At 37.2% G+C, this 72,089-nt stretch overlaps 1 protein-coding gene and 1 non-coding gene across 2 annotated transcripts; one reads left to right on the forward strand and one right to left on the reverse strand.

Annotated features, from left to right (window-relative positions):
• Positions 1 to 20,541: 20,541 nt before the first annotated feature.
• On the reverse strand, positions 20,542 to 35,634 carry LOC133823951 (uncharacterized). Its single transcript, XM_062256807.1, has 7 exons — positions 35,479 to 35,634; positions 35,271 to 35,372; positions 30,093 to 30,197; positions 29,845 to 30,012; positions 21,784 to 23,437; positions 21,545 to 21,692; positions 20,542 to 21,097 (listed from the first exon to the last, which is right to left on the reverse strand). Exons 1-7 carry the CDS (start codon positions 35,632 to 35,634, stop codon positions 20,743 to 20,745), a joined length of 2,688 nt encoding a protein of 895 aa, XP_062112791.1. The 3' UTR covers positions 20,542 to 20,742.
• A 9,708-nt stretch (positions 35,635 to 45,342) lies between these two features.
• LOC133827765 (small nucleolar RNA R71) lies at positions 45,343 to 45,449 on the forward strand. The gene has a single exon (XR_009890416.1). It is a non-coding gene; the product is annotated as a small nucleolar RNA R71 (small nucleolar RNA).
• The last annotated feature ends 26,640 nt before the right edge of the window (positions 45,450 to 72,089 follow it).

Below are 72,089 nucleotides of genomic sequence, written 5' to 3' on the forward strand. Positions count from 1 at the left end.
AGGACCCGAGTTCATTTGCCAAGGTGGACATTGTGATGGTATAGATCTCCCATGGAATCTTGATAAGGTCTGTCTCCGGTGAACAGATAGTCTGCTACCTTAATTAGCATCTTGGAGGATGTAGGTTGGTCGTGGCCGGGAAGATGATTCAGGCCTGCATCTCAATCTCGGTTCCTTCATTCTGCGACGCGCCCATTGAATGTTGTTGGGCTCGATAGTGTTTGGGCTATTAGGGTTTTCTCCTTCCTCGTTCGTTGGGCTCAGGATGGGCCCGAACCTCTTCTGAGGGCCCACGGACCCGTTGGGTCATGCCACGTGTCACGGGTGGAAAACAAGGATAACATTTACCCCCTCAGTCTTCATCCTTGTTCGCATGGTGGAGACTTGTCTCACTCTTCCAGATCAATCTCAAATATCCCAGTTCGTTTACCAGAAGCCGGGTTCATTTACTTGGGGGCCATTTGGGCGATCCCCATCCTTTCAAATTCTCAATGTCTCAGACATGTGTCTCCAAGTTGATGGTGCGTCTGCGCCACTTGCGCCCTAAAAGTCTGAAAATAATATTTTGATTACCTAGGTGACCGATGGGTGTCAGCGCAATTCTCGAAATGCCCTGTTTGTACGAAAAAGGTTTATTGGGCACTCGAGTGGGTTGTTTAATGCTTCGACATTATCCGGAGCCGCTTGATGGAGATAATTTTGAGATTTTCAATGTGGATGGTCAGATGAGGTAGGTGCGGATCATGGATTGACGAATCCATGGTTTGGTACTCGATTGGGCCAATTAATACCCCTGCCCAATCCGGGACCATTGGATGAAGTTAATTTCGAGATCTTCATTTCGGACCATTGGATCGAACAGTAACTTGTCTTCCTATAAATAACTCAACATGCTCATTTCACATTTTACTCATCCTAAATATTAAATCTAGAGAGCAGAGGAAAAAATAACTTTGTATGTCCAAAATTGCCGACGAGATCCTTTGGCGATTAATACATCTTCGAGCTCATCTGTTTCCGACACTCAACCAGCAGAAAATCTTGTCTCGGCTCTCACGTCTAGGACTGTCGATGAGTTGATATATCGTCTCCTGAGGTTCAAGAACGAGATTCTACAGACGTTGTCGCCAGAGATTCCATGATTCCCAACTCTGATAGACCCCAGTAAGTTTTCTGGTCATTTTCTCCTCTTTTTTATTCCTTTTTGGTCATTTTTATTGTCATGTTGTCTCTGTAACTATAGAACCATTAGGGTCGCAACCACCGTGTAGGGTAGTTTTAGGTAGGATAGTGGTTAAAATGAACAGTAGGGTGTTTGGGTGATACCTCATACCATACCGTTTGGTTGTTCCGGATCAATTCAGACGCCTAAAAAATGTTTGGGTAAATTAGAAAAACTTTTGGCCTTTAGTTCCCGACATAAGATCCTGGGATCTCTATTGGTCTTGGATCTAGGTCTGGAGGGGACCTCTCCAAGCAGTTTTAGGAGAATCCTCGTACCTCAACCAGGTTTCTTCGGTTTTGGTGCTAACTACTTGGTTCTCTTTTCCTTTGTCGCTTCCAGGTCCCTGATCATGAGTCGCAGCATTACTTTGTACTCGCAACACGTGGGAAATGGACTGGGAAAATAACGAGTTCCGGAATTACCGGATGCTGCATCAGCTGGAGAAGGCCCTTGGAGTAGAGTTGACTTTGGGGATTTTTTATACCGACTGACCCAAAAGTAGGAGAAAGCTCATACCAGAGTAGGCATGTTCGGGGCCTGGAGCATAGGCCACATCAGTGAGGGAGCTACTCTCTCGCTCCACGATTATTTCGCGTGGTTCCTCAAGTTTTTGGGGATCACGCATTTCCAGCTTCTGCCCCAAGCATATAAATTGCTCGTGGGATGGCATATATTCCGCGCGTCAAAGGAGATCCCAGCGCCCACCCCTATGGAGGTGCTTTACTTTTACAAGCTGGAGTCGCAAGTTAACTCTAAGGACAAGACGTGGATGGATTTATAGACCGAAGGCCCATGGCATTAGTCCGAATCCATTCAGTACGTAGAAGCACCCCCCAAATGTCAGGCACTACTGGTTCATGATATCCGGGTTTCTCCTAGAGAAGAACCCCACCTTGGTGTTGTACTTCCAGCGCGTGGGTAAGTCGTCCTTCATTCTTTTTATCTAACCCTCAGTTTTTTTTATTGGACACTCACGATCCTGGAAACACAGGTCCATATGCTGAGACTTGGCTCAGTAAATCGATCCTGGATAGAAAAAAGTTCTATGCCACTCTTAGTGCCGAGGAGCTAGATGTAGGGGGCTTCGTGACTACGGAGAACCTTTGGCTAGTCAAGTTGATTTTCGCGAACTAGTCAATAGATGCCCCTAGCTTCCATGGGCTCCAATGCAAGAGGGATCCTGCCCTAAGGGAGGTGCTAGCCTTTATCCACATCGAGGCAGTAGAGGCCGCGACCCAGGTGGAAGCGGAGAAGATGAAAAAGGAGCAGGCCCGTCAAGTAGAGAGGGCTGAATCCAATGAACTGGATGCTCTTCTCGAGGGGAGGCAGCCTAACACTAGAGCTCCCAAGGAAAGCATTTCGAGGCAAGGTAAAACACCTCCGATTTTAACTTATGTCCCTCATTTTGAGGGCTTAGTTAGGAATAGGCAACATTACTGGAATTATTTGATCGGGATTGTTAGCAATGTTGGACTTCCTTGTCCCATTGCTATAGACACGCTGACCTTTATGTACTCTTCCTGCTTCCTTCAATATGGTAGCTTTTTGAACCCGGATGACATGGAGGACCGAATTCATTCTTTTGCACTAGAGGAGTTGAGTCGTGCCCATTCCATGGATGAGGGTTCGTTCCGGAGGACTTTATACTTAAGTGTTTCTTTTATTTTTGTCTGTTGGCCCCATTCCTTTACTGATCAATTTTCTTTTTCTTTCTATCTCAGGTGATCCAGATATGTCCAATCCAATGACCAAAATGAAGGACATGATCGAGCCCAGGCGGCTGCGAACAAGGCTTCAACAAAGAGAGCCACCAAAGGCTACACACAGAATGAAGGTGTCGATTACGAAGAAATATTTTCTCCTGTGGCCATGCTAAAATCCATTTGGATCCTCTTATGAATTGTCAATAATTTTGACTATGAGATTTGACAAATGGATGTCAAAACGAATTTTCTGAATTCCCACCTTGATGAAAATATCTATATGGTACAACCAGAGGGTTTCATCGGACAAGGCAAAGAGCAAAAGGTTTGCAAACTGTAAAGGTCCATTTATGGACTTAAACAAGCGTCGAAATCATGGAACATAAGATTTGACCAAGTTGTTAAATCTTATGGTTTTGATCAAAATGTCGATGGGCCTTGTGTATACAAGCAAATTGATAAGGACAAAGTGGTATTTCTAGTTTTATACGTACATGATATATTACTCATTGGGAATGATGTGAATAAATTATCTGACGTAAAAGTCTGGCTAGCCAACCAATTCCAACTGAAAGATTTGGGAGAGGCAAGCTACGTTCTTGGAATACAATTAATTCGTGACCACAAGAAGAAGTTGTTGGCACTGTCTCAAGCATCTTATATAGATAAAATACTTGCGAAGTATGCGATGCAGAACTCCAAGAAGGGAAACCTCCCATCTCGTCATGGTGTTTACCTCTCCAAGAACCAATTTCCTATGACACCCCAAGAGGAAGAGGAAATGAGACGGATGTTAGGAAAATATAAATTTGCCTCAATGGAAATAGTAAGAAATTATAACACTATGCAATATATTACAAATAATAATAATAATGATTGATTAAAAGGAGCTACAACTCTATAACTGAAAATTACAAATAAACAAACAAAATGAAGAAGATGATGAAGAAGAAGAGAATAGTAAAATACAACTCTAAGTAAAAGGTTACAAATAAAGTAAAGTGTTTGAAACAAAAGAAAAGAAAAGATTACAATTCTTGAACAAGAAATACAAGTAAAAAGAATAAGAGAATAAGAAGAAAACAATACAATAGAAAGGAGAACAGAAATACAAGAAAACTCTCACTAACACAACCTACGTGAAGAGGGTTGGGGATTACCAACTTGAACAAGGTTTAAAACCTTTGTCCAAAAACTTATTTCCCCCTAACTCAAGCACTAAGGGATCTCTCTAAGATATTGGAAAAGCTTTATGGAACTATCAAGCCTCAAGGTGTTTCTAGCCAAGTGCTCTAATGGATAGAAATGTTGTGTCTTACAAGTGAGCTATAGGCTCCTATTTATAGAGTTTAGAGACACCCTTTGAATTTCAAATTCCACCAACCCCCATGGCTGTTACCAATGTTTAATTGGATTAATATGGAATTAAAAATGAGATTTGGGAGTTATTTGGGTTTTTTTGAGCCGTTCAACAAAGATTGAAAAAATTGTCAGTTTTTGGCCTGTGGCGGCCACTGACCATTTTCAGCACTAAAAAATGTGCTGTTTTTTCAAACGGTTCCAAACCCTCCCAAATGATTTTGTAACTCCCAAAACACATTATTGAGGTTAAAATCATATCTCTAACAGTCATATCACATATGGCTTTATGAAATTCATCTCAATATTGTGTAACAACAATTTTACACAATAAAGGGTAATATTTGGAAGTTACAAATTTGTAACACCAAATATGTTACATTATTTGGATATATCTCATATATCCAAATATTGTAACTCTCTATTATATGTTACAATATGTGACAGACTTTGTCACATTTATTTAATCTAAAACATTATATTATAATATAATATAATTTTACATTATATTATAAAATAATATAACATTCCTCCTGTAACGCCCTGGATAGCCAAGACCGTTACACTGTGTGTTTATAAAATTGCCAGACTTGCTAATCAAGTCATTTAATTAAAAACGTGTTATTGAAACTATAGTGGAACTGGGTTAAAAGATTTTGGTCTTAAAAGTCGCATTTCTTTTAAATATTATTCCCTGTTTACACGGGATCCCAAAAACAACAGAATTACAACCATTTACAAAAGATTTACGATCTAAATACAACATTAGTCATACTAAGGCAAAATAGACAGTTTAGCGATCCCTGTCCTGATCCACTCCTCGCCCAAGGCGACCGAACAGCTGGTTATGTACATTCAGGCCCGCAGCTCTCCATCTCAGGACTGGTCTAACTTGCCTTTGCCTTTACCTGCACCACGTAGCACCCGTGAGCCAAGGCCCAGCAAGAAAACACAATAACAGAGCATAAGCAGTCAACAGACAATCCAATATCTCATATTGCATATCATATTCCCAACCACATAAACATTCAGAATAATCAAGTGTTCAACATACTAAACATATCAACTCATAACATACACCAAATCACAAATGATAACTAGCGAACTCAGGGCGCACCCTCCGTTATCCCACTGACTCCGACCCGCTTAAACCGAGCTCAGTGAATATAAAGCTGTCCTCGGCTACTAGTGGACAAGCCGCGCCCTGTGCGCAAATATTGAATACGACACCCTTAGGCCGCTATCACATGTCCCATGGCGTAATACCATCATTGAAATTATACAAATATTGGGAGCTCTTAGTCCCATCACAAACATATAACCGGGTGCAGTTTTCTTACCTTTAGATTCGCTAGCTTTGATCACTTGACTCCTTGAGCACGATCCCTCTCGAGCCCTAGCGCTCACCTAATCACAACCACAGGTCAAGGTCATCACCAAACCTCAAGTCCAAAACCTATCCTCGGGACCAATCCCGAGCCCCCGGGAAGTCCTAATTCCACCAAACAGGGTGGTGGAATCGAACCCCGAACCCTTGGTCAAAAACCCTTGTAAATAACCCTAAAATCCCTTTCTGAAGACTAAGTAGCGCTACAACGCTCATTGGAGGGTGCTATAACGCTCATTGGAGGGCGCTACAGCGCTACAAACAGAAACAAAATCCCCTAGAAAGCATGGCCTAGCGCTACAGCGCCCAAAGGCTAGCGCTGTAGCGCTAGTCACAGACAGCCAACATCACATTTTCCCTTCCTGCGATTTCCCCGAGCCAAACTTAACCAAAACTTCTCCAAACCTTCACCAAACTAAAAAACAAGCTTATTAACACACTCCACTCATCCCAAGCATCCCAAATACTCAAAACCCAACCACATGCATCCCTAATCTCAAAATTCACCATAGTTTCTCCTAGACTTCAGAAACTTAGCAAAAAAGTCAGAACTTCAAAGTTTAAAGCTTAGAATTTTATACCTTTGATGGAAATTCGATTTCAAGTTAACTTCTTGACCTCCTTAGCTTGCTCTTCCCCAATTCCTTGGCTTGAATTCCCCTAAAGTTCCCATCAACTCAGCTTAGACACCATAGTTTAAACTAACCAAACCAGAAACTGAAAACTCTAAAGGTTTACCTCAAATATTGATGTGTTCTTGCTAATCCCCTTGCCAACCTTTCAAGTTTAGCTCAATACTCTTGTTGCTCAGCCTAATCCAACTCCCTTCTGAGTCTTGCTCCAAGAAAATTGAAGAGAAATGGTGAGAGAACCATAAACCGACCCTTTGGAAAAACTGCTCTGTTTTCTCCCTTTTCTTTTTCTTTCTTTTCCTTCTTTTCTTTCTTTCCTCAGCCTTCTACCTTTTTCTACAATTCCCACTAAGTATAAAGCCTCATCATACTTATCTCTTGTAAGCCAATTGACCATAATGCCCTCCCTTTTAATCCTAAGTCTTTTAATCCATAAGGGCGTTTTGGTCATCTTACCCAATTCCCGCTAACTCCTCAAGTGTCTCTAATATTTTCCGCTTACTTCCCGATACCTAATTAATCACCAATTATATTCCTCGATGCCAAAATAGACTCCAATATACTCCCTAAATTCCCATTTATACCCCCAGGCTCACCCCGAGCCGGGTATAAATCCCCGCCATGACTTTTTCGCTAATCTGCTCACTAGGATCGTCTTGAGTCACAGATCACAGATGTATCCACATAATAATATGGTCTCAACAGTTATCACATTTATATACAGTTATGCCTTCAATGGCCAAAATTACAATTATACCCTTCCTACCCTAATCAGGGCCTACATGCATACTAATACACATAGTCATGCATCTCAAGTATTCAAATAGTCAAATAACATGCTTTAAATCATTAAATCACATATATTCCAATTATGCCCTCCCGACACACTAATCAAGGCCCTTAAGCCTTATTAGTAAATTTGGGTCGTTACACCCCCACTAGATTAAATAGTTATCTATTGTAACACTTATTTAATCAATCATTATATTTTGAAATATAACATATCTCCCACTTGATTAAATAAGAACTCTCTCTTATAGGAGTCATTGCACTAGTGCATAAAGCAAAGTGTTTTTCAACTTGAACTTTACTATAGTGTAATTATCACAAAATTTGTCGAAAATTAGGTTGCACTAGGCATTGAACCATCTTTTCATGATAACAAATCGGTGATAACACACACACACCTTTGCGATGTTCACTTGAGACCTCTATGTCTCGCTTTGCACCATTAATGGCCATGTGCACTTTCCATTCATGGACGTTCTTGAGAATACTCCCAATTCTCATGAGAGGCAGCACCACCCCTAGGTCCATATAGTTAGAATTCTTACAATAATTCGTTACCAAAAATACTTGTCTTTACAAGACTGAATTCTATTAAAAAACCTTTCGGTTTTAACCCTCCACTTGGTAACACACAAGTACTCAATATCTCAGATGGGACTTGTTTTGAGTACAACTAATATTCACTTGATTGACTTGTTGTTACCTATTGAACCTAACACTAGTTGAATAATTAGTGTTAAGATAGGTTACCATCAATCGTGAATCTCTTTAGGGAGTTTAAGTCCCATCCCTTGAGATGATGCAGCCACTAAATCCCTCGTTAGTGGCTTAGTGAAAGGATCCGCCAGATTTTCACTTGTTCTCATATAGGATATTGAGATGACTCCTCTTTGAATCAATTCTCTTACATATCCATGTCTTAGACTAATGTGTCTAGACTTCCCATTATACACTCCGCTGTCTGCTCTAGCCAATGTCGCTTGGATATCACAATGTATCGATATAGTAGATATATTCTCTTTGATTAGGGGAATCTCTATCAACAGATCCGTTAACCATTCGGCCTCTTTGCCGGTAGCAGCTAGAGCTATGAACTCTGCTTCAATAGTGGAATGAGATATACAAGTTTTTTTCTTGGAACCCCAAGAAATTGCACCTCCACCAAGTGTAAATACCCAACCAGTTGTGGACAAGTTGTCCCCAAGATTGGATATCCAACTTGCATCTGTATATCTTTCTAATATCGAAGGAAATTTGGAGTAGTGAAGGCTTAGTCCTTTGGTTTTCTTGAGATAACCTAGGACTCTTCCAATTGCCTTCTAGTGATCCACACTTGGATTACTTGTAAACCTACTAAGTTTACTTACCGCAAATGCTATATCAGGTCTAGTACACTGGGCAGCATACATTAGACTCCCTATAGCACTAGCGTACTCCAATTAAGCCACCGCTCTTCCTTTATTCTTCTCTAGTTTTACACTATGATCGAATGGAGTATTGGCATCTTTAACCTTGAGATGGTTAAATTTGTTCAATACTTTCTCAACATAGTGGGCTTTCCCTAATGCAAAACCCCCATTATTTCTTCTTTATTTTGATACCGAGTATGGTATCAACTTCTCCAAGATCTTTCATCTTGAATGTTGATGATGGAAACCTCTTCATTTCTTCTATCCCTTTCATGCTATTACTTAGAATAAGCATGTCATCCACATATAAGCAAATAATGATCACATATCCCTTACAAGTTTTGGAATACAAACACTTGTCTCCGTTGTTATGTCTAAACCCATTAGACATGATGACTTGATCAAATTTCTCATGCCATTGCTTAGGAGCTTGTTTCAATCCATATAAGGATTTTACAAGTCTACAAACTTTATGTTCATATTTTGGTAGGACAAACCCTTCAGGTTGTTCCATATAGACCTCCTCATTGAGGTTACCATTAAGGAATGTTGTTTTGACATCCATTTGATGAACATACAAGTTGTGTATAGAAGCTAAAGCGAACAAAATTCTTATAGAAGTTGTTCTTGCAACAGGCACATAGGTATCAAAATAATCGATACCCTCTTTTTGCCTAAACCCTTTACTAATCTAGCTTTAAAGGTTTGGATAGTGCCGTCAGTGTGGTATTTTATCCTAAATACCCACTTACACCCAATTGGCTTAGACCCCGGTGGGAGGTCCACCAATTCCCAAGTGTTATTGGAAAGAATGGAATCCATCTCATCATTGATGGCTTCTTTCCAAAATGCACTATCTCTCGATTGCATAGCTTCTCTATAAGTCTTAGGATCATCCTCAACGAGAAGTACAATAGGAATTTTCCTAGTGACTTCCTCTCCATTTCCTTCTACCATGTAGAATGAAATTTGTTGAGAATCTATCTCATCCACTACTAGACTTTTATGATTTTTAAGCCTTTGACTTCTTCTAGGTTCAAAGGGTTGCTTGATATCCTTTTGAGAATTCTCCTCTTGAGAATCAACTTTGGATGTAGAAGCTTGAGAATTGTTCTCATATAATAAATTCTCCTTTAGAGATGTTGAAGCTTGAGAATTGTTGTCACATAACATATTCTCAAAAAATTCAACTTCTCTAGATTCAATCACAATATTAGACTCTAAGTCTAATATAAGCTTTACTATTGTTGGCATAACCAACAAAAGCACAATTTATGGCTCTTGAACCTAACTTTGTTCTATTAGGTTCATTTTTCTTGCAATATGCAAGACACCCCCCACACTTTGAAGTATCCTATGTTGGGTTTTCTTCCTTTCCATAACTCATATGGAGATATCTCATTTTTCTTCATCGGTATTCGATTAAGAATGTGACAAGTGGTTAAAAGTGCTTCACCCCATAAGTTGAAGTTCAACTTAGAAAACACTAACATAGAATTTATCATCTCTAGATAAGTCCTATTTTTCCTTTCGGCAACACCATTGTGTTGTGGTGTATAAGGTGCAGTGCACTCATGAATTATACCATTTTCTTCACAAAATGTATTGAATTCATTAGAGAAGTACTCTCCTCCTCTATCACTTCTTAGCACCTTAATCTTTTTATTTAGTTGATTTTCAAATTCTAATTTATACAATTTAAAAGCATCAAAAGTTTCATCTTTATGCTTTAAAAGAAACACATAGGTATATCTACTAAAATCATCTATAAAAGTAAGAAAATACATTTTACCACCTCTAGTTAAAACACCATTTAATTCACAAAGATCACTATGGATTAAATCTAGTAAATTAGATGATCTTTCTACACTAGGAAATGGTTTCTTAATCATTTTCGCCTTAACACATGTTTCACATTTACCATAGTTTTAATATTGCATGCAACCATACCACATTTTACTACTCTTTTCATGGTAGAAAAACCTATATGCGATAGTCTAAGATGCCACAAAAATAAAGAATCATATTCAACAATATATGCGGAATTCGCATTTTTATTGATAACATTGAAAGTTACATCATTGGTGCACAATTTAACCATTCCCTCACAAGAGTACCCTTTTCCCAAGAATACATTTGATTTGGTAAGTATAAGTTTACCGGACTCAAAAACGGCTTTAATGCCGGGCTTGCCAAGCAAATCACCACTTACCAAGTTTCTACTCATTTCGGGAACATAAAGTACATTCACTAATGTAACTTTCTTGCCGAAGGTGAAGTAAACTTCAATAGTACCTTTTCCAAGTACCTTGGATTTGCCCTCATTGCCCATTTGTATCTCATGATTGCCCTTTGACTCTTCAAAGGTCTTGAACAATGATTTGTCATAGGTGACATGGACGGTGGCACATGTATCATACCACCACCCTTTCACCTTGCCTTGGACCGCATTCACCTCACTGAGGGTAGCAACTATGTTTTCCTCTTGAGTTGCGTTCACCTTAGGTCCTTGTTGGTCTTTTCTATGCCTACACTCTCTAGCATAGTGACCCTTTTCCCCACACATAAAGCAAGGACCTTTCTCGCCCTTAAACTTGTTTGGGTTGGTTTTTGGACCCAAAGGTTTTTCGTTACCCTTTTTCCCTTTGTTTTTGAGATGTTTTGGTTGTGACACCGCATTTTCTTTGGAAGTCTCTCCATTAGACCCCTCCACAAGTTTATCTCTACATATCGATTCATCTTCGATTCGAATATGCTTTTGGATCTCCTCCAAAGAATAATCCTAATTTTTATGACGGATTCTTTTCCTATAGCTCTTCCAAGTTGGTGGTAATGTAGCCACTATAGCACCAACTTGAAAGGCCTCGGGAAGCTCAATCTTTAACACTTTCAATTTGTTAACAATTATTTGCAATTCATGAATTTGAGGAAGAATAGGTTTATCACCAAAAAATTTGAAATCGAAGTATTGAGATATCAAAAACTTTTTGGTACCTTCCTCTTTCGTCTGAAACTTTTTCTCAAGTGCATCCCATATCTCCTTGTCCGATTTGGTCTCGGTGTAGAGGTCATAGAGCCTATCGGATAGGACGTTGAGGATATGACCCCTACAAAGGAGATTGTCCTCCTCCCTCTTCCTTCTTTTCTCCACCTCCTCGGGAGTGTCTTTGTCGGATGGCTTGGCTAGAGGTGCCAAGGATGACTCAAGGATGTAGGCTATCTTTAGTGTTGTCAAAAGGAATTTCACCTTGTATTGCCTCCTAGTAAAATTGGATCCATCAAACTTATCCAACCTCACTAGGTCTTGGTTCATGATCTTGATGGTCTCCCCTTCCATTGAAACAAAAAGGGATAAGCTTTTGAATGTTAGGAAAATATAAATTTGCCTCAATGGAAATAGTAAAAAATTACAACTCTATGCAATATATTACAAATAATAATGATTGATTAAAAGGAGTTACAACTCTATAACTGAAAATTACAAATAAACAAAGAAAATGAAGAAGATGATGAAGAAGAGAATAGTAAAATACAACTCTAAGCAAAAGGTTATAAATAAAGTAAAGTGTTTGAAACAAAAGAAAAGAAAAGATTACAACTCTTGAATAAGAAATACAAGTAAAAAGAATAAGAGAATAAGAAGAAAACAATACAATAGAAAGGAGAACAGAAATACAAGAAAACTCTCACTAACACAACCTAAGTGAAGAGGGTTGGGGATCACCAACTTGAACAAGGTTTAAAACCTTTGTCCAAAAGCTTATTTCCCCCTAACTCAAGCACTAAGGGATCTCTCTAAGATATTGGAAAAGCTTTATGGAACTATCAAGCCTCAAGGTGTTTCTAGCCAAGTGCTCTAATGGATAGAAATGTTGTGTCTTACAAGTGAGCTATAGGCTCCTATTTATAGAGTTTAGAGACACTCTTTGAATACCCCCAATGGCTGTTACCGATGTTTAATTGGATTAATATGGAATTAAAAATGAGATTTGGGAGTTATTTGGGTTTTTTGAGCCGTTCAACAAATATTGAAAAAATTGAAAAAATGGTCAGTTTTTGGCCTGTGGTCGCGGCCAGAGACATTAGTGGCCGCGGCCACTAGCCTCTGTCCCACAGGCCACGGCCACCAACATTTAGTGGCTGCGACCATCGACCATTTTCAGCACTAAAAAATGTGCTGTTTTTCCAAACGGTTCCAAACCCTCCCAAATGATTTTGTAACTCCCAAAACACATTATTGGGGTTAAAATCATATCTTTAACAGCCATATCACATACGGCTTTATGAAATTCATCTCAATATTGTGTAACAACAATTTTACACAATAAAGGGTAATATTTGGAAGTTACAAATTTGTAACACCAAATATGTTACATTATTTGGATATATCTCATATATCTAAATTTTATAACTCTCTATTATATGTTACAATATGTGACACACTTTGTCACATTTATTTAATCTAAAACATTATATTATAATATAATATAATTTTACACTGTGTGTTTATAAAGGTGCAAGACTTGCTAATCAAGTCATTTAATTAGAAACGTGTTACTGAAACTACAGTTGAACTAGGGTTAAGAGATTTTGGTCTCAAAAGTTATATTTCCTATAATAAAACATTTTCTTTTACATGGGATCCCAGAAGTATTAAAGTTATAAGACAGTTTACAAAATTTCGGCATTAAAATATAGTTACTGGCCACTCTAAGGCAAAACAGACAATTAGGCTTTTCTCGTCTTGTTCCACTCCTCGGCCGTGGTGGCCGATCAGCTGATTATGTACATTCAGCCCCGAAGCTCTTTATCTCAGGATTGGTCCAACTTGAATTTGCCTTCACCTGCACCACGTAGCACCCGTGAGCCAAGGCCTAGCAGGAAAACACAATTACAGAGCATAATCGTCAAGCAAACAACCAGATAACTCATACAGTATAAACATGTACTCAACAGTCCAAACATTCATGTTATTTAAGTATTCAGCATACCAAGTACATCATTTCATATCAATGATCAATTCACATATGATAACCAGGGTTAACGCCCTTAGGCCGCACCCTCTATTTATCCCACTGACTCCGGCCCGCTTAAACCGAGCTCAGTGAATATTAAGCTGTCCTCAGCTACTAGTGGCCGAGCTGCGCCCTGTGCAAAAGTATTATTTATGGAACCCTTAGGCCATTTATCACATGTCCCATGACATAATACCATCTATGACATCATACAGATATAGGGAGCTCTTAGTCCTATCACAAACACATAACCGGGTGCAGTTTTCTTTCCTTTAGATTTCGATAGCTTTGTTCAATTCGATCCTCAAGCGCGATCCTGTCTGAGCCCTAGTGTACACTTAGTCACGCTCACAAGTAAGAACCAACTCCAAACCTCAATTCCAAAACCTAGCCTCGAGACCAATCCTGAGCCCTCAGGAAGCCCTAATTCCACCAAATGGGGTGGTGGAATAAAACCCTGAGCCCCTGGGCAAAAACCCTAAGAAATAACCCAAAAACCCCTTTCTGGGAACAGGGTAGCGCTACAGCACCCTAAGGAGAGCGCTATAGCGCTACAAGCAGAGCCAAAAAGCTCTGGAACTTCAGGGCCTAGTGTTGTAGCGCCCAATGACTAGCGCTACAACGATAGTCACAACATAGTCTAGCACAGATTTTCCTCCTTCGAATTTTCCCGAGCCAAACCTTTCCAAAACTCAACCAAACCTTAACCAAACTTCAAAACAAGCCTCCCAACATCTTCAACTCATCCCAAACAACTTAACCACCAATAATTCAGTCACATGCACCCCAAAACACAAAATTCACCATGGCTGAACCTAGAGCTCAAAACTCAACATAAATCAACTGAAATCACAGAACTTAAACTAGATATTCTTACCTTTGATGGATGAGCTCAACCTAGGTTATCTTCCACACTTTCTTAGCCTGCACCTCCTCAAACCCTTAGGTTTAATTCCCTAGAATTCCCACAGAAACTCTGCTTAGAAAAACCAATTCAATACCAAACCAAGAACTGAATATCAACCTTAAGACCTTACCTCAAATGATGAACAACCCTTGCTAACTCTTCAAACCAAACTAGGGATCCTAGCCTCAAGCTCCTGCCCAAACTCTCTCTGAGTGTTAGCTCCAAGCGACCTCAAGAATTGAAGAGGGAACCCCAAACCGTGAGGAGAAAACTTTTATCTCTTTCTTCCTTCTTTCCTTTTCTTATCTTTCTTTTCTTCAGACTTCTACAATTTTCTACATAATCCACTAAGGCAATAAAGCCAAAACATCACTTATCTGATTCTAAACACCAAAAGACCATATTGCCCTCCCACTTATAACTAAGCTTTTACACATCTTAAGGGCATTTTAGTCATTATACCAAATCCCGCTAATTCCTCAAATGCCTCTAATATTTACTGCTTACTTCCCGACACCTAACTAATCACCAATTATATTCCTCAATATCAAAATAGACTCCAATATATTCTCTAAATTCCCATAAATACCCCCAGGCTCGCCTCGAGCCGGGTATAAATCCCCGCCGTGACTTTTTCGCTGAACCGCTCACTAGGATCGCCTCGAGTCACAGATTACAAATATATCCACATAATAATGTGGTCTCAACAATTTATCACAATTATTTACATTTATTCCCTCAACGGGCTAAAATTGCGAATATGCCCTTCTAAACTAATCAGGGCCTACATGCATACTAATACGCATAGTCATGCATAACAGATATTTAAATAATCATATAACATGCCTTTAATCATTTAATTCACATATAATCCAGTTATGCCCTCACGACACACTAATCAAGGCCCTTAAGCCTTATTAGTGAATTTGAGTCGTTACATATATGCTAGTAAATTTCGGAGAGAATTTGATTTCAATCGAATGTACAGATTCTGACTTCCAATCCGACAAAGATTCCCACAAATCTATGTCTGGATCTATTTTCACACTTGGGGGTGGAACAATTATATGAAGGAGTATAAATCAAGCTTGCATTGTTGACTCTGCCATGGAAGCAGAATACGTTGCTGCAAGCGAAGCAACAAAGGAGGCTATATGGCTTAGGAAGTTTTTGGGTGATCTGGAAATTGTTCCAAACATGGATAAACCAATTTTAATGTACTGTGAAAACAACGGAGCGGTTGCCAACTCAAGAGAACAAAGAAGGCATAAGAGAGTCAATCATATAGAGCGTAAGTACCACCTCATAAGAGAGTTAGTACTCATAGGGCATGTAATCGTTCAGAAGATTGAATCAGCAAATAACCATGTTGATCCCTTTACGAAGACACTGCCTGCTACGAGTTTTAATAGTCATTTCTTAGATTAGGATTACACGACATGTCTCATCTACTTTAGGGGAAATGGGAGATTGTTCGGATTTGTGCCCTTAAAGCGTATTTCTATATGAACGATTACTGTTAATTAAATAAATTTAATATTCAACACTCATATTTTTATTTAAATATACATGACATTTTTCATGAATATTATTGATGTGGTCTTGAATTAAGTGTATGTATAATGATATATATGCAAGAGCATTTAATTCAAGAGAATAATATAACAATTGTCTGTAATCGCTAAATAAAGTGGGAAATTTATTTAATAAAGACTATGAGTTCAATCTATCTTTTATTTAAGACATAACATTTTATCTAGGCTATTAAGTGTAGCGACACAAAAAGATAGATGTACTGTATACAATATAGATTGTATTGGACTGGGACATGATGAAAGAAAGAACTTCTGATAATGTCCATTAAAATATAGAAGTTCAACATTCATCAATCGATGGTCTTTTGAGAATTGGCCTCAATCCTGAAGTGAGTAACGAACTCCTATTTGTGTTTTTATGACTTTTGATTTATTAGGTAAGGTTCAACATTCCTACGACCGAATTCCTGATATCTTGGAGTCATAGAACTACAAGTGCCTGTGAACATACTTCACAGATATGAAATCTGCTACTTACTTAAATGAAAGCAAATTAGTTGTTCCTTTTAGTATTGATTCGAGACTTGAACATAGAGTGTTCAATTTTCTGTAAGTGAACAGAAATTTCATTCTATAATTAAATTTATAGAATAATGTTCATTAGAGGATCAATGAAACTAATTGATAAAGACATAATTAGAGAGGATAACAGACATCAAAACCTAGCTTTAATTATGAACAACTAGCAGAGAGTAATAACTCATGCAATGACTAAATCAATTGATAACTTTATAGTTATAGCTTATAATAATATAAGACTATAGTTTTGAGAGTTCAACTATGAATTTCTAGTGGAATAATTCATAATTAATAAATTAATTAGTGGAACTAAGAGTTAGTGAAATTAATAGAATTATTGGAGCTTAGTACTACGAGTCCATACTGTCCCCCTGCTAGCTCGATAACACAGAGGTAGGATTTTGTTATTAAAAAGAAAATAATTAAAAATAATAAAGTATTATTTTTAATCTCACAAATTAATATTATTTGTGAAATAATATTCAAAATATTATTTATTGGCAAATAAAACTATATTGATAATTAAGTGAAATTAATTTTTATTGACCTATTATTTACACATTGTAACACTTAGGTCCCGAAAGTTGATTTTGTATGAGTTAGGTCCCCAACATTTTCAAATTGTATTATTTAGGTTCTCAAATGCTATTTTTATTTATTTTCTTTCAAAATACATAAATAAAGTATAATAAATGGTGAATCAATCTTTAAAAAAAAAGTGGACCACTAAATTTATGACAATACCAAACATGATATTGAAAACATATATATTTTTATGAGATTTTAAAAAATATTTAATAGTTTTACAAATTAAATTATTTTTTCCTTGAAAAAAATTCTTACCTATATATTTTTTTAATATTAATAATTGAACTATCACGAGATTATTAATATTTATCATATACATATTTATTTTTATTTTGTAAATTTTTCTATAATGCAATTTATAACTAATCATATATAAATATATATGCACATAAATAAATTTATATACACTATTAAGTTTAACAAATGTATGAAATAAACAAACATAAACATAATAAAAATTAATAATATACAAAAAAACCGAGACAATATAGTTATTAATATTAATTATAAACAACAATGTAGGTAAAAATATTTTTTTTAATGAAACATTAATTTAGTTTATAAAAATATTAAATATTTTAAAAAATTCCATGAAAATATATTTTTTCTCATGTCATGTTTGTTATTTTCATAAATTAAATGTCCAAATATTTTAAGAATGATTCACCATTTATTTTGTATTTTAAAAGAAAAAATAAATAAAAATAGCATTTAGAAACCTAAATGATACAAATTGAAAAGGTCAGGGACCTAACTAATACAAAATTAACTTTTTGGACATAAGTGTTAAAAAGTGTAAAAAATAGAGTCTGCAGCTGAAAAAACTTTTTTTTTAATGATATAGGAATTTTCATCAATTTTTTTGACATGTATTTAATTTATTTTCATAATTATTACATTGATAAATTAAAATTTTATTCACTAATACATGATTTTCTAAATTTATATATAAATTAGTATTTTTATTAAACAATAAAATTTCTTGGTCCCAATATTATAAATTTATGGTGATTTTAATGTATTACGAGTATTGAGTGATGAGGAAAGTCAGAATCATTGGCAAAGAAGAATTATGAGACTTATCATGTGGGCTTGCCTGTCTACCAATATACTTGCACTAGCACATTATCCATGCCCAATCTACCAACCAAGTTTGTCCATATATTAGGGCTTTATCTTGGTGTCTTCATACCTATCTACCAAGTTTGTCCATATCCAATTAATTACATTCAATTATTCTTCACTCAATTGAAGGGGATGTTTTAATCGATTCATTTTGTAAAGAGTAAAGATACGTGGACTCAAAAAATTCACCTTAATAATACACATTACACACAGTAATGTGACAGTTTAGCATATGTAATCATATTTATCTAAACTGAGATCTATTGTTTGAAAAAGCAATATCATATCATTGTGTATAATATTTGGGTGTGTTATATTATTTTAAATAATATAATGTTAGATTAAATAATGAGACAAAATGTGATTTGTGACATATTGTCACATATAATTGAGAGTTATAAAATTAGACACACGTGTGTGCCCAAATGTAACATATGTTGGAGTTACAAAATCAGTTACAAATTTGTAACTCCCAAATATCACCCAATAATATGTAGATTTTATGTTACACTTTTTTTATTTGAATTGATCAAAGCCATTAGTAATATGGTTGTTGGAGACATGATTTTAACCCCCATAATGTGTTTGGAGGTTACAAAGTCATGTGAGAAGAGTATAGAGCCGTTTGGAAAAATGCAAAAAAGTGATATGCTGAAAATTGGCCTCTGGCCGCGGCCTGGTGGACAGATGCACACGACCGCGACCAGGAATGCTGCTAGCCGTGGCCAGAGATGTGTGCAACCAATTTTATACTTCTTTTTCTACTTTGAATGGTTCTAACAACTCATGTTACTCCTAAAACTCATTTTTACTTCTATAAACATCCAATTAAACAATTGTAACAACAATGGGGGTTGGTGGAATTTGAAATTTTAATGGTGTCTAAAAACTCTATAAATATGAGTCTATTGCTCACTTGTAAGACAACTCTATTTTTATCAACTAGAGCACTTGACTAGAAATACACCAAAATGCTTGATTATTCGAGAGAGCTATTTCCAATATCGAGAGAATCTCTTAGTGCTTGAGATAGAGAGAAATAAACTTTTGGACAAATATTGTAAACCTTGTTTAAGTTGGTGATCCTCAATGCTTTTCACTTTGGTTGTGTAAGTGAGAGTGATTTATTTCATTGTTCTTGTTGTTTATTATTTCTTCTATTGTTCATCTTGTCATTTTCCTTCTATTTCCTCTTGTTATAAGAGTTGCTTCTTCTTCTACCTACTTTGTTTTACTATTTCTAGTTTATTTGTAACTTTTGTCATAAAGTTGTGATTTCTTCTATTTCATTTTCTTATTTCTATATTTACTTGTATTTTTGCAATAAAGTTGTAAAATTATTCAATCATTATCTTGTCTTCTGTATTTTTTTGCTTAGAGTTGTAATAGTTATTTTTTTTTCATTGATGCAATATAATTATCTCTAATAGGGTGCACATATCATTACTCTTTTGTGAAACAACAAAACTAAAGACTAACAACAGGGCGGAAATCTTTTAAAAAAAAAACGCATACACGCAGTAAGAGTGGAAATAGGAGTAATAATAAAAAAGCGGACTAAAAACCTTTGTTTTTTCTTTGTAGAAATTTCACGTTTCTTTATCTATCCCTATAAAAAAAATAACAAAATAAAAAATCGCAAGTGTTTAACACCATTTTATGTTGAAAAGTGCCAATTAGGATATTCGATCATACATATATTTAATTTCAAATTAATATGCATGAGACTCAATATTAAATTACATTAATAATAGTATGTTATCACTTGTAGTGGCCCATATCGTTACTAAAAAGAATCATGTTTGGGTAGTGTCATTATAATGGCATAATAAATGAAATTATGAAATATATATTTGTGAGAGATTCACTGAATTAGCTGCAAAGTATTACAATGAGTTGTGAGGAAGAAAAGATAAGGTGGAGATTTGAAGTTCGAACTTTAGACTTTTTTTTGTTTTTAATTTATTATGTTCACCAAAAGTGCTAGTTAAAAAAAATAATAATGAAAAAGTATGGCGATGAGTTTTTTTTTTAATGTTGTATTTGAGTAATATTCTGAAACATTATCATCGTTTTAGAGGGTTATTAAATTTCTTATTTGTGAAAACACACTTGGTTTTTTTTTCTTTTTTAGTTTGGCAAAAATAGTTTGCTTTGTCCTAAATTTTTGTATGGCTATTTGAAACTTTAGTTTTATTGGCTTCAATTGACTGTTTAATAATAATTCAAAAATAAATTATAAATATTAATGCATGGTTAAATAAAGGTGGACGAAACATGTAGCTATGTAATATTAAAGAGCCATTAATTTAATCTCATAAAGCTCAACAATATATGTACATACAACAATTTAAGCTCCATTTTTGACACAGAAGTAACTAATAATGTAATATATGCATAGGAGGTAATAGTAGGGTTTATTTATTCTTATATAAATCCACTATTTTTATTTTTATTTTTGTCCCTAATCGATTTCAGAAGAAGGGCATTCAAATGCTAGAAACTTTTGGAAAGAAAGAGGTATGGTCAGACAAATAAAAGTCTAATATATCTCCATAGCTCACTTCTAACATGTCACAATACCTTTTATAGAACCCGACGATGTTTGTACCGAAATCATTTTGGTGTCTCAACCCATCATTGAAATTACCATAACTTGGGAGTTGATTAGGTCTAGAATTAGCATTGATAAGAATGTTATGAAATGAAGGATTGTTGTCATGTTGAGCTATCCAAAACCATATGGCAGTTTTAAAGGACACAACTGCATCTGTTGCTATCAAATCAGGATTGTTTATCAAATCTATCCCCAGAGCTCTACCGGCAAGCCCATAGTTGTAGTTGCTGCTCAAAGAATGTTCATTAACAAATAATATTAAAATCAGAATTCAAATAATAAAGATAATTATATTCAAAATTGAATTATATATCTCCTAATTACATAAGGGTTTATATTTTTTTTGGACCCTGTGTTTTGTCTCATTACCTATTTGGACCATGTGTTTTGACAAATTACTTTTTAGACCTATATTTTGTAAAATAGTTCAAATAGAACCATAAACCTGATTTTGGTCAAATTTTTCTCATTCTTCTTAAAAACTGTATTATTATATTCAATTTTTTCTTCATCAAAATTGAGTTTAGGGGTCTATTTGAACCATTTTACAAAATATAGAGTCCAAAAATAATTTTTTTTTTAAAACACAGGCTCCAAATAGGTAATCAGAAAAAATATAGGGTCAAAAAATATATAAACTCATTACATAAAAAATGTGTATGTGCAATACTTACTGAGTAAGTTGAAACGGTCCTCGACTATTATATTTTTTGCCGGAAGCACATGACCAATGAGAAGATGTACAATAATCATCCTCACCACCAGTTCTATTAATAAAACAATATCCCCATGTGTGTGGATCTATTGAATCAGTCCATTCACCTACACATGCAAAATGGTCATCATAAAATTATATACATAATCGTAGTACGTAACATATATAAAAGCAACTATTATTGCACAACATACTAACCTGTAGTTTCTTGAGAGGTTAGAGCAAAGAAAGCTGCAAGCTCCCTTTTGCGAGTTGCCACATCACCAGTTGTACAGAATTCAGGAAAAGAAGCAGCAGCAATGATAAAAGACTCGTAATTATAGAAACCTTGACTTGGACAATCTTTTCTATGCTTAAACATCTCGTTAAACAGTGGTTCACTAATAATGTTGCTTAGAACATTAGTAGTATTGTCATGCCAGAGAAAAGTATGAGGGAGATCAACCCAATACACACTATTCCAGCATTGGTATTGACAATATGATCCTCGACAATATTTATATGTGCTACCACACCAACCATGCTTGCTGCAACACCTTCCAGTATTACATGGGTTGTTGCCAAAATATATTCCACACCTGTGATCTGGTCTTTCTGGGCTTGTAGGTGGTGGTGGGCTCAAAGGTGGCGGGCTGGGTGGAGGTGGGCTTGCGCTTGGGGGTGAGGGAGAGCACTGGCTCTGACAACCATTTTTGCAATAAGGAGGTGTGCTACCACAAAAACCCCAATAGCTACAACAAAGATTATTTGGGCACAAGGCACCACCTGCGTCCCTTCCGCATTCAGGTTTATCTGGGCTTACAGGCGGTGGTGGGCTAGGTGGTAGACTCGGTGGTGGGGGGCTTGGAGGTGGTGGGCTTGGTGGAGGTGGGCTAGGTGGTGGTGGGCTTGGGCTTGGAGGTGAGGGTGAGCACTGGCTTTGGCAACCATTTTTACAATAAGGAGGTGTGCTACCACAAAAACCCCAATAGCTACAACAAAGATTATTTGGGCACAAGGCACCACCTGCATCCCTTCCACATTCAGGTTTATCTGGGCTTACAGGCGGTGGTGGTGGACTTGGAGGTGGCGGACTGGGTGGTGGTGGACTCGGAGGTGGTGGTGGGCTTGGGCTTGGGGGTGAGGGTGAGCACTGGCTTTGGCAACCACTTTTGCAATAAGGAGGTGTGCTACCACAAAAACCCCAATAGCTACAACAAAGATTATTTGGGCATAGGGCACCACCTGCGTCCCTTCCACATTCAGGTTTATCTGGGCTTACAGGTGGCGGTGGTGGTGGACTCGGAGGTGGCGGACTGGGTGGTGGTGGACTAAGAGGTGGTGGACTCGGTGGTGGTGGGCTTGGGCTTGGGGGTGAGGGTGAGGGTGAGCACTGGCTTTGGCAACCATTTTTGCAATAAGGAGGTGTGCTACCACAAAAACCCCAATAGCTACAACAAAGATTATTTGGGCATAAGACACCACCTGCGTCCCTTCCACATTCAGGTTTATCTGGGCTTACAGGCGGCGGCGGTGGTGGACTCGGAGGTGGCGGACTAGGTGGTGGTGGACTCGGAGGTGGTGGGCTTGGGCTTGGGCTTGCGGGTGAGGGTGAGCACTGGCTTTGGCAACCATTTTTGCAATAAGGAGGTGTGCTACCACAAAAACCCCAATAGCTACAACAAAGATTATTTGGGCACAGGGCACCACCTGCGTCCCTTCCACATTCAGGTTTATCTGGGCTTACAGGCGGTGGTGGGCTGGGTGGTGGTGGGCTAGGTGGTGGAGGTCTCGGGCTTGGGGGCAGGGGTGAGCACTGGCTTTGGCACCCATTTTTGCAATAAGAAGGTGTGCTACCACAAAATCCCAATAACTACAACAAAGATTATTAGGACATAAGGCACCACCTATGTCCCTTCCACATTGGGGTTTATCTGTAGAGACAATCCTTGGAAAAACATAAAAAGAAAAAAGTGAAAAAAGTATAAAATTGCTTAGCTTCATTATGAGTTTTGCATGAAGATATAAGTGAGATGGGATGTGCTTCCGGGGAAGAGAATTAATGTTTATTTATAGTCTAGGGTAGTTCGTGAGTATTTTTCTTATTTTGCAATCCATATATTATGAGGCATGGTATTATTAAATATTTATGTGTCTTTACCCTTATGCCTCTTTATTTTATTATTTTTTTTGTGGGGCTATTATGCCTCATTTAATTTGTGGTATTAAATCAAAAAATTCCAAGTGAAGTTGAAATCAAGCTAATAATCAATCAAGATCATTTAATTTTGGCTAAGGGGAACCAATTGTAAAACACAAAATAATATGAAAAAAAAAAAGATATGGCTAGTATGCATATAAATGTAGATAGAACTATCTAGAGCTCTTCACCACAAAATCAAAACAAACAACAACATATAACAACCATCCTCAGTGTATGATATTTTGCATTTTTTTATATATAAAAAAAATTGATGAGGAGTGCTGATAAAAAAAATACTTTCATTATTTTTATTACACTTTATTATGTGTAAATTGTGGTCATTATTAATACATTTTATATTTAAAAATATTATAAATTATTAATAAAATTTATATAATAAATAATAAAATAAGCGAGTGAAAAAAAAGAGCATTAATTCCTTGTGGTATCATATATGACGCATTTCATCCTCTGTACTTTGTAATTTATTCATACACATTAGAAGTTATCTATATTAAATATACTTTCCATACACTACGTTTTAAAATTTATTCCAATAAAAATCTACTGGTTATCTTTAATGGTGTATATTACAAGTTTATATTTTTTTTTGTGTGGAAAAGATTGTAATTTTACTAGGTAAAGGCCATGTGGACTGTTATATATGCTATATACTAGTAACAATCATCTAAATGAAAAGAAAATTTAGAATTTTTTTTTTAAAAATGAAAAAAAATCGATCAAACTACAACATTAATTCCTTTACGAGGAAATTGTTAAAAAAAAGTAAAAATAAATACATAAAACGATTTATCTACCTATTTTATACCAGCAAAGCAATAACACATGTTCCATGTTCAATCTACGTACCAACCAAGGTTGTCCGTATTATTAAGGCCACATATATGGTTATGTATATCTACCAATTTTGTCCGAGCATAACGAAAGTATATATCCAATAATTTTCTCCCCGGGATTGGAGGGGTCACTTTGATATGATTAATACATTTTGTGAAACAACAATATTATTCTCTCCATAAAAAAAAAAAAAAAAATCATTAGGTACTCTTCTCCCAAACCCATAGGGTTTTTTTCTTTAATACATTTTTTTTACTGTTATTAATTTTGCTTTTAAAAATACCTTAGAAAAAAATAACTTGAAAACAAATTGATGACAACCCATTGCATCACTCAAAATAAATTTTAAAAAAACAACATATATTAAAATAACTAAAAATCAACAAAAAAAAACATAAAAACAATATGAAAACAACACACATTAAAAGGCAAAACAATAAAAATGTAAAAAATTTATTAAAATTGTAAAACATAAAAAAAAAATTGACCGTAAAATGTACTTTTTTAGAAAAATTAATTAGTATTTTCTATCACTTTACCTCAAAATAGAAGAAAATTTAGAAGAATTTTGAGTGTAAATATCTTGTACTTTTATATGGGTCAAAACACTCAAATGTGTTCATATAAATAGTGTTGTATTGGTGGGTGAAAAGGACAAAACCTCTCAAAAAAAATTAAATTTTTTATATTTTTAATTATTACAAAACATTGCGCGAGGCACGATTATGTTTTCTAATTAATAAGTATTTTCTATAAAATTCTCCTACTTCATTTCTTTACTTTTCTCCAATTTTCAAAATCGTCTCTCCGAATATTCCTCCTCTCCCCAACTCCCCAATCTCACTCTCTCAAATACAAAAGTCTTACAATTTTTTGACAATATATAGTACCACTTTTCATTTTAATGATAAATGTACTTCTTCCCTCATATGGTTATGTAATCTAAGTATGAAAAATTCCTTCGATTTACATTTAAACTTGTTTATTAGGATGCTAGTAAATATATATATATATATTTATATATTTACTAGCATCCTAATAAACAAATTTAAATGTAAATCAAAGGACTTGTTAATGGTTATTACTTATATTTGGACACTAACAATTATGATGATATGACAACATAGTGACTTGATATAGCAAATTACCACTAAATATTTTTTTCTATATTAATTTCAATTTTTTTTTTTGCCATAACTAATGTTGTTTCCAACCAATGAGAGACACTAGCTATATTTAGAATTTGATATGCATTTGAAAAATGAAAAATTTACAATATTATATTTTCATAATAAATACATATTTTTCATCAGGTAACCCTTCCATAAATTTGAAAAAATCAAAATTTATTTTTAGAAATTTTAATTAACAACTATAAATATGGATCATTAATCTTAATACAATGATTAATATTAAAGTAATCATCCATGGATAGTAACCATTAAGAGTGCACCCATGGAAGACTTCTCAATGGTTACTACCCATAGATAAATACTAACAATTATGATGATGTGACAACATATATATATATATATACAACGCGCAATAGGCACGTTTGCTTAATTTTATTTATATAATTTATTAATTATTTTTATTAAATTTATATTAATGTCATGTAAATTTTAAATAAATATCATATTTTAATTAAATAATTTATTTATTTTTGTTTAAGTTTATGTTTGTTCTAGTTTATGAATTTGAGAGTGACAACAAGAGATTATATATTATATGTTTAATGTAATATTAAATATTATACGTTGATTTTAAATTTAAGTTTCTTGCTAGTTTTTTTAAAAAACAATTTGTTGTTAATTCATAATAGATTATACTATATGTTTAATATGATATTATTATAATAAGTGAGTTTAAGTTTAATTAAATTTTATTTTATTAAAGTTATAAAATGTATGATTTTATTATTTTTAAATAATTATCATTGTAAAATATCTCAAAAATATAATATTTTAATTTGTTTAATTATTTATTATTTTTAAATAATAATAATTATTATAAAATATCTCAAAAATATCATATTTTAATTTTTTAATTATTTATTTTATTTTATTTAAGGTTAAGTGTTACAAACTACCGTTAAATATAAGAATGTTCTGTTAAATATAAGAATATCTCGTTAAATATAAGAATATCCCATTAAAGTTAACATTAAAAAAACAAAAAACTGTTAAAACCAAGAATTTCCGTTATCTACACACTTATTATATAGAAGAGATATATTTATTAAGAATTTTGATAGCGAAGTTCCTTCAAGTCAAAGAAATTATCCAATAAATTTTTTGAAATCAATTTTTCGTTCGGTTATAAAAATAAGAATTTGTGTTTATTTCGTTGTAACGACCCCAAATTCAATAATAAGGCTTAAGGACCTTGATTAGTGTGCCGGGAGGGCAAAATTGACTTATATGTGATTTGAATGAATTTATTGATTTAAATGTATATAATAAAAATGTGCGTATGATTATATGAATTGTAAATGTGATATATATAGTATTTGTGAGAACCACATTATTATGTGGGCAGGTTAGCAGAGAACGACTTGAGGCGATCCTAGGGAGCTAGATAGCGGGAAAAGTCACAACGGGGCTTAATATTTGACTTTGGATAAGCCAGGGGTATTTTAGGTATCGGGTAGTTATTTAGACTATCGGGTTATGGAAATAAATATATGGAGATATATTTGAGATTAGGAAGTCTAGGCGGGAATATTGAGGAATTTCACCGTTTTGCCCTCGAGGACGTTTCCGGCACCCCGAGCCTCGGGATTGACCTAAGTAACAAAGGTTAGACTTAGCCAAAAGCAGAAGCTAGTGGAACAAAAATAGACCGACTTATTCTTTCTCTCTCTCAAGGAAAAACAAACACAAAACACTAAAAATATAGGTAATTGAGCTGGGAATTCAGAGGATTGAAGTGGGGATTTGGAAGATTAGCTCAAGAATTATCCAAGGAGCACTCAACCAAGGCTAAAGTGAGAATTGAATTGTGTTTTTGGGGTTAGAATTATGAGTTTTTGGCTGAGTATTAAGGTATTCATGATTTTGTTGTTTAAGGGCTGAATTGAAGCTGAGAGCTTGGGTTTTAGCTCAGGAATTTTTCAAGGAAGTGGTTCAGCAGAAGAGGTAAGCTCCAATTCATGATTTGGAAGTTTAAATTCTAGTTTTGTATGACTGGTTTTGGTGTTTTATGTTCTTGAGTTTCAGAAATTAAAAATGGGATTATAGTAGGTTTTTAGGTTGGATTTCTGTTGAGTTATGTTGTTAGAGTCATGTTAAAAGTTTTGTGATGGATGGGTTTTGAATTAATTAGGGAGCTTTGGGATGGTTTTGGATGAGGTTTAGATGTTGGAAATGGTGGGTTTTCTGGGCATGAAGGGAAGGGTTGCGACTCTGTTCTAGAGCGCTGCGGCCCCCAAGGGCAGGGCCGTGGCGTGTGTCTGCTTCCAGGGATGGCCTTGGCTCTGTTTTAGGGCAGGGCCGCGGCTAGGTTTCAAGGGCCGCATCCCTTAGGCGCACACTTGAACATTTGGGGATTTTAGGCACGGGAATGTAGTCTAGGGTGCTCGGGATCGGTTTCCCGACCGTGCTTGGTGGAATTCGATGTCCCGGAAGCTAGTATTGTATCCGGAAACCCTTATTTGAATATTAATGTAATCCAATACCTTGGTTGTGACTAGGTGTTAAGGCTAGGGCTCGGGAATGGATCGCGCTCGAGGAACATCACTCGTAATTAGTGAACGAAGAAATTAAAGGTAAGAAAACTGCACCTGGTTGTATATCTGTAATGAGGCTAAGGGTTCCCTAATGTGTATGCTTGAAAGGATGGTATTATGTCATGTAAACTAAACAGTGAACCAACGGCCTAAGAGTGCTAAGGGTTACACTAGCGCACAGGGCGCGACTTGGCCACTGGTAGCCGAGGACAGCTTAATATGCACTGAGCTCAGTTTAAGCGGGCCGGAGTCAGTGGGGTAAACAGAGGGTGCGGTCTAAGTTGTCGGCCCTGATTATTATGTGACCTGGATATTATGAGACTTGAATGTTATATGTGAATGGTTGCATCCTTGATTTTGAGTATATACTGAATGGTTAATGTGGATTATTTGATGGATGATCGTGCTTAAAGAATTGACTATTTGTTATTATTGTTTATGTTGCACATTATGTTTTCTTGACGGGCCTTGGCTCACAGGTGCTACGTGGTGCAGGTAAAGGCAAGGGCAAGCTTTATCATCCCTGACTTGGAGAGCTCTGTGGGCCGAATGTACATGACCAATTGCTCAGCCATCGCAGTTGGGGTTTAGGTAGGGACGCGAAAGCCAGAAATGTCTATTTTGCCTTAGTATGGCTGATGGTTGTCTGTATTTTGGGAATTCTGTAAACCAACTTTTAAACTCTATTTCTTTTGGGATCCCATGTATTAAACTGCTTAATTATATAAAGTAAAACTTTTAAGACCAAAACCTTTTTAACCTTAGCTCATACAGGTTTAGTGATACGTTTTTAAATTAATGACTTGATTAGCAAGTCCTGAACCTTTATAAGTACACAGTGTAGCAGTCTTGGCTATCCAGGACATTACAACTTGGTATCAGAGCATCCTAGGTTTAAGGGTTCCTGAAGACTGGCAGCAACTCATGGCTGATATGCAGGCTCGATTACAGAGCCCGGATGAATAGATTCGCCTACTGCGACAGCAGGCTCCATCAGGGAGCGCTGCCTCTATTGTACCACCTGCAGTGGTACTAGCTGTACAGTCTGGGGAGGTTGGGAACAGGTGGGAGCCGTTATATGAGCGGTTCGGGAAGCAACAACCTCCAATCTTTGTTAAACTTAGTACAAACATAAGTAGTATAGTCTCCAAAATGTAATAAACAACACAAAATATTAATAAATTTAAAATAATAATATAACCAAACTAAATGTCATCCAAATTAATCCTAAAGTCATCATCATCGTCGGGCTGCTATGGTGGCTATGACTTTTGTGGTGTAAATTGGCCCGAGCCTAGAAAGTTCTCCATCATGGACTGTATCATATTCATGTCCAAGTTCACAGGCTGAAATTATGGAGCTTGGATGTTCGTATTTGCAGCTTGCATAAATTGTTGCATTTGCTGGAAGTTGTTGTTTTAGGTCCTAATGGCTTAATTGAAGTGTTGAACCATGGACTAAAACCTCAGCTGGTACCATTGGAGGGGCCAACTGTAGTGGACGTAAATGGTGATGCCTTTGACTGTGAAACTGATTTGGTGGCGCCTGAGGCAAAGGTACTAGTGCCCCTCAACTTGCGTCCAATAGTCTCATTGACATGGCTACTTCCTCCTGAAGATTCAGATTGGGATTGTGTTTGCACTTCTTGTTGGAAGGCATCCTACAATTTAGAAACAAGACAATTAATACATAATATAATTAAATGATAAACATACATACAAAACTTATAAAGTTACTTACATATGCATCCTTAGCATTCGTGCTCACCCACCCACGTGTCAAATGCTTGTGCATGTCATGGAACGTATCAATAATGCTGGACAGTTCCTTAGTCTGAAGATTCATCTTTAGAAAACAAAATGTAACAAGATATCGGCTAAATATTGAAATTATTATTAAGATAACTTAAAATATTTCAAATTATCTACATATTTTTATTTACCTTCTTAAATCGAGCAGAAACATAAGAGGTCGATCAATGGAAGCATTTTCCTTTGAGCGTGCCATGAACTGTGGAGTGGTGAAAAGGGTAACCAACTTCTGTCAACTCTCGTTGTTCATGTCCTCCGGTGGATTCGTTTTGGCTGTCTCGATATCATCATACCCTCCATGTTCATCGAAGTATTTTTTCTTGCGACTCCTTTTCTATCCTTGTAGCAATCCTGAAACTCTCGCTCAATGCCAATCTCTATCAGTCGTCACCCAGGGAGAGCTCGAGGAAGAATGAAACCCATATCTGCAGAAGCCTATATATGTGTATGTGAGCTTCCACTACATCCAATTTCTGACTCAGCATATTGACACACTGAAGGCATGGGCACCTGACTTCTCCCTAAGCATTCACATGATTCTTGGTCATTTGTATAAATGCCTGAAGACCATTCCAAAACTAATCAGAGTTACGCCGTCTATTAGTTATCCAACTCTTGTCAATCGTCATAACTGATCCAAGAGAAAAATAAATTATCACAATGTGATAATCATAAAAAAATTACCTGTATTTGGTAATAATTTTTTTTTATCACCAAAGAACTAATTTTTTCTTAAGTGAATTATAATATCTTATTGAATCTTATGAATAAATTATTATATTTTATGAATATATATTATCAAATTTAATAATTTATTATAAAATTAATTAAATATATAAATATTATATTCTAAATTTATAAATTTACTATTATGATTATTATTAATATCCACTTTTTAATTAAAAAAATAAGAGTTTTATACTTGCAAGATTATTATTTTAATTTTCACTTTATAATTTTATGAATATATATTATCAAATTGTATGAATGTATTATAAAGTTTCATTATATAAACAAATATTTAATTATAAATTTATTAAAGATTATTATTAATTCTTTTGATAATTATCAAATTATTATTTTAATTTTCACTTTTTATTTTTTAAAAAATAACAATAATGTTTTATAATTATAATTTATTTTAATTTTCACTTTATGATTTTTTATTAATTGCTTTAAAATTAATTAAAAAATTTAATCACACTAATTTTAAAATTATTTTGTAATGTTTAGTATTTCTAAATCTACTAAAATTTTGGCAGCATAACAGCTGTAATCTAACCTATTCCAAAATTTAAAATCTACATAAAACTATAAAATCTGTCCTAGAACATACTAATTATTAACATCTAATTATATTAATATAACCTACGGTACAATTACAAAATACAATTCACATTCACATTCACATTTATATAAATAAACATATTCAGCTAATATCTAACATAACATTTAACTAAATTAAATTAAAATAAAATATTCAACACTATATATCTAAAATAACAAATTACACAACTAACATATTAACATTTAATTAAATCAACATATTAACATATTCAGTATTATCTACAATACCCAATTACACAATTAACATATTAATCAATTACACAATTAACATAATAACATTTAATTAAATTAACATATTTAACACTGTCTAAAATATACAAATCTAAAATGAAAAACAAAATTCAACACTATATAAACAGACCAATCACACACTTAAAAAACATAATTTAAACATTAATAAAAAAAAATATATAAAAAAAATAACCAAGGCTCGGGGTGTTGGGTTTTTATGCCATAATTAAAACCCAAATTCTTTGTAATCTCATTTTATTATCAATAAAAGAATAGAAATCATTTTTTGACTTGGTCAATCAATTTGCTCACATGTTTTATTTTCATGATTATTTGTTTAATATAAACTTCTCTTAAATCCCGAGCATATAGCTAATCTTATTTATAGTGACGTAATCACAGTGGAATATAAATATGATTATATGTTCAAAAATAAGTTAGTCCTAAGATTAGTCAGTGCACCGGATTTACACTGACTTACCAATCTACGATATGATCTACTTACACATTACAGTGTTATGTTCTTTCCAGAACATTAGCAAAGTAGATAAGATCGGATGTATTTGTTACATCGGACATGACCGATATTGACAGTTGATAAGATAAGTAAACATACCGTTATTATCTATTCTAGTCATATCATATAGTTGACCATAGGTCAATTCAATCTCAATTCTGAGTGGTTAGTATTCTAACTGATTGTATTATTTGAGTTCTTTGACTTGTTCGTTACCAGCTTACCCTACGGACTAGCCCATACTTACATCTTGGGAACTCGGTAGTATAATTGAGTGGGAGTGTTAATCATAGATATGAACATCTATAGCTTCTGATGAAGAAGTGAAGCGATTGTTTCCTTTTAGTTTGGTTCAAGGTGTTAAATGATAGAGATCTCATTTCAGTAATTAAATTAGTTTACTGAAATATCATTTACAAGGAACTAAGTGTTTTAAGGATAAAATACAATGAGGGGTAAAACACTATTTTAGTCCTATCTCATTGTAGACCGTCTATAGTGGATTGAGTGAAAATTATGGTTGTAACAATGGATAATTAATAGCGTATCTATATTTGTTATAGAGCGTTCTATGAATTCAAGAGTGCAATTCCAAGTCTATAGTGGAGTCACGATGAATCAATAAGTTAGTAAATTTATTTGTTAGATTTATGATAACTTATTGGAGTTTGATTTCATAGGCCCATGGTCCCCATTGTACCTTGGATAAAATCATCTAGATAGTCTCAATTAATTGATTTAATTATGAATTAGAATTATCAAAGTTGACCAAGTCAATTTTGGATAGTTTCACAGAGTTGTGTAATTTTGAGAAGAAAAGAGAAATTATGGCAGATTTATTAATTAAGATAAATTGGTATCTAAATTAATAAATAAATTTAAATCAAGGTTCAAATTATAAATAATTAATTTGATAAAGGATTTAAATAATTATTTAATTAATTAAATCAATAGAAAATAGTACATGCCTTGATTTTAAGTCCAATGGGCTTATAATCAAATGGGAAATTTCACGGGCCTATAGCCCATGATAATTTCGACTTAGGGCTTCAAAATGGCTGTTATTTTATTGATTTTTTAATTAAATTAAATGGCCTAATTGAGTCTATAAAAGGAGTGCTTAGAGAGAAGATTTCAGAGACGACAGATAAGTCACAAGTCAGATTTTCTGATAGTTTTAGATTCTCTCTAAACACAAGTCCTTTTCTAAGCCTCTTTGTTATTTTCTCTTCTTCTCTCTATATCTATCTCATGTGTTGAGAATTTCCCACACTAGTCTAGGTGGTTCTAAGGATACATTGGAAGATTGTGAAGAAAATAGAAGATCGGTTCAGTTTCTTGATAATACTCTGCGACAGAAAGGATACAAGAGTTAGAGAAACTGAAGGAAGGACTCTTAATTCCGCTGCGTATACTGTAAGTATTATATTATTTGTTTCTCTTTGAATTCAATTTTAGAAACAAGTTTTATGTTATCTCGTATTAATTTGTTTAATATTAGATATACATGAAAATAAATAAAGTTCCTGTATAAGCTTTTTCCAACACGGGGGTTATCCAAATGCGTCTCTAGCTAAGGATGATGCTCCACTACAATCTAAAAATAAAACATTTCAAAAACATATTTCTACCAAATACTAAATATATTAACAAAAAATTCATTTTAAATGCTATAATAGATAGAAATTGGGTTTATATTACCTAAACTTGGAAGGAATGGGCAAGAATCGAACTGGGGGGCGTTGGATCAGCAAGGGGCGGCTATTCGCCTCTGGTTTTGCAGAGAAGAGAGAAGAAAAGTGAAGAAGAAGACTCAATTGGGGGATTTATTCCCTGATCCTATAGAGAGGACATGTCGTCGCTATAGGAAATAAGAACGTCGTCGTTGAAGAAGGAACCCAGTGTTTCATTTAACCTATACAACGACATGCGTCGCTATAAGAAGTAAAAATTTGACAACTTTTTTGGCGGTCAACTTTCCCTCCGTTTTTCTTGGCACCCTATAGCGACCACTTGTTGTCACTATAGACTAATTTTTTAATTGACCAGTCAATAAAATGGGGATCTATAGCGACGATATGAGGTAGTGAAATTTGGCAACAAAATTTTGGCGGTCCAGTTTCCCTCCATTTTTTTGGGACCCTGTCGTCGCTATAGAATAGATTTTTCCCTCACTTTTTTCTATGAAAACTCTACAGGGACGATGCCCATAGAGTCATTCCCTGTCTCGTGTTCCCTCCAAATTTCAGGAACAGGGTTCCTGGAATTTAGAGGGGCCTAGTGGCGTGATGCTGTTTACCCTACTGTTATATCCTAATTTTAGCTCGAGTTCATTCACTCAACTCGGGTACAGCTGGCAGGTAAATACGTGGAAAAATAACCAAGTAGAATATCTGCTTATTATCCACGAGGACAACCCGAGATTCATAATGGTCTGACCTAGTGTTAGGCATCCTGACTTTACCACGAACTAAGAATAAGATAGCTGTCAAAGTGCTAGCTCAGGGTCATATAGCTGTTGATAACTCTACAAAATAGAGTTTTTTTACCACTTTTTATGTGCTAATTGTTGCTTAATTCTTGAGTTTTTAAGTAATTTATTAAGTTTTTAAGTAATTTTGAATTTATTAGGTTTATTTTAATTTTATAGATTTTTGTGTGTTTTTATAGTTATTTTGTTGTAAAATATTGTAGTTAATTATTTGAATTATTGTTGTTTAGTTTGAGGTAAAAAAATGTTGTATTATTAAAATTAAATGTTAAATATAAATTAAGTTATAATTAATATTTTCAAAGAATTAAATTGATTTATTTTATAGTTGAAAATATTTTATTATGATTTAGTTTATATTTATTTTGTAGGGAAAATAATGCATTTTTGCTCTTGAGGAGAAAGAAAAATGAAGGAAATGTGACATTTTCAAGGAAAGAAAGAAAAATAATTGACATTTATAAAAAGCCTCATTCGGCCCAACTCTCTAGCCCAGCCCATCTCCCTCACGAAGCAGCCACCTGCCCAGGCCCAAGAAGCCCAAGCCCGCCTGCCTGGCCATTTCCCAACAGCAGCTCCTTCATGCCTCCTGCTTCTTCACCCACACTTCCAACCTCTTCCACCTGCCAAGGCCCACACCAGCACTCATCAACCAACTGAAGACCCAAGTCTAATGCCACCCGAAGCTTCCACCTGATGCACTCCTTCACCCATTCTGCCTAGCCGCACCATGCCACCCAGCAGCTCCACGTGCCAACGAGATCTCCATCCAGCAGCTCTCCCCAAGACAGTTCGGCCCAACGCCAGTACCCAATGGCCAGCCAGTTGCTGCCAAGCCCATAAAGCATTGAGAGAAAATTTTCTTGAGCCCACAAATTGTCCCATAATGTCCCAAAATACCAATTTTTACCCAAATTTTTCTACACATTTTACCCCAAAACATCATTATTACACCCTATAATTTACCCATATTGCCATATTATAATTAATTAAATTAATTAAATTAATTTAAATTGATTATTTTAATACCTCATTTTGGCTATAAATATGGAGTTTTGAAGACCATTTAGGGTGTCAATTTTAGGGGAGGGGTTACCATACCACAAATTCTACACATTTCAAAACCTCTCTATTCTCTTCATCTTCTTCTTCTTTTTGGTTATTTTTCTATGTATTTTTAGAGGAACAATTTGGGGGTTCATCCTCCAAATTTTCCTATTTATGTTTGTAATTTTTAGTTTGTATTTGCTATTCTAGTTATGTGTTTCTAATCGTTTTAAGATTATTAAGGTGATGATGAAACAATATGTAACTAGATAGTATTTATTTTGTATGTTGATTTCCCATTTTGTGCAACAAAGTTTATGGAATTTTTTTCTTCAAATATCTTCTTTCATCTTAAATATCATGTATTTTGGATTGTTAGCACATATTTACACTTTGTTCTTCATTAGTGCAAAAACATAATATTCTTTGTGTAAGATGTGCCATTAAATTGTACACATCCATGCTTAGAACAAAAATATTATGTTTTGCCTTATAAATAATGTTAATTGATTTATTTGTTATTTCATTAGATTGATTTACAATAAATGCTTTGAAATTATAATTTTGAAAATTGAAGAAAAATCTTATCTTTTTAGAAGTAATTTGTGCTTAAAATTATAAATCTATTTGGAAAATGATAGTTTAATTTATTTTAACTATCACTAAAACTTGGGAATCAATGTACTTATAAATATTATTAAACTTATATTTTATGGATTCTAATCCTTAATAATCTTATTTTACTATCTTGATTTCTATTATTAATTTATGTTTATATATTCTCTTTAATATCTTTATTATTATCTTTTGGTTTATTTTCTTGTCACAAATTCTCATCAATCTTTGGAGCTAGGTTAGAATTTATTAATTTTGGTTTAAAATAGTTTTCTTATCGATTTTAGACAACTCCTTTGGGTTCAACATCCTTGCTTACACGATCACTATTCTATATGAACGATTCGTGCGCTTGCGATTTATAAATATTTAAAACATACCCATTTTGGGTCCATCAGCTGTCAAAGTACAAGCTCGTGAGATATGTAGCTCGTGGTGATTTAGATATAACACATACTAAAGGATTCCCAAAGACTCAAAATTTGTTTAAACGATTATTCATGACCAGACTGTCATATTTATTATCTGAGATAGCAAGAACATATTTATTTTGTTATCAAATCATATCCCAACATAAATGGGATATGATTTGTATTAAATATAGACATTATGTAATTACATGATTGACTCACGCAGCCAAAACCTATCCATGGAATTCCCCTATAAATACTAGGAATGTTGGACAGAAAAGGGACAAATTATTCTGTAATACCGAAACTCTGTCGAAATAGAGAGAGAAACAATAATAATATTGACTCGTGGACTAAGTGGAGATTTAACCACTGAACCACGTAAAAGATTGGTGTTATTGAGTGGGTTTTTGTTATTTCTTCATTACGGTTTATCACTAAGCACTATTTTGCCCTTATTATTTCTTAATACATTGTTGGCGAAAAATCGCGTCAACAGTTTGGTGCTTTCATTGAGAGAAAATTAGTGCTTCACAAAAATCCTAGTCGATTTCAATCATGGTGCTCACTCGCTCAATGCACGATAATGAGATAGAACAACCTGGTGGGCAGGAGGCCCATCATACAGCTGGTCCGAACGAACGTGGTCTTGAGATTTAGCAACGTCCCAAAAAACAACTGGCGGGTCAAGGCGACACTGGGAGTTTGGCGTCATTACTGCCGAACCCAAACCCAGGCTATCTAACTGCCATCGAGATGGAGAACATGCAACTGAGGAGCCATATCGTTAGGGAAAACAGGCAGATTGAGGAGGTTTCGGCTTGGTTACCCACTCTTGCAACCGACGTTAATATCGGAAAGAGGCAAAGTGGGTCTCATAAGCTCCACAAGAATAATCGATCCAAACCGAGTCAATCATTCAGAACCGCCACTCCATGTTCTGTACCTGCGGGACGAGAACACCAGAATGCTCGACCCAGCGACCATCATAAGGGTCGTCAGCATGTCATTCGGTCAGTCAGGATTGCAATCCCAAGTTCGATGCCTTCTTCACAGGTCCCTAGGAATGCCCATGATAATCCACGAGAAGGGGCTAGGACAGGCTCATGAAGAAAAAATTCTCCAAAAAATCCTCCTACACCGCAATCGGATCACCAAGCACTGAGACCTAGAGACATTGGAGTAGAACAAAAGTGGGCTAATTTAGTCCGTCCTGATGGAACGAGGAGAGCCTCACCAATAAGGCATCCCCATCACCTATAAGACATCCAACACCACCTCGTCCTCAACAGGATATTCCAGCTCATGGGGACAGCAGGAGAAATCCTCCCCCATCTGCCAATACTTACGTCCCACGAACACGTGTTGAGAATCCAGGTCCTCGACCCTAGCTGCAAGCTGTAAGCTTCGCAAATGGGAGTTACTGGACTGAAATCCATCGTAGCGGCAGGTCCGAAAGTGACCTAAGGAATCATTTGAGTTAAGTGCAAAACTCTCGGTATGATCCGTAACCCAATTTGAACGATCGTCTAAACTCACAGAGAAGGTATCCAGCTCGGGATGAAGATATTAGCTATACTCGACAAGAGGGAGGTTCGTCCATAGTACACGATAACAGGAATGCCCCAAAAAACCAAGCTCGGGCTTGGAGGGACAATAGCCCATCACACGCATACGATAGGATGGGAGCTGTTGAACAACCCCCAGCTAACCTAGGGACTAGGGACCAAACCCTCAAAAGACTAACTTTGATAGAAGAACAAATGAAGAGGATTTTGTCTAGAAAATAAAAGGATGAGTGCGACTCAAATGAGGAGCTCCAGCCTTTCGCTCCAAATATTGTGGTGGCCACATATCCGGTAGGCTTTAGAATACCACACCTGTCAAAATTTGATGGATATGGAGATCCGTCAGATCACCTCTAAATGTTTAACACCATGATGATGGCCCACAATGTTGGGCTCGATCTAAGGTGTATTTTGTTCCCTACAACTCTACTCGGGCCAGCTAGGCAATGGTTTAAACAATACAAGAGGCATTCATAAGTTCATGGTATAAGTTTTCTACTGATTTCAAAAAAGCATTTTGAGCTTCACACACAGCTCAGGTTGAGGCTGATTCATTGGCCAACGTAAAGTAGCAACCTGGCGAGACATTGAAGGCATATCTGAGCAGATTTTCCAATGTTGCTGCACGAGCTAGGGATGCTAATGACAACTCCAAACTCATGGCAATGAGGACAGGAATCCTCGTCGGGGGCGACCTGCGGCATTTACTCCAAAGAAAAGGAGTTAAAAGCATAGATGAATTCTTAGCTCGCGCTCAAGAGTGGATAAATATTGAGGAGGTGTGAGCTTTTGTTGTAGGAACTAGCCAGACCCCTATCTAACCCGTTGGAGCGGTAAAGGATGTGGTAGCTACGGCCCAAACCGTTACCCAAAATAACCAAGGGGAAATAACAAAAGGAAAGGGAATGGTGAAGCCAACTAGAGCGGGACGAAGAAAAACAAGCCCGCATAGAAGTTCAAACTTATCTACGCCACATATACAGACCTACCGAACACACGTGAGCACATTTTTCTAGCCAATTCTAATCGCCTTCCATGGAAGAAGCCAAAACCATTGAAGAACCAGAGGGCGAAGAGAGATCCCTCAAAATTTTGTCGGTTCCACAACGTCATTGGTCATAACACTGATGATTGGTTGCAGCTGAAGGATTAGATTGAAACTCTCATCAGGGCAGGACCTTTGGACCAGTACGCCCAAAATCGTGTGAATCCGAGTCAGCCCGCTAGGCAGAACCCACTACCAATTTCGGAAAGCTCCGACAAGCCAACCTGGAGCTCAAGCAAATCAGGTTGACCCTCCTCCGATAGTAGGGGGAGATTTAATCACTATTGCGAGAGGACCTCATTTGGCAGGCATGAGCAGCGATACCCAAAAGAGGTATATTAACAAACTGAAGTCTCATAACGGGGTGGAGTTCGTCCCGGAGCAACGGTTATCGAAATAGCAGCGATTGGAAAAGCAACCAATCATTTTCATGGAAGAGGATGCTAGCCACGTCCAATTCTCGCATAGCGATCCGCTGGTGGTAACTGTTCAGCTTGCCAGTCGAAGGGTACGAAGGACACTAGTGGATAACGAAAGTTCTGTAAATCTACTTTTCAGGTCCATCCTGGAAAAAATGGGGTTATCCGTAACTGATTTGATGGGGACCTCGATGACTCTATACGGGTTTTTGGGAGAAGGGTCAGCAGCCATAGGGAAGATCAAATTGGTGGTGACATTGAGAGAAGAGTCGCGAACTATTTCCAAGTTACTCGAGTTCGTGGTAATCGATTGTTCGGCTGCGTACAATGCAATTTTGGGCCGACCTACGCTGATGGCATTTGAATCCATAACATCTATCCGCCACCTAGCATTGAAATTCCCCCAGCTACGGGAATATGCACCATTAGAGGTGATTGACTCATTACCGGGGAATGCTATAACATTTCTATGAAGGGAAAGTCACAACCCGGGCAGCAAGCGATGGTCATAAATGAGGAGGTGAGGATTCCTAGGAAGTAGAAGTGACTTATGGGACAGAAGAACCTCTGCGGGAAGAGGATGGTCAGGTCGCCCAACATGACGACATTGATCCGTGAGTAGGTGAAGACAAGTCAGAGCTCAAAGCCATAGAAGAGCTCGAGGAAGTGAATATCGACCCTAAAGAAGCTTCAAAAGTTTTAAAAATTGGAAAGAATCTTGACAATGAAAGAAAGATGGACTGTGGCGAATTTTATTTGCTATGCAAGTGCACACAGTCACAATTTGTAATAATTTGGTAAAGAAACCAAGTATCGTCCTCACGGACTGAATTCTCAATTACCAGTCGATTAACTTCTCTTTTCTATTTGATCGATTAAAATTCTTGATTTTTGTCAACACAGCAAAAGAAGCTATAATATTCAGAAAAAATAATTGAAAATTAAATAGAATAACACCATTAGTAAAACCTTTGATTTAAACACTGAAGAAATAATTAGGATGTTTAATCTCATCAACTATCCTCCCTATCATTCCCTAATGCAAGTACTAAGTTCTTCTTCTTTATGCCTAATTCAATTAACAAGTTGATACAGCAGCCTATAATCATACTATGAATTATAGACTCAACCTAGATGACAATTTCCTATATTTCTATGGTAAATTGAACCACCAAGATAGCATTAATCTCGACAACTTAATACACAGTTACACAATTAAAATGGATACCTTCGTTCCAAATTACAATTATGTCCAATATAACCACAGCAGTTTCAAACCTCACTTCTCAGATTTTGATTTAAAAACATATATAAAATGATTATAGATGGCCAATCGATAATCAATCATTAAGCACATGCTATATGGAATTGAAGAAGAATGAAGAAGAAGAACATTGAAATTGCATTAGTTCATAATAGGGATTCAAGTGATTCAATTAAAAATCCTAAACAGAAAATTAGTTCATAATCATGATACTAATCATAGAGAAAATTAAAGATAACATCAAAAAGTAGAAGTTGAATACTCCAAGCCTTCAGGCTTCAAGCCCAAATTCCCCCAGATCCGTACACCCCTTCTTCTCTCCTCTTCGCCTTATAAAAACCTAAAATTCAATTTTTGAAAGAGGCGGGCCGCGGCTCTACATGCACCATGCCGCGGCCCGTGTCTAAATTTCTGGGCGAATTGTTCTCTCCATGCCGCGGCCCGCGTCTAAGATTTCTGGGTTGATGCCCATCTATGATGCGGCCCTCTTTAGCCATGCCGCGGCCTGTGGTTCTCCTTCAAAACAGTGGTTCTGTTTCACCACCTAGCCGCGGCTCTACTTTGCTCATGCCGTGGCTCTTAAGGGATTTCTCAATTTTTCAAGTTTTCATCCCAAAAATTCACCAACACTTCCAAATCATGTTGAGATCCATCATTTCTCAAAATATGTTGAAAAACTTGGTTATTTCTTCCCTTTCTTTGACATTTTCCTCCAAGTACTCAATTCTTCCTGATATTCATAAAGACAAACAAACAAAGAATAAACCCACACTAAATGAAAGAAAAACAAAATAAAAGACTACTTAAAACATCACCTAAACATGACAAAAACTAGACTCAACAAACTCCCCTAAACTTAACATTTACTCGCCCTCGAGCAAAGACTAAGTTAAACTAACAAAAAGAAACAAACAAAAAACGAACAAGCTAAACCATCATTACCATCTACACTGCTTTGCCAAAACTCATGAAATCTCAATTGCAATAATAATAACCAGAATTTCAGCTAAATTGCCTTAATGTTCAATTTGTAAAGTTCAATTAGGGAAATCAATAATATATCACGAAAATGACTACAACACTTGGACTCTATCATATATGTTCAACTCATTCCAGACAATTCCACAAACCAATTTTTCAATATGCTTGCATTACTTAACCTTCTCCACTAATGTAAATAACACGTGTTTTGAAATTAAAAGGACTTTCACGGGTTATAGCGTTAGGCTTAGGCAAGGGTAGATGAAATTGTCATTTAGGCTCAAAATTACCATAAGCATATAAACTTTACACCCAATCTTGATATTCACAACACAATTTAACACAGCCCAAAGATCCTCTTTATTTCCAAAGATTGAGAAATTTAAACACTAGATTTTTTTTATACTACATTTCTCCCAAACTTATGCATTTTAATGGGAACATCAAAAGAAAAGTAGTATCTCTCAAATCTCTTTTTTTTTTTTCTTTTCTTCTTTCTCAATCTTTTCTTGAATTTTTCTATTGCCAACACCAATACACAAGAGTAACACCCATTATAAATCAATCCCCTTTTATATTTTATAAGCTCATGGTACAAATCTAGGAACTGAAAAATAATAAAGTATTCGGTTAAGCTCAAAACATGTGTTTAACAATAAAAGGTAGACTTTTAGGCTCAAAGAGGGTATCTAGGGAAAATTAAATCAAGGTTGGCTTGAAAAGCACAATCAATCCAATAAAATTGCCTAAATCACTTTTCAAAACACATGTCATCAAGGATTTCGCCTCAAAGGCCAAATAATGCAAGTTCTATCAAATTCAAATTGTCATACCACCAACCCTAGTCAAACATATATAATAAAATCCAAAATGTTGCATTTTCAAAACATATTAAAAATTTCCCACAAAACCTTTAAATTAAACTCTAAAACAATTGAACCAAGCACACAGTCGAATTCAATTTCCTTTTCACGAACAAAGACAAAGCAACAACAGACAAGAATGATGGCTTAACAGTTACACTAAACAAACAACAGAAAATAACACAAGAGACTAAAAGCTAAACTAAACAACGCACAAAATAAAAATAACACAAAATAAGCTCCCCCCAAACTTAAGATGCACATTGTCCCTAATGTGATAAAGAAAAGAACAAAGGAAGAGAACTTACCTGACGCCACATCAGTATGGTGGAGGAGGTGGCGGTGGTGGCCACTGGTATGGAGAGTACTGAGGCGGAGGAGTGAAGTAATTCTCACGCTTTTCACGGTTTAACTTACAAAAATAATCAATAAATTGTCCAAAATAATAAAAACCAAAACAACACTTAAAAATTGTTCAAAACTAAAGCAAAACAACTAAAAGAATGGGATGCCTCCCAAAAGCGCTGTCGTTAACGTCATTTAGTCAGACGTTGAACTCTCTACACCTTTAACTTGGGTCAAGTCCACCCCTTGCATCCTTGAGAGCCATCGTGTCATACGAGGGGAATTCCCTTCTACTGTTGAGAATATTGAAACTATCCCCAATGTCATCGAAACCTTCAAACTTGCCACACAATAATCTTTTCATATGATGTCGAACTGTTCGAAATCGTTCTTTGGTCTTCTTCTTCTTTTTACCAATTGAATCTTGACAATCATTCACCACGTCAACTCTACAACAGGTAGGAATTTCAGCTGCTGTAAAAACATTAAATCTTATTTCCTCATTTTGGACTCGCAACCTTAACTCCCCCTTTTGTACGTCGATTAAAGCTCGTCCTGTGGCTAAGAATGGTCTTCCAAGAATGATTGGGACGTTGGCATCCTCCTCCATATCAAGTACAATAAAGTCTGCTGGGAAGATGAACTTGTCCACTTTTACCAAAACATCTTCAATAATACCGCGAGGATGTGCTATTGATTTGTCTGCCAACTGAAGAGTCACTGTTGTAGGTCTTGCTTCCCCAAGCTTCAATCTTCTGAACACAGAAAGCGGCATTAGATTAATGATCGCCCCCAAATCACATAAAGCATTCATGCTCTCAAAATTCCCAATAGTGCAGGGTATTGTGAAACTCCCAGGATCTCTCAGTTTCTGAGGAAGCTTCCTTTGCAGAATGGCACTGCACTCTTCAGTGAGTGCCACCGTCTCATAATCCTCCATCTTCCTCTTCTTGGACAGTATTTCCTTCATAAACTTCACATAACTTGGCATTTGTTCAAGTGCCTCAGCAAAAGGTATGTTAATGTGGAGTTTTCGAAAAATATCTAGAAACTTCGAAAATTGTTTGTCAAGTGTCTTCTTTTGAAGCCGCTGAGGATATGGAATCTTGATGTGGTGCTCATAACTCACTGGTGACTGATTCTTCTCAAGGTCTTCAATAACCTCTTCTTCTACCTTACCCTCATTCTCAACTTCAACTTTTGGTGCAGGTATAGACTTCTTGACTGGCTCTTCCAACTTCTTCCCACTCCTCAAAGAGATTGCATTGCACTGCTCTTTAGGATTCACCTCTGTATTACTTGGAAAATTTCCTTGAGGCCTACTTTGTAACATATTTGCCAATTGGCCAACTTGCATCTCAAGATTCATGATGGATGAGCGAGTTTCTGCCATAAACTGAGTTTGAGTGTTGGTGAGGGTCAATAATGCAGCTTGCAATTCATTAGGCCTTTCAGGTGGAGCTTGATTCATTGATTGTTGAGGCCTAGGCTATTGTGATGAAGAGGCTTGATGAATTGGTGGCTGAGGCATATTATTCTGAAATTGACCCTGAAACTGAGGTTGCTGGCCCTGATTATTCCTCCAAGAAAAATTAGGATGATTTCGCCACCCAGGATTGTAAGTATTGGAGAATGGATTATTGAATGGCCTCTGAAAGTTTCCCACCATCGGAGTGTTATTATTAATACTGATAGGGCACTGGTCAAAAGAGTGAGAACCACTATAGATTTCACACCTAGCTGCCATTTGGACCGCATTAGCAGATATAGTGCTCTGTTGTAACTATTTTGTCAAGGAGGCTACTTGTGCTGTTAGAACAATGATGGCATCCAGCTCATGCACCCCAGCTACCTTTCTGACCCCCGATGATCTTTCTTCAGACCACTGATGATTATTTGTGGCCATGTCCTCCAGCAGCTCATAAGCACCAGTTGCACTCTTGCTCATAAAAGTACCACCCGCTGCAGCGTCAATAATGGTTCTAGTAGTAGGACATAAACCATTATAAAAATTCAGCACGAACATCCACTGTTCAATGCCATGATGAGGACATCTTCTCAAAAGTTCCTTGAACCATTCCCAAGCTTCATACAATGATTCTCCATCATTCTGGCAAAAATTATTGATTTCTCCCCTCAATTTAGCAGCTTTGGACGGAGGGAAGAATTTTGACAAAAACTTCTGAGCTAGATCTTGCCAGGTGACAATAGAGTTCGGTTGCAAAGAGTTCAGCCAACTTTTAGCTCTGTCCCTCAGAGAAAATGGGAAAAGCCTAAGTTTAATTGCGTCATCACTCACCCCATTGTATCTGAAAGTTCCACACAGCTCCAGAAAATTAGACAAATGGGTGTGAGGATCTTCAGAAGGCAACCCATTAAATTGAACAGATGATTGCACCATTTCTAGAATAGCTGGCTTGATTTCAAAGTTGTTAGCCTCTACAGCTGGTGGGCGTATACTGTTTTGTACTCCCGTCAGAGTGGGCAGTACATAGTCTCTCAGGCTCCTCTCAGCATTGTTTTGAGCCTGACCCCCTTGTGCAATTCCAGGAATTAAAAAATTCCTGCCATCCCCATCATTCTATGCCATCTTCACAGATTTTTGGGCCTCCCTCTTGTTCTTTCTGTTTTGCTTGCAAGACTTTTCAATCTCAGGATTCAAAGGAACAAGATTGTCTACTCCTCTTCTGCTACGCATATAACACAGTTCACTTGAGATAGACAAATTAAGCAACTAAACAGATTAGAAACAAGAGAAATTAAAATCAAATTAGAATAAAAATTAATCAGAATGATATTGATAATTATTTTCAGTCCCCGGCAACGGCGCCAAAAACTTGTTGCGAATTTTATTTGCTATGCAAGTGCACACAGTCGCAATTTGTAATAATTTGGTAAAGAAACCAAGTATCGTCCTCACGGACTGAATTCTCAATTACCAATCGATTAACTTCTCTTTTCTATTTGATCGATTAAAATTCTTGATTTTTGTCAACACAGCAAAAGAAGCTATAATATTCAGAAACAATAATTGAAAATTAAATAGAATAACACCATTAGTAAAACCTTTGATTTAAACACTGAAGAAATAATTAGGATGTTTAATCTCATCAACTATCCTCCCTATCGTTCCCTAATGCAAGTACTAAGTTCTTCTTCTTTATGCCTAATTCAATTAACAAGTTGATACAGCAGCCTATAATCATACTATGAATTATAGACTCAACCTAGATGACAATTTCCTATATTTCTATGGTAAATTGAACCACCAAGATAGCATTAATTTCGACAACTTAATACACAGTTACACAATTAAAATGGATACCTTCGTTCCAAATTACAATTATGTCCAATATAACCACAGCAGTTTCAAACCTCACTTCTCAGATTTTGATTTAAAAACATATATAAAATGATTATAGATGGCCAATCGATAATCAATCATTAAGCACATGCTATATGGAATTGAAGAAGAATGAAGAAGAAGAACATTGAAATTGCATTAGTTCATAATAGGGATTCAAGTGATTCAATTAAAAATCCTAAACAGAAAATTAGTTCATAATCATGATACTAATCATAGAGAAAATTAAAGATAGCATCAAAACATAGAAGAAAAACATGTATGTTGAATACTCCAAGCCTTCAGGCTTCAAGCCCAAATTCCCCCAGATCTGTACACCCCTTCTTCTCTCCTCTTCGCCTTATAAAAACCTAAAATTAAATTTTTAAAAGAGGCGGGCAGCGGCTCTACAAGCACCATGCCGCGGCCCGTGTCTAAATTTCTGGGCGAATTGTTCTCTCCATGCCGCGACCCGCGTCTAAGATTTCTAGGTTGATGCCCATCTATGCTGCGACCCTCTTTAGCCATGCCACGGCCCGTGGTTCTCCTTCAAAACAGTGGTTCTGTTTCACCACCTAGCCGCGACTCTACTTTGCTCATGCCATGGCTCTTAAGGGATTTCTCAATTTTTCAAGTTTGCATCCCAAAAATTCACCAACACTTCCAAATCATGTTGAGATCCATCCTTTCTCAAAATATGTTGAAAAACTTGGTTATTTCTTCCCTTTCTTTGACATTTTCCTCCAAGTACTCAATTCTTCTTGATATTCATAAAGACAAACAAACAAAGCATAAACCCGCACTAAATGAAAGAAAAACGAAATAAAAGACTACTTAAAACATCACCTAAACATGACAAAAACTAGACTCAACATGGACCTAGTCGATTTTTTACAGAAGAACCTGGATGTTTTCACTGGTTGCATGAGGATATGGTGGGAATCAGTCCAGGCATAATAACGCACACTTAAAATTTGGACAAGAGTGTGCCTGTAAAATCTCAGAAACAGAGACGTTTGGGAACTACCCGATCTAAACCACTTGATGAAGAAGTAGCTTCATTACTAAAATACGGGTTCATTTGAGAGGCAAAATACTCAATCTGGGTTGCTAATCCCGTGCTAGTCCCAAAACCAAACGGGAAATGGAGAACCTGTATCAACTTCTCCGGTCTGATCAGAGCTTGCCCCAAAGACTGTTTCCCACTACTAAGAATTTATCCGTTGGTAGATGCCATGGCAAGTCACGAGCTCATGTCTTTCATGGACGCATATTCTAAATATAACCAAATCGCAATGAACTCTGCGGACTAGGAGCATACTAGTTTCATCACCAGACATAATGTATATTGCTACAAATTTATGCCATTCGGGTTGAAAAAGGCTGGGGCTACGTACCAACGCTTAGTCAACAAAACGTTCGCTAACCTGATCGGGAGAAATATGGAGGTGTATGTCGATGACATGCTTGTCAAGTCAAAGACTGCCAATAACCATGTATCCGATCTGGAAGAGTGTTTTGGAATATTAAGGAAATATGAGATGAAGCTGAATCCTCATAAATTCACCTTCAGGATGGCATTTGGAAAGTTCCTTGGCTTCATAGTCAACACGATGGGAATTCAGGCGAACCCTCAAAAAATCAAATTGTTATTAGAAATGCCTTCACCTAGGTCCTGTAAAGAAGTTCAAAGCCTAACTGGAAGGGTAACAGCTTTGAATCGATTCATTTCGAAATCCACTGACAAGTGTCTCCCATTCTACAACTTGCTCAGAGGAAACAAGAACTTTGAGTGGACCGAGGAGTGAAAACAGGCATTCCACAATCTAAAAATACATCTGGCCGAGCCCCCGATATTATCTAAACCAATATCTGGAGAGTCTCCGTTCCTTTATCTGGCTGTAACAGATAATACAGTCAGTGCCATGTTGGTTCGAGAAGAAGATCAAGCTCAAAAACCAGTATATTATGTGAGCAAGAGGCTTCTCGGAGCTGAGTCACGGTATCCATTGATAGAGAAACTGACGTTCTGCCTAATATTGGCCTCCAGAAAGCTCCGACCATATTTCCAATCCCATTCAATCAACGTCTTAACCGACCAACCTTTAAGGCAGATTCTACAAAAACCTGAGACGTCGGGATGTCTCTTAAATTGGGCCATCGAACTTAGACAGTTCAAGATTTTGTACTTACCCAGGACCTCAATTAAGAGTCAAGCCATTGCTGATTTTATGGCCGAATGCATTGGTTTTTAGGACGAGCTCATAAGGGAGCCAATGCAGGAAGTATGGAAAATCTTCGTTGATGGATCTTCGAACAAAAACGGATCAGAAGCTAGAATAATCTTAATCTAACCAGAAGGGCATCGATTTCATACAACTCTAAAATTCGGATTTGAGGCATCCAACAACAAAGCAGAATATGAGGCCTTACTAGCAGGTCTGAGGGTGGCGAGAGAGCTTAAGGCGAATGCCATCCAATGCTATAGCCATTCCCAACTCTTGGTCAATCAGGTATTGGGAGAGTATCAAGCTCGGGACATCAAGACGGCAGCCTACCTGGCTAAGGTAAGAGGGGAACTGTCTGAATTTGAATACAACTCGATTGAACAGATACCCCGCAAGCAAAATTCTAATGCCGACGCTATGGCTCGACTTCTGAAACACTGGATGTAGTACCGGTGGAGTTCTTGGAGAGTCCAAGTGTTACAGGAGAAACAATGGAGGCCGGAATGATTGACATAAGACCGACCTAGATGACTCCTATAATGGAATATCTCGTGACTGGAAAATTACTTGATGATAGAAAAGACACGAGGAAGATACTCTATCAAGCTTCGCGGTACGTGATGGTAGATGGAACCTTTTATCGGCGAGGTCATTCGTTGCCCCTCTTGCGATGTGTTTTTCCTGAGGAAGCCAAAACCATTTTGTAGAAAATACACGAAGGTTTTTGTGGAGATCACGCTGGGGGGCAAAAAATTGGCATTGAAGATACAAAGGTAGGGATACTTTTGGCCCACTTTAACAAAAGATTTGATCTCATATGTTCAAAAATGCGAAAAATGCCAGCATTTCACCATAGTTTCCCGAGCTGCTCCAGTCGAGCTAACGATGATTTCATCCCCGTGGCCATTTGCAACATGGGGAATCGACCTAATAGGTTCCCTACCTATGGGAAATGGAGGAGTTCGATATGCGGTGGTGGCGATCGATTACTTCATGAAGTGGGTAGAAGTCGAGCCTCTGGCAACCATCACCTCAAAAAGAGTCCTAAACTTCGTGGTGAAGAGTATTATATGTCGATTTAGACTTCCTAGAAGATCGTGTCAGACAACGGGACGCAATTCGACAATGATCTCTTCACTAACTTCTGTGAAAAATATGGCATCATGAAGAGTTTCTCGTCGGTAGCATACCCACAAGCCAACAGCCAGGTCGAGGCTGTAAATAAAACCCTTAAGGCGAGCCTGAAGAAGATGTTGGACGAAGCCAAATGACTATGACCTGAACAGCTCTTGCAAGTACTTTGGGGCATACTCCTTTTTCCTTAACTTTTGGAAGTGAGGCCATGCTTCTAATCGAATCCATGATAACTACTCACAAGAAAAGGACATTTGATCAGTAATAGAATGACGGGCTACTTAACGCATCTCTCGATCTGATCGAAGAAAAACGAGAGGAATCACAGTTACAGCTCGCCCATTATCAACAAAAGATCACTCGCTATTTCAATTCTAAAGTTAAGGGGCGCAGATTTAGATTAGGCGACCAAGTTCTCCGAAGGGTCTTTTTGGTAAATAAAGACCCACGGGATGGTGTATTGGGCCCAAACTGGGAAGGACCATATCAGATCGTAGAAGTCTTGTGTAAGGGAACTTTTAAGATAGCTCGACTGAATGAGGAACTAGTCCCACAGACCTGGAATTCCCTTCACTTGAAAAAGTATTATCAATAGTACTACTGTCAATGTAAGGCTTATTTATAAAAGCCATTTCAATTAAACAATAGATGGATTATTAAAAATCCATTTCTTAGTTTTATTATTGCGAGTTCGTGTTCTCATATGTGTAAAAGCAACCAGGAAAGTTTATACATTCTGGTTACTTGGGGGGCACATAACCGAGGTCGGCAAGATTTTTAGTGAAAGATTCTTTTAAAACTAAGAAATTAAGCCTACTCGGATAAGGTCCAAAACTTAGAAGCTTGAAAAAATTGATTATTCAATGGCTTTTTAAAGCTCGAGTTTTCAATAAACCTAGCATGAACTAAGTTTAAATCATCAAAACACTGGATATAACCAGGTCTGAAACTTAGAAGCTTGGAAAAATTGACTATTCAATGGCTTTTTAAAGCTTGAGTTTTCAATAAACCTAGCATGAACTAAGTTTAAATCATCTAAAACCCTGGATACAACCAGTTTCGAAACTTAGAAGTTTGGAAAATTGATTATTCAACAACTTTTTAAAGCTCAAACTTTCAATAAACCTAGTACGAACTAAGTTTAAATCATTAAAAACCCTGGATATAACCAGGTTCGAGGCTTGATTCTTAACAGGTACGACGCAAATAAGCGAAAAAAACTTGGACATAACCAAGTTTGGTAAAATCTATCTCGATCTAAAAGTCGATCCCTAAAATTTTGAATGTACAAGAGTCTAAGGATTCATATAACATGAGAAAATAATAAAGGGAAGAAAAATAGATCACAAGTTAGATATATATTGAAATAAAACAAACAAATATATTGTCACATTGAGGAGAAATAACCTCGAGCTAAGCGCAAAGGAAATTGTTTAATACCAAAAGATTGTTAGAAAATTACAAAGAAAATCATAAATGAGATCATTGAGCTCCGTCAGCCCGCCCCCCCCCCCCCCCCCCCGAAGTAACTTCCTCACCATCTCCCTCCACGGCTCCGGAAGCCTCACCAGTCTCTGAGGGTTCTTACAAAAACCAAACCTTGAATCTAGAAAGGTATGGATCCCATAGCTCGGGCTCCATGAAGGAGAAGTTTCTGTCCTGGCTAAAAGCCTAACAATGGTAAAACATCTCCTTCATGGTTGATGATGACACTGCCGCTTCCTCCTTGGCTTTAACTTTGGCCTCGAGTAATTTCACTTTGAGCTCACCATTCTCGACCTGAAGCTGTTCAGCACGGTGGTTCGCCTCTGCAACCTGAGCTTGGGAGGTGGATAAAGCAATTTTTCTGACCTGCTCGCTTTCTTGGGAAGAGATAAAAGTGGCCTTAGCAGCATGCTTATTTTCTTGAGCAACATTCAGGGAGGCCTTGGCAGTGGCCAGCTTGGCTCAGATCTCTTCATTTATGGCCTTAGGACGAGCTATGCTTCGATATTGGGCCTAGACGGAATGCAGAATAACAAAACAAGTTCAAATAAAAAAGAGAGGAAGAACACAGTAAACAAAAAAGAATCAGGTGTAGGAGAAGGACTCACGATGAGTTTCATCCCTATGGCAGATTCAAGGACATCCTCTGGGTTGCGCTCCTCTATGGCTCTCAGATCCCTCACACTAGCTTTATATGCATGGCCCACCATATGAGTTGATGTCTCATACACTATACCCTAAAAGGCCTCGAGGATCTTTTCCAAGTCTTCTGGCTCAACCGGTATTCAGATGATGGGGGCCTCGACTTGAATTACTTGGGAGGGTAGAGGCATGTGTCGAGGGGGAGGAGGGGGAACTTGCCCAACGATGACAGTAGTCACTGAAGCTGGCTCCCGAGCAGAGCTCGTGTCTTTACCCTTAGAGGGGGATTTTGTAGTATCCCCCGTTTTAAGGGTGGCCTTTTTCGTCACCATGGGCCTTTTCATGATGGGGCCCGTTCCAGACTTTTTAGCCTGAAAGGCAGTCCTTAGGTTAGGGGCTCCTATCGATTCCATCTCTTTACCTAAAAAGAACAAAGGGAGTTAATTCACAGAAGTAATGTTTCCAAGATATATATAAAAAAAGGGGGAAGGTAAAGATCCTACCCTCCGGGCTGGGGGAGGAATCTATTATCACCAGCTCAGGTGTATGAACCGGGCTAAGCATGACCTCTGGTTCTAGGATTAACGGAGGGGAGGGGGAAGCTAAGGATACAATCTCTAAGATCCTAGGGGGTTCAGGTCTCTCCTCGGGGTTGGATTTGTCTACATACTGCCTAAACCCAGGAGCAAATGCTCCCTGGAGCAGAGAAGGCCAAGTCCTAAGGTTGGTTTCGTACTCTTCAAAGATAAAAGATCTAAAGTTCAGTGTGTTGTCAACTACAATGGTGCATTTGGGATATCTGTGGTCGTAGCGTACCACCAAGCGATCCACACATTGGAGGAGAGTTACATTTAGGTCCAGATCGGTGGGTTGGTGACTAACTAGCTGATTGGGGTTAAAACGTATTAACCTAAAGCTAGCAGCAACCCAATCTAACTCCCTAAAAAGGTATGGGTTACCTTGGTTGGAGGGGCCGACTACTGCTCCAGAAGCATCTCGGTCAGGATCAGGTCTTTGATCAGGTTTAGGAGCCCGTCTTTTCTGCATGAGAGGCACCTCGGCCTCTTACTCATCGGTGTCTTCAGTGGTTGGCAAAGTCTCTTGAGAAGAGGGAAGCTCGAGGATCACCAGAAGAGGAGCTTGGGTCTACTAAGCCAGTGTTTGACCCTCGCTGATCAATTTACAATCCAACATTGTGACATCATTTACGACCTGGCGATAATCCTCTTCCTCGGGGGGAAGGCGAGAAAATTTCTCTTACTGATCCCCGAGAGTCACAAATTTTTCCGTCTTGGCGAATATGGCTGCATGAGAAACATACTCAATCAAGACATGTGCAAAAAAAAAAAAAAATTTAAGTAAAAGGAATAAAAATTCACGAGCTGAATTTACAAAGGTAGAAGACATACGAGGTCGATTGAAGTATCGGTGTTCAAAATTCTTGAAGCCATTTGACATAAAGAATAAATCTTTATAGTCTTTTGGATGGCTAGGAAGCTCAATGACAGAGGTGGAGTTTGAAAACCGCATGAGGTAATAAAATCCATCACCTCGTCCTCTCTGGACGGGGCTTGCTTTAAGACAGAAAAAGTACAAAATATCCGCAGGAGAGGGGACCTCCCATTCATGCCTCAGGAACAGATATTTCAGCCTCACCAAAAGTCTGTATGGATTTGGGGGTAGCTGGAAGGGAGCCAGTTTCACGTATTTTAAGAAGTCCACGAAATACTGGTCCAGGGGAAGGAAGGCACCAGCCTTCAGATGCTCATCACTCCAGGCCACAAAGTCATCTTGGAAAGGGGCACAACTCCTTTCCCCTTCAAGCGCAGGTCGGGTGAGGAGACCACTAGCTCCCATCTCAATGTTGTGACTCAACATGATTTTATTCACTTTCCCTTGAGTCGTGATTTTTGAGATTATGTGCTCGGCCTCGAAAGAATGTGTTGGGGTCGACAGGAACTTCTTTCTCCACTACTAGACCGAAATGCAGAATAGGAAAGTCAGGGGCGACCTGCTTCCCTTTATCTTTGCGTTGATTTGATGAGCTCCCAGATTTCTTCTTAGGGGTGCCATCAGATTGCCTAACGACAAAGCGACCTAGTTAGTAGGAGATTGTAACGCCCTGGTTACTCCAAGACCATTATTGTGGACTTTAAAAGAGTGCTTAACTCGCTAAACGAGTCATTAGGTTATAAACATGCATCTAGGTGTCATTAATAGGCCAGGGTGAAAATTTCAATCAAAAGGGATGGATATATTTTATTTAAAACATAAAAATGTACATGGGCCCATAAAACTTTTACAAGTTATTTACAATCCAAAATGGTCATTATAGTGTAAAAATTACAACCCGCCGACCTAAGCGGCAAAATAGGGTTAACCCATAGTTCCTCTGAGAAACACCTTGGTCGTGGTGGTTAAGCAGCCGCATATGTACACATCACCACCTAAGCTCTGCACTCAAGGCTGAGTGAGCTTTTCTTTCCCTTTACCTACACCACATAGCACCCGTGAGCCAAGGCTCAGCAAAAAAACTTATTACTGCACGTATACAATATTAATAAATGATTATAGTTATCATTCCAGGACTTGTAGCCCAATCAGATAAGTGAATATCAATATTGATTCTGGTAATCATGCTGAGGCTTGTAGCCCTAATCAGATAAGTGAATATTGAGTCACACGCTGTGCAGGTGACTAATAAGTCAACCTCTAAGGATTTGCACCCTGTATAGATGACTAGTAAGTCCATCTCTAGGGTTTTGCTCCTTAAATAGATGGCTAATAAGTCCATCTCTAGGGATCCGCTCCCAAGCCATGTGATGTGTCGGCCACCTTAGCCTTTTGGCTCTAAGTCTAAGTAACTAGCCTTTAGACTAGACAAGCGCTTTTGTTTTCATCAAACTTAAGGTATGTCAAGCATTTCATGCTTATGATGATAATGCTTATGTTGATTAGATCTAATCTTTTCAGCTTGCGTTAAACACGCTAATACCGTTCTTGACTCATAAGCCAATACCATAGAACCAGTGCTCAGTATTATTGCCGAACTTGACTAATAAGTCAGTACCATTCACAAATAAGCAAGACTGCTAAGCATTTACAATGCAATCAATGTCCACATATAGAGCACTTACATGCCTCATCAATAATCATGCATGTTACATACTAGGTGCATTTTTCTTACCTCTGGTTCGAGCATGAAATAATAAAAGAACGATCGTTTGAGAATGTTCAATCTTTTGGCGTTTAGTGGTCACCTAGTCACAAACATAAACGGTGTCTCAATAAGTTTGAATTCCAAAACCTAATCCTGGGACCAATCCCACGCTCTCGGCACCTCCAATTCCACCAAATAGGGAGGTGGAATCGTCCCCCGAGCCCTCGGGCCAAAACCCTAAAAAGTACCCAAAATAATGCCTTGGAAAAACAGGGCAGCGCTGCCTTCCAGGCGCTATGGCGCTACAAGCAGAGCTGCCAACCTTGACCAGCGCTGTAGCACAAGAACTAGAGTTCCCAAACTCTGATTTTTTCTCTTCATGTTCTCCAGGTTTCAAACCTCAAAAACTGACCCCAAACCTCAACCAAACCCACAAATGAACCCAAAAACCATTTCTATATGTCTTAGACATCAAAATCCCAATCAAACTTTCCCCAAAACTTCATCAAATAACCACTTCTATAATCAAAAGTTCTAGCTCAAAACTAACTTCAAAACAGAGCAAAATCCAGAATATTCATGGCTGAGTTCTTACCTACATTACAGGTTTGCATTCTCTTCAATGGCTGAACATAAGCCTAGAACCTCAAGCTTTGATCTCCTAGCTTGAACCCTGAAATTAAGCTTCAAAAATTTAAAGGAAAGGAAAGAGAGAGAGATGATCGTGGGAGAGGAAGGAAGACTCTATTTTTGGCTTTCTAATTCTTCTACAACCATCCTAATTTGAATATATCCCTTGGTGCCCCCCATGCCTAATTATATTCTTAACAGCCCCCAAGGGAAAAATTGTCCTTTCTCGTCTATCCCGTTAATTATAATTAACGTCCTCCAATTCCCGTTATTCCCAATATTCTTCAAATAATGATTAAATCATATCCCACTACCCTTTAATTCTCGATAATGTACTGAGCATCAAATTACCCTGAGACTCACCCCGAGCCCGGAAATTAACCCCGTTATGACCAAACTGCTAACTTGCATTCTAAGATCGTCTCATGCCAAATAGCTCGAACAAATCCACATTATAATGTGGCCTCATCCATAAATCATAGACATGCATACAGTTATGCAAATATGCAATTATTATCATATATTTCACATAATAATGCATTTAATCACATAATTGCATAATAAATCAATTATAGCCCTCCCGGCTCCCCAATCCAGGCTCTAAGCCACATTAGGGATTTTGGGACATTACATCGACCTAGGATGGTCTATAAATATGTCGTAAAGGTACGAGGGATGGAATGGATTATTTTTATTATACGAGCTAAAGTTTGCCTTAGCCTCATCACGTGATGCCACATGATATTCTAGGCTACGCGCCTCGGTTTCTTAACAATCCCCAGATACTTCGGGATCCGCGTGTCAGAAATATCAAACCCACTACTTTCCTTTTGAAAGTGGTTTAGTGTGAAACCACTCAAGGAAGCGTAACCCCTAAGCTACCTGCTATTAAACCTAAAAACCCTTCAGTTTCTTTACCCTGAATGGGTATTCTTTAAACTAATTTTCCATTAGGGTTACCCTAGATTAACCCAGAAATTTGCCTAGTTTTATGAATGTCTTATTTCTGAAACACGTTTGGGTTCACCCATTGAACCTAAATCGAAGCCTATTTCCTATGAACATTTAGAAATATCCTAACGGTAATAAACAATGAACGTTGCAGACAAAAATTGTTGAGAACAGAAATCTCATTCGATAACGAATAACAAAAGGGGGGGGGGGGGGACTTTTCAAACCAAGGGATGAGATACTTACAGAAAATATGTTCGATGATTAGAGGATGTAGATTCAGTGACGGGAAGCTCCTAGAAAGCTTTTGAATATTTGGGCACGATGAACAATTTTGGGGATTCTAGGGAAGAAGAAGGGAAGCTTGAGAGTTTAGAAATGGGAAATTTTCAAATGCAAAGGTGGTGAGGTTTAAAGTTTGATCACCCTATTTATACGTAAACTACGAAAATTAATCTGGGCCATCCAATTGGGTTAGCTCAAGATCCAAGGGCCAAGATTAAATAGACCAAATGGCGGCAAAAAGTTGACAAGACCATTATTTCAGTCCTCGAAACCCGAACAGACGCCAATTGCAGTAGACCACGTGTCCAGTACTCGAATAGTAGGCAGGCATGCTTTTATGTGACAGAAGTCTAAAAGCCCCTACTGTGTATGTTAGAAAATGACGATATCAAACACGACCAGGAGCTTGGGGGAAAATGTTGTATCCTAATTTTAGCACGAGTTCATTCACTCAACTCAAGTACAACTGGCAGGTAAATACGTGGAAAAATAACCAAGTAGAATATCTGCTTATTATCCATGAAGACAACTTGGGATTCATAATGGTCAAACCTAGTGTTAGGCATCCTGACTTTACCACAAACTAAGAATAGGATAGCTGTCAAAGCGCTAGCTCGGGATCATATAGCTGTCAAAGTACAAGCTCGTGATAGATATGTAGCTTGTGGTGATTTAGAGATAATGCATACTAAAGGATCCCTAGATACTCGGGATTTGTTTACACCCTTATTCATGACCAGGCTATCATATTTATTATCCGAGATAGCAGGAACATATTTATTTTGTTATCAAATCATATCCCAACATAAATGGGATATGATTTGTATTAAATGCATACATTATGTAATTATATGATTGACTCATGCAACCAAAACCTGTCCATGGAATTCCCCTATAAATACTGAGAATGTAAGACTATAAAGGGGCTGATTATTCTGTGATACCAAAACTCTGTCAAAATAGAGAGAGAAACAATAATAATATTGACTCATGGACTAGGTGGAGATTTAACCACTGAACTACGTAAAAGATCAGTGTTATTGAGTGGATTTTTGTTATTTCTTCATTACGATTTATCATTAAGCACTATTCTGCCCTTATTATTTCTTAATACACCGTTGGCGAAAAACCGTGTTAACACCTACAACGACGAAATGTCATCGTTGTAGTCAATTTATTTCAATATATTAAAAAAAACAAATTTTTGTTGAATTCGACTACATGCAGTGACGACTTTACAGTCGTCGCAATAGAAGTCGTCATTGTAGAATCATTTTCTTGTAGTGTATTTTCTTCCCTCATTATTTTTATCTCTCCCTCTTTGTATTTGAATAAGATGCTTAGTGGTCAAAGACATATCAGACAAAGGCTACGATGAAGGTGAGGTTGGCAACGGTGATAGAAGACTGCTCCCTAGAAACCGAGTTATCTCCCATGTGAAGGCGTTCACAACAAAAATGAGATTGGTAGTGAAGAAGCATGGAGAGGCATTCGCAATGAAGAAAAAGCACCGAAACAAAAAGGAAGAACTCACAACAAATTTAAGCTTAGATTCTTCAATGGATCTGAGTTTTTCTTTTTATAGATTTAAACTTTAATCTTGAAGCATTGGTATGCATGAGTAAGGAGATTTGAAGGATATGTTCTTTGATTTTTCTTTTATTTGTTTTTGGGAAGTTTTCTCTTCTTTTTTCTCCTTATATTATAGATTTAATTTAAGTTTTTTACTTAATATTTTATTAATAATTGTTTTCTTATTTTTTATTTTATTTGATAATTTAATTATTATTACTATAATTATTGTCACAGCCCTAGCTCTAGACAGTGGCAAATATGTAATATCTATAACTTTGGTGGTCAAAGGCCAAACTTTGACCATTTTTGGAAAATAATCCTTATAAATGATCCTTTAGTAAATACTAAACAATACAATAATTATAAGTCCAAAAAAATGGAATAACTCCTATAATTATATAGAAAAAGATTAGTGATAAAATCATAATCATCTATCATTATACATAGAATAATAATATCCCCATAGTTATGTAGTCACCAAACAGTTACATTTAATAAGTCATAAAGTATCAAAATAATACTTATCATCCATCATTTCTCATTCTTGACTATTTACATAGCTAATTAAGAAAAACAGACCATAAGGTTCCAAATCAATTACATAAACAATGTTTAAAAGATAGTACTATAACTATAAATAGAACTATGCTAAAATCACATTACCCCCACTCGTATCACTGGTTTCGTAGAAGGGGAGAGATGTAGGGGTGAGTTTATAAATCCTATTAGGAAAAAAACTAATATTAAGGACCAAAAGATTAATAAAACCTCTGGATGATTAGCTTTGAAAATAAAACATATATCATCATGTATAAACCAAAAACAGAGAGAAACCACGAATAATCACAAGAGACAAACTACACATGCACATCACATCGCCCACTAGATCCCTAGTTTCTGATACCCACCATAGAAAACCCGACATCATAAACCAGGTAGCCAGACCTGATTACCACCACAAGAGGGAGGCTCAGAACACTTCCTGTTTACAGATGTTAGGTCTTTACACCTACAGGTGAGTGAACACCTGACCTATCTATGATGACGCAATTACTAGGTCGTGAAACAACAACATGCATATATTATGATCACTATGACTCTCATCAGTATAACGGCTGCATTTGAATAAAACTCAAAAGTAATAACCTGCATCAATATGTATATAAATATATAATTGGGACTCAATGCCCTCAGAACAGTCCAGAAAAGCATACACATTATGTTTTCAATTTTTCAAACATTCTATCAATCATAAAATTGGAATATGTCTAATGTTATTCGATACATATAAAATAAGTCCAATAACCAAGTTGAGTCCCTACCTCCTTAGGAGCGTTATCACTTTATCCAAAAATCTTCAATTGAATAAAAAATTATCATCATTGTAATGTACTCTTCAAACTGAGTCCAATGACATATAGTATTATACCATTTAAGATAGTAAAAAATCTCAGCTCAACCGCACACAGGGCGGTTCGCGGTAACCGGTGGTGGTGCTCCAGCAATGGGGACAGAAATTGACTTTCTATATATCAAAATGATCCTCTTGATGAGTAAAACTCATTTGCCCAAATAACCCCCAGTGCTGCCGAAAAAAGCTTCAAAATGAGCGGAGATCCAAAGCCGGAGAAAAGTGAAGAGTTGATCTGAATGGGTTAGTAGGAAATTTTCCTCTCACAATGCTAATTCTAATGGTACCAACCACTCATCAAACAGAGGTCAAAGTTGGCCGGAATGTCGCCTCAAAGTTTTGACAGCGAAACTTTAAAGCTTCCGCACGATCGCATCTTAGATCCAATTGCCACCAAACTTGGTGGTTTTCGTCGTCGCCGATCAGGGGTACTGCAGCTAATGTGCATGTTAGAAATGGAGCTCTAGCGGTGGTCGGGTCTGGTTGTGGTCGTGGGTTGTCGAAGAGAGAAAGAGAGAAGGAAAGAAAGATGAAAGAGAGAAGAGAAAGAGAGAAGGAATGTGTCGGGGAGACAGAAGGAGAAAAGGAAGAAGAGTCTATTGACTCTTTGACTGAAGTGGGCCCCACCACTTTAAAAAAGATATATTATTTTATCCTTCCCTCCTTTAAGAAATTTCATTCCAAAATTTTCAAAGTACAACCTCAAGCTGAAAATTAAACAAATGATGATACTTCTCATACATCTCCGACTCTAACTCCCAAGTAACCTTGTCTTCTTTATGGTTCTGTCATAAGACATTGACTACTAGAATCTCTCTGTTTCTTAGCGCCTTTAACTCTCTTGGAAAAATTCTGATAGGATGCTCTTCATATGTCACATCATTGAGTATGAGGCTATCCCTCTTCAAGAGGATGTGACTTATAAAGAGAAACCTATCAGAATTTTGGCAAGAGAGTTTAAGGTGCTAAGAAATAGAGAGAGTCTAGTAGTCAATGTCTTGTGGCAGAACCATAGAGAATACGAGGTTACTTGGGAGTTAAAGTCAGAAATGTATGAGAAGTATCATCATTTGTTTAATTTTCAGCTTGAGATTGTACTTTGAAAATTTCAGGATGAAATTTCTTTAAGGAGGGAAGAATGCAAAAACTAAGTTTTTTTTTAATAAAATAATATTTTTTTAAGAAAAACTCAGTTTTTACAATTACAAATTTAATTATTTTACTTAAAAATTTTATTATTTATTAAATTCACTAATTAAATTATTTATTTATTATTGTTGATGCAGTTTTTCACCAACGTGGGATTAATAAATCTGATTAGAGAGATTAAGCTTGATAATAAACCGTAAATATAAACTCACAAACCTTTTACGTGATTTAGTTGTTAAAATTCACCTAGTCTACGAGTCACTTTTATTCTTGCTTTAGAAATCTTGAAGAAATTTTTTATGACAATTTCAGCAGAGCTTTGGCATACAAGATATCGGTCCCTTTCATTGTCAATTCCCCTTATATTTATAGGGAATTATGATGAACAATATTGGGTAATTGTATTATAAGTGGTAACATATAATATTGGGTAACTTCCCAAATTAATGGATATGTAATTATCCTAATTAAGCATATTGTCATTTGCATCAATCTATAAATGTATATAACGATTGTGTGCAATAATCGAGTATATCGGGCATTTGAGTGTGTAGGGATTCTTCCATGTGCGTCTTTGAACTAAATCGAGCTAGATGTCATCCTCGAACTGGATGTAAATGGAGCAGGACGGAGATCTGGACACTGGACACTGAATACTTTGATCTGTCATCCGTACTTCAAATGATTTGAAGGATCCTGGGCTGTTGCAGATTCAGTGACACGACCTTGAGCTGACTTGGAATTAGCAGGATATCTCCGAAGTCTTGCCTCCTTTATTTATGAAGTGTCAATTGTACCCCGAACAAAATAGTTGAACTCATGCTTTTATCGGGTACAACAATTATATAATTTCATTATTGTTTATAATTAGTTAAAAATTCTCTAATTATATTAAAAAAATGGCAGCATAACAACCCTTTTTAATTCATCCCAAAGATTAAAATCCAACAAATAACGTGCAAAAAGTACCAAAACATTAAGACATATAATCACAAAACATAATCTACTATCTTGAAACATACAATCTAATATTAAAATACAAACTTATACATCATATCATCGCTAAAATATACAATCTAACATAATAGATATTTTGTAAATCTAACTAATGAAATATTCATTCTAAAAAAATACACACAAGTAGTTAAATATAATATTATAAAATACACTATTTTACATTATATTTTTTTAATAAACATAATCTAATATTTTTAACAAATAATATGATCTTTATTATTTTATTTTTTTAAGCCAATAATCTGTCTTTTAAATAAGCTAATTTTTATATATTTTTTACATTATGTTTTGAGAAAACAAAACAAAAATACAGTGTATATACACCTACTGAATAGGAGGCACTGTAGTGGTGGACACACAATGGTGGAGGTGGCCAGATTTGTGGAGTTGGGGAGCAAGGGCCAGCACAGCAAAACTCTCAACATCGTTGCTAAAATAAGAAATGCTAAAGGGCACTCACTACATGAAAACTATTTTTTATGGGCGACAATATTAGTGGCGACCAGAAATCGTCGCTAATAATGCAATTATTAGCGACAACAAAGCATGCATGTTCACCATTGATATCACATCGGATAATTTTTTTAAATTAAAAATATTATTAGTGGTGACATTTCTAATATTAGCGGTGACACGTGACGCCCCTAATAAATTCAAAACACCTTGAAAAAAATGTGGGAAATTTCCCACCAACCTAAATATATAAGACTATTAGCGGCAACACATGTCGCTGCTAATAGTCGCCACATCAATTAAAAGTAATATTAGCGATGAATATTAGCGGTAACATATGTCGTTGTTAATAGTGACCCCGATGTCAGCCCCTTCCCTCAACTTCTTCTCCCTCATTTCTCCATTTTCCTCCAAAATCCCCAAATTTGAAACCCTCCCCACCCGAGCCATCCCCTCCCGAAGTCCACCTACTCTCTCCCCAAGCCCACCCAGCCTCCTTGGAGTCGTTGCCCCTCCACCTCTCTCTCTCTCTCTCTCTCTCTCTCTCTCTCTCTCTCTCTCTCTCTCGCTCGCATCGGGTCCGCCGCGGCTCCACACTACCGCTACCTCCTCCACCACGTCGACGCCACCACCACACCAACTCCTCCACCACGTTAGCGCCACCACCACGCCAACTCCTCCACCACAAATCCTCCTATATATAGGTATATATAACTAATATGTATTTTTTCTGTTTTGATTTTTGTTTTATTTTTCAGTTTAAATATATTTTTTGTTTTATTTAATTTATTTTTGTGCTTTTACTTTTATATATATGTATATATATAGGGAAATTTCACTATTTATGCATAATAGTGGGTATAATTACTAAATAATACAAGCACTAATAAAATTTTCAAATTAGTGCTAAACTTTCAAGAAGTACCAAAAATACCCCTCTCATTTTTTTTCCACTCAAATTTTTTCCCACACAAACTCTCTCATTCTCTCAGTCTCTCAATCCCGAAACCTCTCTCATTTTTTCCCAATCCCAATCCGAAGGAAACCAAAAACCCCCAAAAACGAAGGAAATCGTCGATCTCAGGCTTCATTTTCTCTTCTCCGGCATCGGCTGTTGAACCCATCGAGCCAACGGCGACAAAGAAGCACGAAACCCATGTCGTCGAACTGGTCGAACCCATCAATCAAACCCATTTCTCATTAAGGTATATTCTTGAACCCTTGTGATATTTTTGTTGTTTGGATTCTTTTGAATCTGGTGGTGTGGAATGGGTATGTAGTTCTTTGGTCTGGGTTGCTCGATGGTTTTTTTTGGGTTTGAAATAGTAGCTCAATAGATTCGATGAAGGTTCGATAGAAACTCGATGTTATCCATGGTAATATATGAAACTAGCTCGATGGGCTCGATTATGGTTCGATAGTAGGCTCAATAGGGGTAGTATGAATGGTTCGATGGTGGATCAATAAGAGCTCGATGGATATGTGGTATTAGGTTAAAAGGGATCGATAGGTTCGATAGAAGCTCGATGTTATCCATGGGTAATTTATGAAACTAGCTCGATAGGCTCGATTATGGTTCGATAGGGTAGTTTGAATGGTTCGATGGTGGATCGATAAGAGCTCGATGGATCTATGGTATTAGGTTAAAAGGGCTCGATATGTTCGATAAGGGTTCGACAGTAGGCTCGATAGATCTGTGGTATTAATAAATAGGGCTCGACAGGTTCGATAATGGTTCGATGATAGGCTCGATGATTATTTATGTAGACATATTTTGCTTAGCTCGATGGATCTGTGGTATTAATAAATAGGGCTCTACAGGTTCGATAATGGTTCGATAATAGGCTCGATGATTATTTATGTAGACATATTTTGCTTAGCTCGATAGGCTCGACATTGGCTCGATAGTGTATGTTTCAGCTAGATTATAGCTCGATGACAGCTTATTTTAGTTTTTTGATGAAATTATTTTGAATTTTTTTCTGATTATGTTTAACATTCTATTTTATTACCAAAACTTTTTTCATGTGTTGTTGCAGATGCCTAAGTTGCCTGTTCCGTTCAGTGATCACTTTCCTGGTTGAGTGACATATCGAGGTAGTAGTACTTTAAATCACATTAAGACCAGGTTTTTGGAGCTCAGGCTGCTTGAAAGGGCTAAGGAATCCCCTTTCAAGCAGTTCTTTTTGGCTTCGGAGTTTAATTTCTCCAGAGTCTTGGTGCATCAACAGTTGCTGAGGAAAATTGCCAGCAACAACGAAGATGAGGTGCATTTTTTCTTGGGGTCAAAGTCTTGTAGATTCGGCATGGGAGAGTTTGCCCTAGTGACAGGGTTGGATTTCAGTACCTTCCCGTCACCAGAAAAGTTGGAAGGGCGTAATCTCAGCGACCGATTGATAAAGGATTATTTCAACGATGCTGAGAAAGTAAAGCTCTCACAGTTGGACCATGCTTTCAAGACTTGTACGGTTGTGGAAGATGTGTACAAGCTTGGTCTATTTCTGTTTGTTGAGGGGGTTCTGAATGCCATTGAGGGCAAGTTGCACATTTGGCGAGATATTCTAAAAGTTGTTGAGAATGTAGAGTACTTCTTTAGCTATCCATGGGGGAAGTACTCTTATAGGAGGCTATTGCATTCTTGTAAGAAGGACATGGTGAAGCAAAAGGCCAACTATGATGCCAAGGTGCAGCAAGAGTCCAAGTACAGTATGTATGGTTATGCCCCGGCCTTATAGTACTGGGCATATGAGGCTATTCAGCAGCTTGTGGTGGAGCTTGTTGTGAGCCTATTGCATTCTATATGCTTATCTTTTATCATTATTTGAGTTAACCAAATGTTTTATGTTGTTTGCAGTTAATTGTTCTTCCGATGTTAAAGCCTCGGCCAGCAGAAAAAGATTATTACTTGTCTTTGACTGAGGGAGATCTTCCCCTTTATCCTGGGCTTGGCCAGGATCCCTCGGAGACTGATGAGGAGGAGGATGCGACTTTTGAGAAAATCACAGAGATAGTTTCTCAAGCAGCCGAGGCAGCCAAGATATTTTTTGATGCTGCCCTGGGGGAGGAGGTTGCAGGTCCCACCCCTCCTATTGCCCCAGCCTCAGCCTTTGCCCCAACATCAACCTCAGCCTCACCCTCAACCCCAACAGCAGCCTCAGCCTCACCCTCAGCCTCAGCCCCTGAGCTTGCCGACTTGGTTGAGCGGTTGGACAGAGTCGAGGGTCGACATGAGACCCTCCTGAAGAACCAGTTAGTGATCTTGGACGTAGTCAGTCAGATCCTGATATTTATTAAGGAGAAACAGAGGGGTCCAATGAAGATTTAGACTTAGAGTCATTGGATATTCCTCTAGACTATGTTGATGATCCAACCACGCCTCCTACCATCATTGTGACACCTGATGCTGGGACTCTGGGAGTCGTTATTGTCAACCCTAAGGATGTTGCTGGGGGTTCAGTTTCAGAGGGCTAGACGCTAAAGATGCAAGTTAGATTGGTTTGAGGACTACACCGATCCCACGAGGAAAAGACCTCGCACTGATGCAGCTGCACCAGCAGAGGAGGCTACACAGGTGCTGGACCCTCTCAAGAAGCCATATCCCAAACAGTATAGGACAATGTGCAAGTGGCTACTTAGAGACATGCCCAACAAGACCCCGCGGGATTTAAAGACTGGGAGTCACGGTCCAGCGTGGTTTTTGACGTTGAAGACACCCCAGTTGTCCCTCAATGATGGGGTAAGCCATTTATACCTAACTATGGATCATTTAATTCAATTTTACATGTTTTGTTTTTACTGACTGAATATGAGCTCGATGATAGGTCGATATGAGTTCGACAGGAGTTTGATGGGAGTTTACAGGATCGATGTGAGCACGATAGGAGTTCGATAAGGATGTTAAAATAGGGTTGTTCTTTACTGTTTCAAATTGGCTCGATGTGAGCTCGATGGAGCTCGATAGGAGTTCGATAGGGGTGTTAGAATAGGGTTGTTCTTTACTGTTTCAAATTGACTCGATGTGAGCTTGATAGTAGTTCGATAAGGATGTTAAAATAGGGTTGTTCTTTAATGTTTCAGATTGATTCGATGTGAGCTCGATGGAGCTCGATAGGAGTTTGATAGGGATGTTAAAATAGGGTTGTTCTTTACTGTTTCAGATTGACTCGATGTGAGCTCGATGGCGCTCGATAGAAGTTCAATAGGGATGTTAAAATAGGGTTGTTCTTTACTGTTTCAGATTGACTCGATGTGAGCTCGATGGAGCTCGATAGGAGTTTGATTTGATGTTAAAATAGGGTTGTTCTTTACTATTTCAGATTGGCTCGATGTGAGCTTGATGGAGTTCAATAGGGATGTTAAAATAGGGTTGTTCTTTACTGTTTCAGATTGGCTCAATGTGAGCTCGATAGTAGTTAGATGTGAGCTCGATGGAGCTCGACAGCAGCAATTTATGATGGTCTTTGCTAATTTTTTTATCGTACTCTCTTTGCAGCATATTGATGCGGCAGAACACATGCTTTGTATGTGTCGCAAGTATTTTCCAAATATATATCGACAGAATGCAGTTGTGATGAAAAATTATTTCTCACAAGTGATACCTGCCCGATATGATTAGTACAAGAAAACAGTCAACAAAACAAAGTATACTTGGGATGCTGACGTTATGTCCATGTTGACCGGCATCGAGCATCAGTTTCTGGCATCTTGGGGAGGAGTTGAGGATGTATATTGGTGCCAGAACTATGGACAACAACATTGATTTACCATTGAGGCTTCCATTTCTAGTTGGACTCTGACTATTTACGATCCGGACAACTCGGTGATTAGTGACGCAAAGCTTGAGGATATTATGAGTCCATGGTGCTGTTTGATTCCTTCTCTGTTAATGCAAAGTAAACTGTTTACTGATAGCTTGATGTTGAAGATTCCATCAGCAGGAAAGAGGCCGCATTAGTTCACATGGTGTCGCAAACAGAAACACGAGCTCCCTCAGTCAAAGAGAAGGTAACAAACATCATCTTCATACTAATTTTGTTTCTAACTAAAATTATAGTAATGTGCACTTAATATTTACTTTTTTTTATAGTGGGGATTGTGGTGTGTATGCTGTCAAGCATATTGAGCATCTCATGGTCGGTCATCCATTGGAAAGTATCTGCGATGAAAATATATAGGTGTTCAGGAACAAGTGGACCACAGACTTGTGGTATCAAAAATTTTTACCTTGATGATTGTATATATACAGGGTCTTTACATGTACAGTTTCTTGTTCACATTTTTTTATAACTTTCATGGGTTGTTATCGAGCTAATATCAAGCTATATCAAACTGTTATCGAATTATCAAAATTTGTTACCTTCATGATAATCTTGTATACAGGGTCTTTACATGTACAGTTTCGAACTGTTATCATTTTTTTATAACTTTCATGGGCTGTTATCGAGCTAATATCAAGCTATATCGAACTGTTATCGAATTGTTATTGAGCAATATCATTTTCATATCGAACCATTAACATAACTTTTAAGAAAAATCAAATAAAAAGAGTTTATTAATACAACAAGTTCAAATGGGAAAAAAGAGTTTAAATCCTAGCTTTGCATGTAGCCCTGTTGTGGCCAAGACCACCACACATGCTACACTTGCGCTCTTTGCGAATGATTTCTCCATTCGATGGAGTGCGGTTTGTCCTCCTTCTTCCCACCTTATTCTTCTTCGGTCGACCAACTGGTTGTTTTTCAACGGGAACCCCAACTTGCATTTTCTCTATGTTCTCGGGAACTTCCCAATCATCCTCGTTGCCAGTTGGGTAAATTATTTCTTTGTAAGACTCCCTCCACATCTCAGTAGTGTAATATGGTGAACACAGTGAGTAAATGTTGACACTGCGCAACATGGCCACAGCCACACCATGAACACAAGGGTAACCCATTATTTGAAACTGACCACAAGAGGATGATTTGGTCATCAAATTCACCTCACCATCACCTTCTGGGTCTACCACATGAAATTCAAATTGTCCAAGAGGATGGACTTTCAAGTACCTTGCATCATCCACAATGCCTGAGACATCTTTCTCTACCTCCTCACGACACGCGGCAAACCATGACTGAATTGTGAAATGAATGAATTCCACAAAAGTAGTGACTGGGAAGGTTCTTGCATCTCTGGTTTTGTTGTTGAAACTTTCAGCGTAGTTGCTTGTCATTACATTGTATCGATTCCCAGGAAAGTGAGCATGAGACCACTTATCGAAGTCAATACCCTCGAGATATTGAGCTATGGCAGGATCCATTTGCTTTATATTGTTGAAGAACTTGTGAAATTTTGACTTCCGAAATGCATATGCCGCATTCCACATCTCCTTGTGACAGTGATCGGTCTTGAACTTAGCGATTACATTCCTACTTATGTGATGGTAGCATGCGCCATGGTAGGCATCAGGGAAGACAAGAGCATGAATAATAGCATGCCTGTCTGATACAAAAGACAGATTATCAACAACTCCAATGGCTTCCTTCAATTTCATCATGAAATACTTCCAAGAAGCATGATTCTCACTATCAACAATCGCAAATGCAATTGGATAAATGTGGTTATTCGCATCCAATGCGACAGCACACAACATGTGGCCACCGTACCTTGACTTCAAGAAAGTGTCGTCCACACATATAACATGACGACATGATGTAAATCCCCTTCTACAAACTCCGAGTGAGAAGAAACAGTAAAGAAAGTGACCGTCATCTGTGACAAAATCAGTTATTGTACCTAGATTCTTTTGCTGCAGCATGTACAGGTAAGAAGGTAACTTGGAGTACCATTCTTCAGGTGTCCCCCTGACATAACCGAGTGCCTTCTCTCTACATCTCCAAGCCTTCATATAACTCATATCGATCCCAAAATTATTCTTTATATCCTCCTTTATGCTGTTTGGTGGATAGCTAGTGCCATCAGTAGCATATTTGTTCTTGATAAGGTGCCCAATGACAGAAGGTGCTGCTTGACGGTGGTCTTTTTGTCGCAATTCTAGTGAGCAAGTATGTACACTATTATAAACAGTGATCTCAAACATCTCCGATCGCGCTGCTTTTTTCCCTCTTATTCTCCAACCAAAATCAGGATCCTTGCAGGTGATATACAACACATCAATACCAGACTTCTTAACCATAAACTCAAAATTATTCTTCATTGCAAAGAGAGTCGCTTTGGTTTTCAATTCCATCTTGTTCTCAAATATCTTCCCAAGATGTAATTCCCCTAACGCTACACCGGATGAGGGTGATTCAGAACGACTACAAGCCATGATATCTTCTTTTGTAAACATGGGAGCACTCCATTTTCTGTGATCTTCTATTTAACATATTGAAATGCTCCATGTATAGTTATATTCTGTTCCACCAGGACGACTAGAGCTGGTGCCAGGTGTTCGACATCCTTGACTTGGTGGGTTCATCCATGCAATATGATTTATTGGTTGTTCTTGTGCTTGTTCTACTTGCAAATGTTCAGCTACTAAATCATCATCCACTGAATTGTATCCTAAGTCCTCATTGTGTTCAGCTACTGGATCGTCATTCACATAGGGGTTGTACTCATACTGGTTGTCCCTCAGGTCACCAATAGCAAATCCTAAAGTACTGGCTGCTCCCTCAGGTCCGAGAGTGGAATATGGGTCTGCAATGACAATCTTTTTAACAGGAGTGACACACAAGGCCAACCTTTCTTTAGATGTTACTCCTAAGAATGCACGGACACCAAGATCACTTTCAACATGAACAGGTGTAAACGGTTGGTCGTTGTAAGTGTAAGGAACCTCCAATTTCAACTCATACATCTGTTTATCAACTTTAAGTTCCTTGTGCAATATGTCAAGAAGTTGCAAGTACATTACAGTATCCTCCATCGGTATCACCATGCATTGAGGGTCCTTGAAAATCCACTTATTCCCTTGTAATTCCCAAACACCATTGTAGGATACAAAAACGTAGACAATAGAGCCTGTGTTGGAAAAAAAAACATTAACATTGTCAGGAAAACTGTCATTTTTTCAGAAATACATTAAAAAAGAACATTATCGAGCTCTTATCGAGTTAGCATCGAGCTACCATTTCTTAAACTGAACATAAAACCTAACTAAACCCTCCATCGAACTCTATCAAGCACATATCGAGAAAACCTAAACCGATCGAGCTCAAATATTGTAGGGTCCAATCGAACCCTTATCGAGTTTCCATCAAGCACAATCGAGCACTAAAAACCAAACCTATCGAGAAATAATTGAGCTCACATCGAGCTCATACAAGACCTTCTTCTACATATCATCAAGCTTATATCGAACCATTATCGAGCTGCTATCGAGCAAAAAACCCAAAAAACACAGATCGCGGAATCTCTCTAAAAATCCCGAAAAATACACCAATATAGGCTCAGATCTGTTCAAAATAGCCAAAATGTAAACAAATAATACCCAACACATAAAATGTAAAATCTTATTACCCATGGTTTTTTCTCCTCCAAAAACTCTCAAAATAGATGTTGCCTTTGATATTAACGACTTCATAGAGACAATGGAGATGGCTAACAATGATTTTGACAAGAAAATTATACAAATATGTAGGTTTTATGGATGATTTCGTGAGAATGAGAGAGAGAGAGGGGGAGGAGAGAGGGAAGAGAGAGGAAGAGAAGGTTTTATGATTTTTTGATATAATGGGAGGGGTATTTTGGGTATGAGAGGAATGTTTAGCGTCAAATTGAAAATATTATTAGTGTTGGGATTTTTTGGTAATATTAGGCATCATTAAGTATTAAAAGTGAAATTTCCCTATATATATATGCGTCTCCGTGTAAATGTGTGTATATATACGTGTATATCGTGTATGTATGTGTATGTATATATATGTGTATGTGTGTATATATATATGTATATGTATGTGTATATATATAAGATATTAATATATATGTGCGCGTATATATAGATTTATTTATATATGTGTGAATAAATAGGGCCACGATTCCGTCCCGCCTTGTACGGCAACGAAACATGTTCCATTTTTACAATCTCAGCCGTCCAATACAAATTTAATTGATCCAATGGTTCTAGTGTTTTTATATACTTTTCATTGTGACCATTTATGTAATCTATGGCTGGGGAGTGGCCTGCGCAAAAGACTGTGCAACTGTCACTAATTTGACAGTTATAGACTAGGGAGTAGGGGTATGGCTTCAATTCAACATTGGTATTGCTGGAGAGAGAGAGAGCCGGTTACCATTTCCATTATTCCTCAAGCCAAGCTCTGCGCCCACCTTCTCCTGGG

The sequence above is a fragment of the Humulus lupulus genome, chromosome 3, assembly GCF_963169125.1.
Source record: "Humulus lupulus chromosome 3, drHumLupu1.1, whole genome shotgun sequence".
Classification (NCBI taxonomy): domain Eukaryota; kingdom Viridiplantae; phylum Streptophyta; class Magnoliopsida; order Rosales; family Cannabaceae; genus Humulus; species Humulus lupulus.

Excerpts from the sequence above, each read along its gene's own strand:
- LOC133823951 (XM_062256807.1), bottom strand. The coding sequence starts at position 35,634 with ATGGGACAATTTGTGGGCTCAAGAAAATTTTCTCTCAATGCTTTATGG. Across the intron at positions 23,438-29,844 it reads CACCATTTACGTCCACTACA|TTATTGGGATTTTGTGGTAG; the intron begins GTTGGCCCCTCC and ends TCTTTGTTGTAG. Across the intron at positions 21,098-21,544 it reads GGACCGTTTCAACTTACTCA|CAACTACAACTATGGGCTTG; the intron begins GTAAGTATTGCA and ends TTCTTTGAGCAG.